This window comes from Lycorma delicatula, chromosome 3, assembly GCF_047948215.1.
Source record: "Lycorma delicatula isolate Av1 chromosome 3, ASM4794821v1, whole genome shotgun sequence".
In the NCBI taxonomy this organism is placed as follows: Eukaryota; Metazoa; Arthropoda; class Insecta; order Hemiptera; family Fulgoridae; genus Lycorma; species Lycorma delicatula.
Window position 1 is genome coordinate 98,300,176 of NC_134457.1, and position 72,089 is coordinate 98,372,264.

The window sequence follows — 72,089 nt, forward strand, 5'->3', positions numbered from 1 at the left end:
TAGAGTTCAAGTAAACAAACTTTGCATGCGAGTGTTCAGGCAGCCAATTCACAAGCATGTCCTGTAAATCCTGATGCATTTAGAGAAAATATGCGATATTAATATCCACTAACCATGCAGTAATGTATTTTAAATTATTACATATGTTTTAAATTTAAATAAATTGAGACATTTTATTTGAGTTTTATAAGAGTTATGAAATTGTCAATTGTCCACTCTTCAGTATTAGATATGATGTCATAATATGTAACTATGATATGATTTAATTCTTTGTCTGGTATTGTTTATATTTATTGTCTAGTACTGTTAAGCTTACAAATTATGTCAGCAAAGTTATACAATAAAAAATTAGCTAACAAATTACAATACAGGAGCTTAAAATGCTAAGTGTACGTTGAAAATGAAAAGATATCTTTTAATTCAAATTTAAAACTTTTTCAAAAATGGTGGTTATAGAAAGATTCCGAGTTCATATTCGTTTTCAGCATCAAAAAACAAATTAAGATCAGTATTGCATGTAAGGAAACAGAAATTATGTTTAATTGTGAAGTTTCTATTTTATAAAAATAGCAAATGAGACCAAAACCTTACACACGGAATAAAGTAATTCCATTGGGAAATAAAATCAAACTTAAGGTAATTTTAATTAATGAAAATGAAAATATGCTGCATAGTATTTTTTAATTCATTAACATTAGTTGCAGAGTTAAGACAGTTAAGGAAGAGGTAGTATAATGCTATGACGGATTGAGGCTTTTGAGATGTGGATATGGGGAAGGATGGAGAAAATAAGATGGACAGATAAAGTGATGAATGAACAGGATTAAAGAAGAAAGAGCATTTATTTGGGAAGAAGAGAATTTATACAGAAAAGGAAAGTGGTTAAGACATGTGGTTAGATGAAGTGGAATCTTGACAATTGCATTGGAAGCATCACAAGGAGAAAAAGTAAGCAAGGAAGAAGGACGAAGTTAATAGATTAGATGAAGATTGGAAATTACAAGCAAATTAAGGAGAAGTCTTGGGGCTGAAATGAATGAAGAAGAGGGGGAATACTTGCTGCCAGGCAGAATACTAGATGATGATGAGTTGCCAATAAACCTAATTGATATTTATCCATAACACAGTGCAACTGGGCATTTGACATTCAGTAACATTGGTCCTCCAAAATATGCTTTATAAAATTAATCTTTTTTATGTTTTACTTTCTAAATTCAGAACTTTCCCACTGCAGTTTTTAGGGTTAAAAATAAAACCAACTTGTAAAAAACTGCTCTAAAAAATAAAAATATAATACACTTCAATTTTTCTTAAATATTGATTTCTTGATGTCAGCACTAAATCAATAAAACTACCTAACAAATTAAATTGCTAACCCTGTTATTGGCATCAACATCAAAAAATCAAAATTTAAAGAATTGAAAAGTATCATATTTTTTGGATTTTATAATAATTTCATTGGAGTTAGTTTAAAAGAAACCAACTTTTAAACTTTATTTTTATTTATATTTATAAAAAAGGATGCTGTTGTTAATATGAAGATAGTTTGTAAGAAACATTATTTTGAAGTGTTACTTGAAAATAAGAAAAGTATGCAGAGAAGCAGTGTAACAAAAATCTCTAATTTTTATTGTAATTTTCATAGAAAACACACAAATTATTAAATATTAAACTATTTTCTTTCAAAATACTGAACATTTTTCTACCAAAGGATCTTTCTTATCAAATTAGCAGCATTTTCTTCAATGGTTCCCTAATGCTTTGTCATTATGTTTAGCAAATAACACAAAGAGATATATTTATAGTTTGTTTTACCTATTTATAGTTTACTATAATATTTATACTATACAACAAACTGCACTGATTAATTAATAATTTTTTTTTGTCTACAGCCAATTTTTCTTTTTTATAAAATTTTCTTCTAATGCTTCTTTTTAAGATATTATTTATTCTTCTTTATACCTTCTCATTGTAGAAGTCTGTGATTATCTTTAAGAACATTTCATATTTCAACTGGTATTTGGCAAACAATTCTTTTTCTTAAAACCTTTTTTAGATATTTGTAATTTCTATTGTCTTCATATTCTTTCTGTTTATATTTTATTGTCTTCAGAATGAGCAAGTTTGTTAACAGTTAAGTATAGTAATTATTTGAAAAGTGTAACCTGATAACACTGGATTTTCAACTATAATTTTTGTTACTTTATATTGGTATTGAGTTGACTTGGAATAATTCTTGACTCGATTAGTTTAAGATTTTTGTCATATCTTCAAAATATAATTAGTTTTGGATTCATATTAATAATATCAATGATAAATATATATATTTTTATTTATTCATAATGTAAATTTGAATCTTTTGTTTGGGAATATGGAATGGAAATTTTGTAGCATATAAAAAATGCTGTAACTGACTGGGATTTGATCATAGGAATTTAAAAATGGAAAAAAGATACTACTCTGCCATGGAGCCAGCAGAGTAGTAATATATGAATCATTTTCCCAAGATTCATCGATAAAATCAACAACTGACCAACAATGTAATTAATTGGTAACCTCAGTAGGTCCAAATAAAAAATTACCAACTACATCTTTTTCATTTTGAGTTATTTATTTATGTTTATAGTATTTTGTATTATAATATTTCCTACTTCATGCCTTCATGTTTTATGATATAAAACATATAATTTTAATTTATCAAATTGCAAACTTAATTATTTATACCATATTTTTCTTCAAAAAAGTAAATATGTTGGTTAAATTAAAACATTTGTCTGAAATTTTAGATAAACCAAAAAAACCTTTGCCAACCCAGAGCAAATCATTAAACAGGATATCAGTGTTTGAATATTTTATCATTTTAAGAAATAAAATAAAACTGTAATTCAAAAGAAAAATTCAGCTATAGTTCAAAAGAAAATTTTGAACTAAGCAAGAATTATTGAAGCATAATAAAACTCCGGACGCTTTGTGGAGCAGAAATAATGTAATATTTTGTAGTATTATAAAGGATAAAAAGGAGAATGCTGATGTTTAAAAACAAAATCTTAGATTTATGCAGTAGGGCCTTATCAATGATTAAAAGAAGTGATATTAATTGTAGCCTTCAAGTAGGTGTTGTGTCTAATAGAAGGTGACAGACAGGGTTTTAGGATTTTGTTCTCAAAATTAAAAAAAATAACAATGATTATGCACAATTGTGCTAAACTGAAGAGTTCTTAAGTATTTATGGCACCTAACTTTCAAATGTTTATGGCTGAATAATCAGATATTTGTTCTGATATCAAATATTGCTGATTTCTTCATGCTCGGAATGATTCAGTAACTGAAAAATTACCCAGTTACTCCAGTAACTGAAAAATTACCATATAGAATATATTAAATTTTCTTTGACAATATCTAACTAAACTGAATGTAAAACAATGGAAATATTATCAATATTGAAATTTAGGCTATAATTGTGTGAGCATTCTTTTGCAGTACTTCTGTGAGAAACAAACATTAAGTTTTCTTCCCATACTTAATTTCCATGCAAGATTATCAATCTGAGCAAACAAATTATTTTTCTTGACTACCGATGAAGAATTATTTGTTTGAAAGTTTGTGTATGTATACATACATATGTATTACTAATACATATGTATTACTGAATTTCTCTAATTCCAAAATGGCTACACTGGTATTCATGGATAAACTATTAAAACCTCCTTTCCCTATAGAAAACTAGATTTGCAGTTTGAAAAAATATATATATTTGCATAATGGATGCCAATTATTTCAGATCAAAAATAAAAATTGTTTAAAAAATTCCTCCATTAGAAATATATGATTTCCTTTTTCTTGTTCCATAAGTATTTTCTTCATGTATGTATGATGAAAGTATTTGACAGTGTTATTTTGTTTGTTGGATTTTCTAAATTAATTTTAACAAACTATTTTCTAATTTGTATCCTTCAGTATAATTAAGTTCATAAATTTTATTTCAGGCTCCAGTTCCTGTAAAACCATGGCAAGGCGTAAGAAATGCTACAGAAGATCCAAAAGTTTGCCCTCAGATTTACAAAGTATATGGCCCTCAAGATGAAGATTGTCTGTACTTGAACGTCTACACAAAGAATGTAATGAAGTATTCTCCTTTTTATTAATTAGAAAAGTATTTTTTAATCTTTTTTATTGGAATAGTTACTTTCATTGATTTGAATTATTTTGTGCAGACAATTTTTTTCATAGTTAAATTCAGATTAAAATTACAGTTATATTTTTTGATGTTTTCACTTAAGTTTTTTAAAATTAATACTTGAAATTAACTAGATGATAAGAAGTGTGTAATCTGCATGTTTGCTACATACTGACCTATAGATAAATAAAGATTTTGGCAGTGTAATTAAGAGCTGAGTTTCACATATTGCAAATTTTGATCATGTTCAGCACCTTCATCAATAAGTCATTGCAATTCTAAAACTTTAATGTTAATTTTCAGCAAGGATTTGAATTTTTAAAAGTGGTTTTTAACCAGATTTTTGAGACTTCATCCAAAAATTTTGATATTAATTATTTCAAAGACGTATCAATTATTTATTAATCAATAATTTAAGAGTAACAGTTAATTTAATTGTAACAGTCTTCATATAATTTTCCTCATATTCTATAAAATTTTCTATGTAATTTCTATAAACTTATTCTTTCAATAAAAAAAATTTATGGTAATCATAGTTGGGTATCAGCCTGTAATTGCAAGCATAAGTAAATATTTTTCATTTTGAAGTGAATTTTTTATACCTTAAGAGTAACATGAAATGATGAATTTACTGTTGCTGTATGAAATAGTTTTGTTTGGTATAAATTTAAGTGTAACAAACTTTTCTAGTGTTCATTGTTTATTGAAGGTTCTTCTTTATTCAAGATTTATTTGATTTTTTCTATATAATTCAGGTTTATTTTGTAATATTTTAACACAGTTTTTATTTTTTATTTTTAAAAAAATAAGTGACAGTGTTTTATTACATTATGTATAAAATATTTTACATATATTTTTTATTCTCCCTTTGTGTTAATATATAATGATCAACATTTTGATAATGATAACATTTTATAATCACATTTTGCTTATTGAGATTGTAATTTCTTGTTACTGGTATATTAAACATTTAACTAGACATATTATGCCAATCGAAATATTATATTTTTCTTATATGCAGTTATTACAGTCTTTCACTATTTCCTGCATTTTACACTCCATAACCCACAATTGCTCTATTTTGTCTCATCAATCCCTCTTCTCCTTATGACCTCATTTATTTTTTCTTTTATTGTATCTTGGTCTTCCATATTTTCTGCTTTCCTAGGGAATCCATTCATATGTTATTTTTGGAAGCCTCACAGAATCTATTCTTTTTAGGTGACCATATCACTGCAATTTTTTCCATTCCATGGCATCTATAATCTCTGAGCTGAGTTTCATTTCTTTTCTTATAACCACATTTCTTACTTTATCTTTATGAATCAGTTTGCAGCGTCTCCAATACTTGAAGAATTTGTTCCATCCTTTGATTTGTCACCGATACTTCAGCTCCATATGTGACACAACTCTCTATCATACTTCTAAAAAGCTGTTTCTTTGTTCTCTTTGAGATGTCTGAATTCCATAAAAAAGAGTGCAGCATTCTTGTCATAACTTTCCCCCTATTTACTCTGCTCCTGATATCTTTTTCATCTCTACCATCATTTACAAAAAGTACTCCAAAATAGTGGCATTGTTTAATTCTTATTTAGTTTTCAACCATCCAAATACAAATTGTCTCCATTAGCTCCAGCAATGAAGTACTATGATTTTTGGTTACTAACCTCTAAACCCCACTTCTTGTATTCTTCAAGTAACTTCCTGGTGATGTATGTCATGTCTTGAAGAAGACATGACATGACTTCTGCTAGAAGTACCTGATCATCGGCAAAGAGTAGGATATAAAAATTTTCAACCTGACTTTTACATTTTACTTTCAAAACCATATTTTTTTCAACTGCTGTATTAAAATTTTCAATGTAACACAGATTTCAGTAATCAGAGAGGGTCATAATTTAAAATGTAAGCAAAAATTTTAACCATATGTGAAATGTTAACTACAGAACTGAAGTATATGATTGTAGTTGATTAATGTTTATGAATATCAGTGTTTCTGATGTGTCATCATTTTAGAATCAAGTATATTTTTAAGTGGTAACTTCTGTAAATTATCCTAAAACTAGGCCCAAATACAAAAATATTAACCGTAATTTCAATTCACCATAACACATGAGTCATGGTGAATTGTAATTATATACTACTCATTTTTATGTAATGAAACAGAAATCACTGTGAAAGTGCTTACAGAAGAGGATAATAAAAAGTAGTTAAAAATGTAAAATATTTATTTAAAAGCATAAATTATTATACCAGATATTTACATGATAAAAAATATGAAATATTTCTCATGCGAAGAGCTGTAGCCAAAAATATTTCAATTCTTGTGTTGTGAGTATTTTTTTTTTTTTAGCTAACACTAATCTTGTTAAGTTTTTTTTTTTAATAGTTTTTATTATTGTGCTATTAGGCTCTAATAAACAGTAACAGCATGTTGGCATTATGCATTATATGCTACTATAAATTTACTAATTTGTACTCATTTATTTAACTTTAGTAATGTTCGAAGCCAGTGGTTTTTGCTGTTCGAATTTTATCGATGTTGCCCTGAGTTGTGTTACAAATGTTGTGAATTTATCAGGTTGTGAGAATTGCAGTTTCCCATCTTATCCAAAACATGCTTCTTGCTGCTCCATTGCAAATAAATGTCAATAAGTTTAACCTCATTACACGTTTCAGAATCTTTTTCGTTCCATTCCACTTTTTTTAATGCTTGGACACTATTTTCTATCCTTTTTGTAATGATTTTCAAGTAATAAATTGGTAATTCTAATCTATTGAATATCTTTGTATTGAATGGTTATGTGTTATTAATATTTGTAACTGTGCTGTTTGAAATTTTTAATGGTGATGAAGCTTTCATTACATCAAATTTGAATGAAAGTGATGAAAAATTGCATGTATTAAGTAATTTTACATCTGATTTAGAAAGTTTGAGTGAAAGTGAAAGCAATAAAGATAAGACATTCTTCAGAATTAAATATACATAGTGTGTTTTTATGTGATAATTTTTTTTTAACCAGTTTCAAATGTGTGTTTCGTGCATGAACTAGAAAATACTGCTTCCCAGGAGAATTGAATTTGTTAATGATGTGTTATCATTACATTTTGTTTAATTATTAAGTTAATAATACTAATTATTAAGTTAATTGCTGAATTACTTCACTCAGTTGGATCCCAAGAATTAATTACTTATTTTATGTTATTTTACCACCACATGATCTGTTATTCTGAAATATAATAATATTGAATGCACTGTGTATTGAATGATTTTGTTGTAACAATAATTAAAATTTTTAATTTTGTTTCAGTTACATAGTAAACGACCTGTAATAGTTTTTTTTCATCCTGGAGCATTTTATAGTATGACAGCTGTTAGTAGCATGTTTGGACCTGATTATTTGCTTGAGCATGATATTGTTCTGGTGACTGTTAATTATCGATTAGATGCTCTTGGTTAGCTTTTTTTTTATTATTTATCTTGGTATAATGGAATTAAATCTGAAAAAAATATTTTAATAAGTTTTTTTAGAGTTACTGTAATGCAGCAAGTTGTTTACCCATCAGTTAAACCTTTTGATGATATTTCTACATTTTTGCAAGGCTACTGTTTTTTATTCTATTTGTTAGAAAATAGTAGTCATATATTTGTTGCTATTGTACTGATAGACAAATAAGTTTACTTAACGTAGACTAAAAAATAAGAAAAAAAGTAATATTTTATTTTTTACTTGCTTAAAATGCTTCAATCATTCTATTCATTTGTTATTGTATTTCTAAGTTTCCTTTATTAGTTAAAATTTAAGCAGACCTGTTGGAAGTGGCTGCTATCACAATTAAATGTTAATTTATGAAATTTTATCAGAAATACATTCTACACTTTATGTAGTTTTTTAATTATCAGTATTACATGTAGTCTTCAATGCATATGTCTGATAAAAAGACATTTATTTTTATTTCTGAAATACTAGTCTTCTTATAGCCATAAAATAATTAGTTTATAATTATAAGTTTATTTTGTTGATATGGAATAAGATTTTTACAGAAAAAATAAACTGTTTTTGCTGGTTGGTTTTTGTGGCGATGAAATCACATAAATTCTTTTACATATACAAATATAAAAAAGTACACTACAAATTAAACTCTATAACAGAATATAGATACAATAAATGCGAATATTTTCTTGAACTCACTTCTTCAAAAAGCAGCCAGCAGAGTACAATTTTAAAATGTATAGAATAGTAATGATTAAAGAATTTATTTACAATACTTAAAATTTTATTGAAGTTTGTTTAATAAAGTTACAAGACATGACCAACCAAACTTATAAAGAAGTGCTAAATTTCCAAGAAAATACAACCTTGTTTTCACTCTTTATCAGTTTATGTTTTTTCTTACAAAGAAGAATAAGAAGCATATCTTTCTCTTATGTTTTTTTATTATTTCAGGTATTTGAAATTAAATAATACCCATAAAAATAAAAAAGTAAATGTTTAAAATGTAAACACATAATATAAACACATAATAATAAATTTCAGTTTGTATTATTTATTTTTTCTACTCTTAAACAATTGTTACTGGAAATAACAATCTAATACCCATTATCTGATTATAATGAATGACCAGTGTTCATTGATCGTGTTACAGCAGTTAAGATTTTATTCTTGTAATTCTGGTTGTTTATTTTAATTTTAATTTAATTATTGTACGTTCTTTTTTATATTTTAGGTTTCCTAAGCACTGGTGATAAATTAGCTGTTGGTAATTATGGTTTAAAAGATCAAGTATTGGCATTAAGATGGGTTCAAAAAAATATAAAACATTTTGGTGGGGATCCAAACCAGGTTACAATAACTGGTTATAGTGCTGGTTCGACTAGTGTTTATCTTCATATGGTGTCACCGATGTCAAGAGGTAAAATTATCTGTTGTAAATAAAGACATAGTTATGTAATAAGTAACATGTAATAATTAACAAGTAATTATGTAATAAGTAATTAATTAAGTCAAATATAAAAGAATTATGTTATATTCTTGAGGGACTTGGAGAAGAGTACATGTTGTGCAGAGGCTTCAATATAATCCAAGATTGAAAGGAGAGGAAATTTGAAATTTTTCAATCATCTATATCAATCATCTTACATCTCTAACTTTTTGTTGTTCTAATTTTATCCTCTGATCTTCATGTAGAAAATGCCCTTCAAAGTGCACATTTTTATTTTTCATAAAAATGATCAATCTTGATGACACATTCCAGGTCTGTTGAAAAAATATCCGACCTTATATTTTTTCTAGGTAAACATCTAGAAATAACTTGCCAGTTTTTTGTAGTTAATGCAATGCAAGAATAATTTTTTTTAGCTTTGTTTTATTAATTTAGTCATTGCCTTGCTGTCTGTGTATAAAAATGATTCTGTGCTCTATGATTCTAACACATTTAACAACACTTTTTTATCAAGTTTTACAAACGTTTATAAATATCCTTATTAAAACAATATACATATTCAGCAAATATTCATTAAATGTGATAATGCCGCTTACACAAATAAAATTGATTACATAAATAAAAGTGTTACAACCATTTGTTTGAATTTCAACAGAAAGTGTCAGTGTTCTGGTAGACTTAACAAGTTGAAATATTCTTATTATATAAGTAGAACACTTTGGAATTCAGTAAAATGATTATTTACTAATCATCTAAAAAATTGGTGAGCTGTTTATATTGTAAAGATTCAACATGTGAAATATTAGCAGATAAATTAGGATGTGCAGAGTGGCTTTAAAATTTATATTCGAATTGGTCTCAACAAGAAAAAAGAGCATTTTATTGATATGCAGAATGTGTTTGAATGTGTCAGCATTGATTCTGATTATTTTTTTTATTATAATTGGGATTGAAAGATTGGTGTTTCTTTCAGTTTTTGTCAGTCTTTGTGCATATGCCCTGTTTAGCAAGATAATCTGCAAAGATTGTTTATATTGTTCTGAAATAGTGTAAGCATGTCATGGCTGCCCAGTGAATTTTTTGTGCAGTTTAATTTGTTTATTCCTGGTTGATTTGTTTTCAGTTTATGCATTCTATTTTAATAGTTCTCTTAAAATCTTGTGTACATCAGCATGCAAATTAATCCAAAGCCAGATGTTATTTAATAAAATGTAATTTTATTTAGAAAAAATCATACCATAACAATTTGTGAATATCCAGTAATTATTATGTTCTCCTTTATTCTTAATCTCTTCAAGTACATGATTGGCATCGATTCAGCAAGTGTAGTACACATTTTTTTAAATTTCTTCATCATGAAACCATACTGATATTATTACTTTGAGATCAATTTTTGTGGTATAATTCATTTTGACTATTGCTCAAAGATTTTCAGTTGGGTTTAAGTTTCAGTTGGCTGGGAAATTGCCTGGCCCCAGAAGCACTTTGTTTCATCTTTTGAAAACTTTTTCTGCTTTTTTGGCAGTATGGCATGCCACAAAAGTTTGTTGGAACAATTTGCTGCCTTGTGGGAATTTCTTTTGAAGTTGTATCGCAACCCTTTCTTTCAGAACCTTGATATATCCATTACTTTTTAAGATACCATCTACTGGAAGTAATGAATAAGGGTCTTCAAATGTAAAACCCAAAATATTTTTTCTGGGAATGTTTAACTGATTGCTTAAATGAGCTGGTGAGTCTTTTCATCTGATGATTATATAATATACAAAACCTTTTGCTTCTGAACATAAAAATGTGACTTGTTAGAAAACATAACATTTTTCCAATCTTCTTTGGTCCAGTTAGCACGTGCTTTGGCCACCGAGAACATTTTTTTTTGCACATTGATGGTGTTAAAGCTGTTTTTTGGCTGGACAATGAACTTTCCATCCAGTTGCAAGAACTTGGCAACTTATCACCTTTAAAACTGTTCTGCTGGCTGGTAATTTTCATAATTTTAGCAGATAATTTTTGATCAAGTTTACTTTTTCTCAGTAATAGCAGATCCTTTGTTGGAGTAATTTTTTTGCCTTTCCATTGAGATGAAAAGGTACCAGTTTTTTTAAATTGTTTTAAAATAGATAAATTTAGCACATCACTACACTCAGAAGCTATTTGTCATTCTGTCATACTGGTATGCTCAGAAAGAGAAATAATTTTTGAATGCTTTCTTGGAATTATGCACATTATTATATATTCAAGAAACACAGAACAAAAAATATAAAAATATGATTTTGTAATAAAAAGTGGAATAAACTTTCACGAAACACTATTTATAAAACATGAAAATTTCTAAATAACCAAAGAACAAATAACCTCACATTACACAGAAAACTTAAAGATGAGTGTATTCAAGCAGTGTAGCTACAACATAGAAATAAACAAAAAATTTTGTAGGATTGGATTAATTTGCATGCTGTTGTAGTTTTATATGTTTTTAGAAGAAACGTTATTAATCTTCTTAACTGAAAATGTTGACTATTTTGTATGACTGTTGTTGAAATTATATTGTGTGTCATTTTTGTCACTTGGTCTTTATTTTATTTTTTGTTGTTATTGTTTTATGTAAAATGTTATTAATAAGTATGGTTTTTAGCTATTAATGTATGATAAAGGTTTAAATCACTCATAAAAAAAATCTGAAAATTACCTTGTAAAAATATGGACAGCATTGATAGTTAAACAATTTTGAAGTGGACTAAGTACATTAAACAAAGCAAAATTCATTATGTCTTTATCATCTGCTGAAATGTTTCTGAGATTTTCTGTGACAGATTGGACTGTAGGTAGTGGCTGCATAATAAGCATCATTAATAGTTTTTGATATCAACTATAACTGATATTTCATATGCCGCAGACTCTTTATATTCATCATATCCATAAGAAATTATTTATTATATAGGAAAAGTGTAACATGAGTTAAGAAAAGGTTAGCAGAATGTTATGTAAGGAGTGTCTTGTATGAAAGTGAGGGGATGAAAAAGAGGGAGAATTGCTAATTGAGGATTTTTAGATGTGGATATGGAGAAGGATTGAGAAAGTAAGATGGACGAATAAAGTGAGGATTGAGGAAGTAATGAACAGAATTAAAGAAAAAAGAGCACTTTGGTGGTAAGTATGCAAAAGAAAAGGTGGTTAGAATCTGGTTAGATGAATTGGAATCTTGACTACTGTATTGGAAGGAGAAAGGATGCGAGGAAGAAGGATGAAGTTAATTGATGAAGTAAAAACTGGAAACTAAAGGGGGAAGGAGAAGGCTTGGCACAAAACGGATGGAGACAGTGGTGACCTGCTGCCAGGCAGAACACCAGTTGATGATGAGTTGTAAGAAAAAAGGACTAATAGTAAATATCAGTAAATTAATATACCCCTTTTTGTGAGAAAAAATTTGTATAATTTTATGTTTACATATCTACTGAGAGGAATCTTTAAATCTGATGAGTTAATAAAATAACTGATTGTTATATCATACTTTTTAATGAGTACTATATAGATTTTTTACTTATTATGTAATTCAAATCTAAATCTGTTGAAGTAATTAAATTTAGACCACTATTTTAAATTAGGGTTTTCAATTCTAAAAGAATGTATTCTTTCAGGCATACTGCCTCTACTCAGCAGGAGGAAGTGATTTAGTACCTAAAAAGATGCTTTGGCATAATTTTTATTCACAGTTTAAGGTGAATGATTTTTCTGTATGATGTCTTATCGAGACACAAGTGTAAAACTAATTTTATCAAAAATGGATAATTACTTGTTAGCAATTTTTATTTAATAATCGATGAGCAAACACTCCTTCATTCTATATTGTAATGTGAAGATGTAAAAGACATAAAATGAGAAAAATCTTTACTGACAAAATGAGTAATTTCAACTAGAAAATTGATATGTGATAATTAATTAATAATAAATTAACATATTGTAATAAGAAATACGGAACTAGTTTGAAATGTAGCACTATTTGAAAATTAGGTAAATTATATTTTGAATTAAAGCGATATATTTTTATGAGATCATTGCCCTCAGCTCAAGGTAACTCTGCTTTTCTTTAGTTTGATGGTTAATCTATCACCCAGTTAAAAAAAATATTAATGACTAAAGATGAACATTATAAGAAAAATAAGGATCATTTATCATTACAGATTGTCTGATAGGTGTGCATGTTTAATTTTAGTGTTTGTTAGTCTTGTTTGACCCTTCTTCCCTTTGATTAAAAAAAATGTTCTGTTCTTTCTTGACCAGAACATGACATTATAACTACATAACAAGTTATAATTTTGACATAATTTCTTGTGTAAGGTTTTCAATGCAATAAAATTAATTTTTTATTTTTATAGGATTATTTCATAGAGCGATTGCCATGAGCGCTGGTGTAATTGCTCCATGGGTTGTTATAAATAATCCGTTGGAAAGAGCTAGTCAGTTAGCCAGACTGTTTAATTGTCCTTCTGGAAACACAAAAAATATGATTGATTGTCTTAGGAAAATCTCAGCAGAAGATATTACAAGTAAATTCAATGAAATGCAGGTGATATGATTATAGTAGCTATTTTATTATTGTTTAGATTTAATTTACTAAGCATTTTGTACAAATTAAAGGTCCACTTACCAAAAATTTGTAAAATGTATATCTGAATACTTTTGGAACTGTTACTCCATCATCAGGGATTTCCCATAAGATTTACATTTCCCATATGATTATACATTTGAATTCAAATTCAAATGTATAATCATATTTAAATTAAGAATTGTTACATTCATAATAGTTGGTCATAAGAAATAAAATTAATTTTTACATCAATAAGACTGTAACGTCATGTCCTCCCTAAGATGTTTACGACTATTATCTATATATATTTCCTAGATATATTTTAAAATTGTTGCTAAATGGAACTTTAATTTAAACAATTATTTTAATTATACTGAAAAATTTCTGTCTTTATTCTAATGTATTTATTAATAATTAACATGTTGAATGTTTCCCTTTATAACTACAATATTATTGATGCATTAAGATATCTCACCTATTCAGCATCTGAATAAAAAACAGAAGATTTTTCAAATTTTCTAATTCAAAAGTATTTTAACATTATTATATGGATTTGAGAGATAATGTAATGAAATAGTGCGTAAGCAATAGTTTGTGTTAATGTTTAAGCACTTATAGATTTCATGTTCTCTCTAATGCAATACTTTTTTATTATACTGTTTTAACGTGTTAATTATTTATTATAAGTTAGTATTTTTATTTATTTATACCATTTTATATTTTTAGGAATTTCCTATATTTTCAAGTATTGTATTTAGTCCAGTGATTGAACCTGATTTAGGAAATGGTGAAGAAAGGTTTCTCACTGATTATCCTGTTGCATTAATAAAAAGGAAGGAATTTTATCAAGTACCTGTTGTTGCTGGAGTAAATGAACTGGAATTTATTGATTGGGGAATATGTATGTAGTTTTTTAATTATTTATTTCACTATAATTTTGTTTTTGTTTTAGAATTTACAGAAGTTTAGTTATAATAAGTAATATAATAGTATTAGTCACATGGAATGACCAGCTTCATATTTTATCTCTTCATACTGTGTTTAAGCCATTTTAATTATATATTAACTATATTGGCTAATTAATCAATTTTTTTTATGAAAATGCAGCTTTTACACAGTATGTAATGTACTTTTAAATTTACTAGTTCTCTTTAAAAAGTATTTGACCATTTTTTTTTCAAAAAGTATTTAAAAGCATATAGTAAAAACTTGGTAAAGCCTTCCTTTGGTACCTAGTACATAAGAGTGTGTTTTTGTAACTTAATAGAGCATTCTGAGATAGGTGTTGCATTTTAATTTTGTGAGAAATACCAAAATACATTGAAAATTGTTATATCAAATGTCGTCAAAAGCAAAATTATGATAACCAAAGTAAAACAATTTATAAAATTAAGCAGGCTTTTGGGAAATAAATGTATGGCCATTATACAAATTAGAGAAAGTTACAATTTTTTTTCAAAATGGCTGAACATTAGTTGAGAGTGACGGTGTATGGTAACAAGCTGAAATCAAAATTATTTCATTAACAACATGCACTGTTTGATAATTGAAAATCATCAACTAACTGTCCAAAAACTACCAACGACATTGACATTATTAACGATTTGATATAAAAAATTTTAAATGCCAATTTGGGCATGTATAGAATGGCTATGAAATTTACACCAAATCTACTTTCACTTAAAGAAAGATTCACATTTTGACGTTGCACAGGATATGCTGGAGTATGGTAATGATGATCCTATCTTCCTTAAGATGTTTAAGAAGGGTATCTTGAATTGTATCTTGAATACACAGGTATGTCTCTGAAACCAAAGTTCAGTTGTCACAGTAAAAATTACCATCATTTCTAAGATTGAAGAAATTACGGAATAAGGAACAGAGTTAAATTATTACTGGTAGTATTTGTTTTTTTATTTTTATTTATTTATTTTTTTCATTATTATGAAGTTGGCCATCATTAACATGCAACAGAAAGCCACTAGGTAAGACACTTTTATTCACAGCCTATGGTAGGATACTTTTTGAACAGAACTTGTAGGTTAGCATTAGTTCTGTGATACAGTGAATTAACTGAATTTTAGCCTGACTATTGATTGCTTTACTCTAAGTCTTTATGTCAATTTAAAAGGAAATTCTGTGCTGAAAGAAGTAATTTCTGCATATGAAGTAGTAATAAGTATAGGAGCATAAAGAAGCCAAAAGATGGGTACTTATGTAAAAATGGTTGCTCCCCTGAAGTGTGTTCTATTAATTTTTATGTTTTATTTCATTATTGTATTATTTTCAGATTAAGTTGAAGACCAGCTTTGCAGCTAAAGCTTACAAATTCAATTTTTCTCTATTTCTAGTTTTCTGAATATTAGGTATCTTTAACCACAATGCAATTAGTAAAATTGTTATTAGTAAAATTGTAAAATTGATGACTACTGATTAAAAAAAATTAATCTTCTTGCATGCATATCACAAGAATATATGAACATTTCAGTAGGATTAAACATCAGTTAAAAATTATATAACTTTAAATTGATACTTTAAATTAAGTTTGTGACTTAAATTAGTTTTAATTTTACAATATAGGCAGTAGTGATAAAAAAATACAATAAACATTATTAACATTTGCAGAAAATACCATATTAATATTATAGTAAAAAATTATTAGTGAGATTTAGGTTGTGATTTTTATAGGTACCTAATCTTTCTTATAACAACTGAAAATAATTTCACTTAAAATGGATTACAATTGATAGTGCTTGAAAAACTTATTATGACAAAAAAATTTGGTATTATTAGTCAGTCAGATTGATTTTATTTCTTAATTGGGATGTACTTTTTCTTCAATCTTTATTGAAAGAAAACAGTGTGAACTATTATACCAGGATAAAATATTATATCATTATTACACATTTATTGAATAAATCTCGTCTTTATTGTAATGTAATTTACATTTTTCATTTGAAATGCTTTTAAAAATGTTATTTATATTTTTAATCTGGATAATTTCAAATTTTGGCGTAAGGTAACTATAGGTAACAGAGTATTTGTTGAATAACAGTATAGAGATAAAGTTAAGGTGATTTAAACATGCGTTGTGGATTTACGGTGAAAAGGTCAAGAAATGGACCTTTAAAATGGTGATTTTATTAAATCAAAGTAGATATCAGAAGGGATCTAGAAGCAAAAAAAAAAGTAGTAAGAATGTGGTGGAATAATGTGCAGCCTTTCACCTGACCCTGAAATATAATATATTAATGTGAGAGTTTGTGGGGCAGTTCTGTTCCTCTTCCCAAGATACACGGTTCCCATTGACCCTTTTCCAAGATACAAGGTATTCTAGGGTAATGGAAAGAGAAACCAAAAGGGACATGTTTGTCTAAAACAGGAGCGTATCAAAGATTCTATGTTTAGAAAGAGGAAAACGTTGGAGGAAAGAGAGGTTTTCAGGTTTTAATTGTTATTGATTACTATTTTTCTCATAACTGTAAGGATAATGAACACAGCGGGGGAGCCAGGAGGTGGAGCCCCTGGTTAGATTGAAAGGGCTTGCTTTGCTTGCCGTGACTGGCTAGTTCTGTATAAGATGAAGATGTAAAGTTTATTTTATTTGATTTTTCAGTATATACATTTAAAAGACTACTAATATAATTTATTTGTCATGTTATTAATCTGCCATTAACTAGTAATATATCTTAATATTCAGGGAAACTTGTTTGAACATGCCAGTATCAGAACTATTTTTTATTGATTCCTTCTGTCATGAAACAATCTGTAATATAAGGTGGGTGTTTAAAGTAAGGTCCATTTTGAAATAAAAACTAAACTTAAAACTATGAACAATCTTAATTATTTACGAATAACAACTACATTTATTTACTACATTTTTACATACCTGCCTTCAATATCCAACACATTTTTCATACCATTTCATAGCTTCTTCATTCTCCATTCCCTCAACAAGAAATTCCACTGTCAGTGACTAAAACCACACAGTAAGGCAATTTTTCACTTTGTTGTCATTGTCAAACCCTTTGAGATGTAAGTGACTGTTTTTAGGAAAAGAAAGAAGTCAGTCGCTGGGCTGTAGGATGGGTAGTTGAAGATTTTCCAAAAAAATCTTTCCAATATTTTCATTATCTGATTTACCATTTGTAGTCAAGCATTGCCATGAAAAAACAAAATCCCACGGGATAGGATCCCACATTGTTTGTTTATTACAGTTCTAAGATTTTTAACATTTCATAATAGGTATTGGCATGTACTGTAGTTCTGCAATCACTAAATTTAAAAGCAAGGCACCTTTTTTCCCCTAAAACGGTAACTACAAGATTCTTTTCTGAATACTTTTGTTGAACTTCTTCAATTTAACAGATGATGAATGCTGCTATCGTATTGACTGCTGCCTTGTCTCTGGATGTTTCAATAAGAAGTCCAGGTTTCATTTCCAGCAACGATGTGATCAGACAACATTTCATCACCATCATTATTATAATGCTGCAAAAATTCATGTTCTGTAGCAAGTCTTTTTCCTTGTGTGTGTTTGTATGTGTTCTACCCCAAAATGTTGTAAATGTTTTGGTGAATTTCAGCCGCAGAATTGTTTTTTCCATCCAAAATCAAATTACTCCTCATAGTTCACACTTGACAGAATCACGAATCGTAGCACTCTTTACAAATGGATGAATGTAAACAACAAAATGATTAATCTATTGTTGTTAATAGCTGACTATTGATTGAAATATGGCAAGTGCCTTATTTTTATATGGCTAATATAGGTGGCAAATTCGAAATCATACATGTTTTCAAAGTATGTATAAATGAAGTATAAATGTTACATTACATGTGTAAATGTTATGCATGCTTTTTTTAATATTCAATACTGTTCAAAGTCTTAAATAATATTAAATTAAAAAATGAAACTGTAATTTTTTTTAAATGTATGAATTTATTTCAGATATTGCAAATAATGAAACACTTTCAAAACAACTTGATGATAATTTTGAAGCTCTTGCTCCATCTTTTTTTGGCTATAAAGATAAGAGTGTAGATGAAGCAAAGAGAATATCTAATGCTTTAAGGAAATTTTATTTTGGGAATAGACCGATTGATAAAAATTCTAGACAGGCACTTGGTAATGTAAGTACCTAATCTACATCATTATGTAACTATTTTATGTACTCAAGTAAATAAATAAACAAATATGAATCACAAAGGTTAATCTCAATTTAGGAACATTGTAAATAAAATTAACAAAACTCATTATTATTAGTTTTTGCTTTAGTTTATCATTTAAGTAAAATATACTTCAAATTGAATTTTTCTTATTTGTTATAATTGCTATCATTTTGATTTTTTATTATTATGAGTTTTCTTTATGTAATTAAGTGTACTATTCTGGATCTAAATTTATTGAAATTGTTTTTTTCTTTCAGCTGTGTTCAGATTTCCATGTAGTGTACAATGAACATGGAAGTGCAAGATTATTAGTCAAGTACAGTGACAGTCCTGTTTACTATTACAAATTAAGTTATAAAGGACGATATGGATTTACAAAAGACCCAGTCACAAATGTAACAATAGGTATGGTTACATGTATTTTATTAAAAATAGTTTTTTGTTTATTGTCTTATTTTTTGTTACTTTAAAAATGCAATAAATTTTGTTAATGTACCAAATGTAAGTACACTAGTACATATCAAGTGTAGTTTTGAATAATCTTCTAAAGATATTCTATAATCACTTAAGTTTTCAGAAAGTGATAATTTGACAATTTTAGTAGTCAGGGTAGAAGAAGGTGAGTTATTTCAACTGTGATATATGAGAGGAGACATTAGGCATAACAGGAGCGATCAATTGTTGGATATGGTGGAACAATGTGGATTTAAAATAACAATAACTTTTTTTGCCCTCAGTTGTTTGCATAAATACATAAAAATAGAAGGGGACAGCAATTATTTCAAAACAGGCTAAAAGAAAAGTTTCTGATCACAAAAAGGACAGCTGAGAAGGAATACAACTAAGAGAATATGATATTGGGTACAAAGTTTTAGAAGCTTGTGGATGAAATGAAAGAAGTGAACAATTTTATGATAGGATATTGATATTGCTACAAATGGTAGACAAGAAAAAAGTGTACAAAAAGTTCTTGAATGTTAAGAATTAATGCAAGTTAGGAGAACTACAAAGAGTTGAATTAGAAAATCAAAAGAGAGGTGGGTAGACGTAGAATGGTGACTGGGAGAGAAGGTGTAACTGTATTGAAGAAATAAAAGAAAGATCTTTGAATGAAGAAACTTGAGTAATTTATTAGAGAATGGGGATAGTGGATCGTGTTTCAATTTACATAAGAAATTAGGAAGACAAAAGTAGGATGGAGGCTGGGACACAGATCAATGTGTGAAAAAATTATAAAGAAAAGCCTGATAAATTATTTGATATGTTAAGTTTTTTTAACTATATAAGGTGGGCAGTTTTCTTCTCTTTTATTAGAATAAGTTGCTCTCTACAATTAATTATGAATAAATGATTCAAAATTAAGAGTCCAGAGGCGATTCTAAAAAGTTTGCATGTGAGCAGTTTTTCTTTTATTGTGAATTTATGTTCAAATATTACAGTCTTATTTAATGGAATACTATATGCAGGAAAGCTGGATTTAGGATGATCTTCACTGATAAAAAACCAGACATGCATAAATTGAAATTAACTACATCATACAATTTTACTTAAACAATTTGCAACATTCAGTTTCTTGTTTTTGAGTATTACCTTATAAAGATACGATGTTCATTGAAAAACATTAACGAGCAAACTTTACAATGCACATGCAATTCTAGATTTCGGCTGACTTGAAAAATATGAATTTTTCAAACACAAAATTTAACAAAAACAACATCAAGTATTCAGTTACATACTTAAGGATTTCCTATTCTTTATAAGATGAAGTTGTTAGCTCTAGTACTGTTAGTAATTTCCATCGAAGATGATACCAGTAATTAGTTACAAAAGATCCTTTGAAAGCAAAGCAACATTATTAAGTAAATTGTTCAATATTTAATAAATTTGATTTTTTTAAATTATTAAAAAATATAATAAATATAGTTCATTTAGTTGCTGATGTATTTTTTAATTTTGTATTTTATTTTTAAACTATGTTTTTAGGACCAGCTCATCATGATGATCTTATGTACTTGTTTTATATATCAAGGTTGTTTCCTAGATTCAATAAAAATGATCCAGAAGCTTTCATGGTTAATATTGAAACATCATTTTGGAGTAATTTTGCTACCAAAGGGTAAGTTTAGTAATTTATGATTTTTAAATGCATTTTTTATTTTAATATGTAATAATTTTTTATGATTTTTATTTCTGATACTTTTCAAATTTAATATATTTGTATTATGGTATCTTTAGGACGTGGATGCTTATTCAAAATGTCATTTAAAGAAAAAGTTGTTTTTTTTGTTACTGATTGAGACAGATTTCAATCCAGTACAGTTCTTTCTTTAAATAGAAGATATAAAAGAGGTTTTTAAATGTCAACTAAACATTAAATTTCATTTGTTTTGTTATTGAAGATAAAATTTTAATGTCTTCATGGGTATTATAATTATAAATTATTAGTAATTTTCACACATAATTACCACCTCCTTTCTTATATATTTATTTTTTTATTTTAACTTACCTCAACATTATGAGGAAGACTGTATACAATTGTATGACTAGAATTGGTGCAAGACAATTGTATCATGTTGTTACTTATTTTGTGTTATTTATAGCTATCATTTGACTTTTATCTACTTTTCTTCATGATTGAATGAATACTTTATACTGTAAAGTAGAGATCATTGAAATATAGTAAGAGTATGAAGCAGAACTCAGTATTATTTACAGTTTTTTTTTTTTAATATTTGGAAATAATTACTAAATGTCCTTCTAACACAGTTTTTATTTAAGATGTGATTTAGCTGTTAATGTTATTTCCCATTGTGAAGATGTAAAAAAAAAAATTAATAAAAACAAAGATTTAAAGTCTGATAAATTCAAACATAAAAACAGAACACTTCACAGTTAATTGGTGTATTTATTATTTCATTTGTTTTGATTGCTGTTATTTCTTTTTGACTAAATTTATTAAAGTATTATTAATAAAAAAAAATTGTGTTTATTGTCTATTTATTGTGTCTAGTATGTTCTTGAATTTAGTTATTAGCATTATGACACTAGATACCAGAAAATGATATTATTATTCATTGTACTGACATTATCTTGCTGTTAAAATCTTGTTTATGTGTGTGTGTGTGCACGTGCGTGGCGTGTGTGTACATATTGCTACAACTCTTTTTTTTTAATTATTGGTATTTTAAGTTAATTTTTTATTATTTATTTATATATTTTTTGTTTTATTTTGTTATTTTTTATATTTATTATTTCTGTTTAAATATATTTTTAGGGATCCAACACCTAATGATCTTTCATTTAAATGGTCTCCAACTACAGATTATAAGCCAAAATATTTAGAAATCAATAGTGCACTTAGAATGACAGATGGATATCCTTTCCCTGACAGAATGCGCTTATGGGAATCACTTTTTCCCGTTGTCTAAATCTAAATTTCTTCATTCAGTATGATACAGTATTTTATGTATTTTGCAATCTTATTTTTAATTTTTCAGCTTATACTAAATTTTATTATGGAATTAGAAAATAGGTAGTTGATTTTTTTCATGTGATGTATAACATGAATTGTTTTTACTTTTGTTATTTTTTTATGAATGAAATGTTTGCAATAAAATATTAAATAAATGTTACAATTTTTTTCACTATCCACCCTTTTTTTTCACACCCATCCTTTTTACATATAGGCCTAAAACTCCTTATAACCTTCTACTGTAATATGAGCAGAATTGTAATATTAATGGAATTAATCTTTAAATAAATGTATAATTTTTATTTATAGTGAGGATCTCAAATTTTATTTCATATCATTTTATTTATCTTCATTCTTAAAATGGCATGAATAAATTTTTCCTTATTTAATACAAAATTATATTTGTTAAACCCAGGAATATTTAACAATAACTGCGTTATTAATTTACATAGAAATGAGATAAATTTAAATTTACTTTATTACTTTGTGTATTTTCAGAAAACTCAAGGGCCATAAATATTCAACAAGAAGATACTTTATACTTTTTTCATAATTATTTTGATTATTTAACTCTTTTGCTGCAGAGCATGGATTGTTATGTATAGATTAAGTGGTTTATCCATATGACTACTATTTTATTGTTTATTCTATTAATAACAGTACATCTTTAAAAATATAATTTTACTGTATCCAAAACAGTCGGAAAATTTTACCATTAATGAATAATTTAACAGAAGAGATTTAATTTGAAATGATAACTAATTGATTATAAGTGATCCCTCCTCTCATGTCTGAGAGCTGGTGACCTGATTTATATCCCGTTTCCAATTTCCTGTTACAGGTCACCATCCTCTGCCATTCAAATCAATATGCCTAATGCTTCTCCAGTCACCTTTTCAATTTGGTCCAGCCATCTTTTTGATGATCTGTGGGACCTGCTGACCTCGATTTTTCCCTATATGACTTGCTTTTCAAGATTTTTGTCATACTTACAGATTATATGGCCGAAAAATTGAAGGATGCACTGGAAGCATATTGTGGACAACTTTCTCTGTATACCCAGCTCGTTTATAATAGAGATGTTCATCCTTTTTTCTGTCCATGCGATACGAAGAATTCTTCTGTAGGCCTACATTTTGAATATGTCAACTCTCTTCCAGTCTTCCACCAAATACACCTCAATGCCACACATGACTGCTGGGAAGACTAGAAGAATATTCTCAATATTCTTTTAAGAATATAAAGTCTCAGTTTTATATTCTTTGTGTTTGCCCTACCCTTCCAAACAGCAGTTAACTTTATAAGTGTCTCCTTCACCAAGATAATTCGTATTTCATTCGACGAGCCCCCATCTTTATCTGTTGTAGATCTTAAATATATGAAATGGTCCACATTTCAAAATCACACATTGTTTTTCTGATGTTTAATTTCAGCCCTTGTGCCTCACATGGTCAAGGATCTCCTTCCATTTCAATTTCAGAGTCTGCGAACAGGGTTGTATAATCAGCAAACCTTTATACACCGGCCTCTTATCTGTATACCACCATGCCAGTTTTTCAGGCTCTTCCATGTGATATATTCACCATAAATTGTGAATAAGATTGGAGAAAGAATATGTACTCAACAGGTAAAAGGGCTCAATTGTGTCATTTTGCAGTCCAACTACTGTGCTGTTCTTTACATCTAGGTTCTGAATGGGTCTGAATGGTAGTGTCTCGGTCTTTTATCCAGAGGTCCTGGGTTTGAATCCAGGCATGGCATTTTCACACACACTACAAATCATTCATCTCATCCTCTGAAGCAATACCTAACGGTGGACCCAGAGGTTAAACAAAAAAAAAAAAGAGAAAAAAAATTCTGAATGAGGGTAACAAGATGATCAGGTACAACCTCCTTCAATACTCGGCACAGATCTTTCCATCTGATGCTCAAAAACCTTGGCGTATTACAAGAGAAGTGTTGAACTCTGTGGCTTTCTCTGATATTTTTTTGTTAAATACTTTGACACCTTTTGAAGCCGTGTTTTTTGACAAAAATGCAGAACTAAAATAATTAAAAAACAGATTTTTTTATTTTACAGTGCTGAAAAATGTGAATGTAAGGCAGTATGACTTTTATTTGACCATATATATATATATATATATATGTATATTGTTGGAAAATTTCTCTATTTAATATTAGCTTTCCAAAGATTGTGTAACAATGAATTATAAAAAAAGAAAAAAAATGTGAAAATCTTTTGAGTTCATATGTGTTGAAAAGGTGATGGGGAAAAAAAATATTTTAACTGTATATTTATTTGTTTAGGAAAATCCTTTTAAACATTTTAAAAGACATAAAAAATGTTATACTATATATAACATTGACAGAGAAAAAACTTGCTTACATAAAATATATTATAAAATTTAAAAATTATAGTTTATATAGTATCAATCAAGGATTCACTTATATTTTTATTCTTTAATTATCCAAAGCTTAGATAATATATATGTAAATTATATTTGTAGACATGGTCTATCAGTTAATTATTCTTAGCCTAGCTTTTTGAATAAAACTGGCTTTTATACCTTACAGAGGTAACCCAGAGAATTCAAACCACTATTCTCAAAATTTTAACCAATCTATTAGGTCAAATGATTTTTAGATAGCAGATAATGCCATTACATCAGTATATAGTAAGATAAATTCTATGTTCAAATGCATGTGTTTTCACAAACTATATTGTTTTACTTTCTTGTATGAAGTAAAGAAAGTATTTTGATCGTGAAAAATTTTGATTTTCAGATTTCAATGAAAATATTCATTTTGACCATCCCTGAATCCATTTTGACTAGTTTCAACCTGATGTCTGCATATATGTACATATGTATATATCTCGCATAACTTGAAAATGATTATCCCTAGGATGTTGAAATTTTTGATTTAGGACCGTTGTAACCTCTAGTTGTGCTCCTCCCCTTTTGATTGCAATTGACTGGACCAAAATGGATTGGATTGGATTTTGGACTTTTTCTTAACTGCTGTAATGTCTTCATTGAGAGCTTTTCAACAAAATACCATAAGTGATACTTATTTTCATTGGTTCCAGAGTTATAGCCAAACAAAATTTTAATTAATGAAATATTTGGATCTTGCAAGGGAAGGCACATTGGTTCAATTCAGACTTCATCTCCTTTTTTTTTTAATTTTTTTTTCAATTTAAATTTATTGATTTATTAATAATTATTAACTCGCGATTGTAAACAAATTTTGACAATAAATAATAATTCAATAATAAAAAAAAAATATGAAAGAAATTAGAAGTTATTAGTAAAATAAAATTTTATGTACTTTTAAAAATGTGTGTATGTAATTTAATAGGCATTATTACATATGGTTATATGTAATAAATTTGATGAAACATCTGATTATTTAATGTTAATTGAAAATTATAATTTATAATTGTATTATTTTTGGATTTTCTAGTTTAATTTCTGTTTAATTTTATTTAATTATTCTGGAATTTCTGTTAATTTTATCTACATTAAAGTTAACCACAGAGTGACTGAAAAATATACCTTCACAAGAACAACATATGCACTAAGGTATACATGCCTGATCTTTAATAAATTGCAAAAATTTCTTATCTTTTAGTTCCTCTGATATTGTCAGAAAATATTCCTAAGTTGAATTTTATAATTTTGTTTATTTGTTTTTTGTTGCATTATCATTTAGTTTGCTATTTAGTTTGATATAATTCTTCTCATCCTAATTTGTGTAGACGTTCTCTAGTTTTCAAATTTTCTCTCTCTTTATACTCACTAACCTCTATTAATTTTTTTTATTCTTTCCTTTGTCTTAACATTTTCTTCCTCTTTATATTTATCATCTTCTCTTAATGTTTTTATTCTTTCTTTGGTTTTAACATTTTCTTCCTATTTATATTTATCATCTACTCTTAATTATTTTATTCTTCCCTTGTTCTTAACATTTTCTTCCTCTTTATCTTCTTATTGATTTTTCAGATATATTTCTTCATGTTATCTTTCTTTTTCCTGCATGATTGCTTCTTTTTCAGTTTTGATTATTCACCAAATAATCCAATAATAAAAACTGAATATTTTACACCGTAAGGTCGAAATTAACATTTGTAACCAGTATACAGGAGTTTACTAAATGGAATAGTTTAATTATTACCAACTTTTACTTGTACGGCACATCAGAAATCTGAAACTTTTGTTAATCAGCAATGAAGATACGAATAATATTGATCTTGTAATAAGAGTAATAAAGGGACTTTTAGTCTACCGTAATATTTCATGTAAGATTGTTGAATTAATAATTGCATAATTATTAGATGTTAATAAAAACTATGTTTCAGCAATTTTGCAACTGTCTACTTTACAAAAAAATTAGAGGATCATACCTCACTTTCAAATGAAATAAGTTTAAATGAAGTTCAGCAAAAAATGTGTTTATGTAATTTAGTAGGCGTACAAGAAGGTCATTTGGTGTCCACATCAGATTTTTTTATTAGGTAAAAAATCTTATTCTCTGTATATATATATATATATATATTTATTTATTTTAAATCAATTCTTTTAAGAATCATATTCCTCTGTACTATTAGATCAACCAACATACAAAATAAATAAAGTAGGATGACTTAACTTATTCCATTATATATGCAAGAGCGCTTTCAGGATTTACTCGCATCATCAGCTGCATTACATATTCATCTCAAATTACATCATAAACTTCATAAAATATAACTTAATATGGATTTATTCATTTTATTTAAAATTTAAAACTTCAATTTTTTACTTTAAGAATTTAAACTTTTATTGTTAAATTAAAAATTTAAACAAAATTTAAAATATGAAAAATTAATTAACATTAAAAATCAAATTAAAATTTAGTTGTAAACATTTTTACATATGTAAAGATATGATATCAAGACATAAAATCAAATTAAAATCAAAAATCAAAATTAAAAATTTAAATTAAAACAAATAAAAATAATTTTAAGTAAAGCAATTATGCATGTTGTTCATTTCACTGAACTTACTTTACTATACTGATTGAAATGTATTACATTATACATCACTATCAAAATAGATGGTGGTGCCATCTGTTGCAGCTTTCAAAATACTGTCGTCCTCATATTCTGTCTGAAGGTTGATCATATTAAATTTATTTTTATGTTTGTATATATAGTATCTTTCTAAAATGTTTAATCCCTTACTATTTATATTCATATTATAGTTTTTAATTTCCAGTCCTCTTAAATTTGTCTAATATTAGATACTGTATGTTTATTCTTAATCGGATGCTTAGATACATTAGAGAAACCCACTTTTTATTTTTTATAACTTCTAAAATGTTTCAAGAATTTAGCCTTAAAGGATCTAGTGGTTTTTCCTATATAAATATGGTCACAATCATTATATTCAATTTTATAAATAAAACTCAAATTATATAAATCAGATGAATCATTATGTTTATTACTTATTAGGTTAATTGGTCTGGTTTAATTTATTTTTATTTTCATTATACTTTGTATAATTAACTGCTGAATTTACCATGTTTGTGTAAGTACTAATTTTTTGTGACCACGGGTGATTTGAAGATCTATATATATATATATATATATATATATATATATAGTGGTTTTATTTGATGTGGGTTTCCTATATACTGAAGTTATACATTGATTAATTTTATTATTAATTTCAATATTAACATCTAAATAATTTTTTTATTATTATCAATTTCAAAGGTAAATTTCAATCCAGTATACAAATTTAATTTTATAGAATTTAATTTGTTCAAAATGATTAAATACTCATTACATATAACTGGATTATAGACTACAAAAATATCGTCAACATATCTAGTACATAATAAAATATCATGGGTATGAGTTATCCTGTAAACAGTTTTACTTTCAAACTCTTGTAAATAAACCTCAGATAAAATGGATGACATGGAAAACTCATCAGTAAAGTGTTTTCCTGGGTGTATTATTTGTCTTCAAATTTAAAATAATTCTGTTTACAAATATTTCTTATAATAACAATAATATTTTCATAAATAAGGAATCTTCCTGATTTTGTATTAATTTATTTTTTATTATATTAATAGATTTTTCTATGGGTATACTAGGATACATATTACAAATATCATAGCTAACCATCCAATTTTATCACTAATTTTTAAGTCTTTTAATTTATTTACTAATTCACATCCATTTTTATATTACATTTGTAACCTAAATTTATTTTGTTTCTAAGTTCTTTAACAATTATTTTAGAGACGATGTAAGAAGGAGTGGTTTTAAAGTTAATTAAAGGTCGCATAGATATACCCACTCGGTTTGTGTATTTTTGGTAGTACAATTAATATAGGCGCACTTGGTTCATAAGTAACCTAATGTGATATGTTAAATTATTTCTATAATTGAAAATGTTGTGGTATTTTATTATTAAACTTTTAGTAATTCTTAGAAATTTTTTAGTAGTCCTTTATTCCCTTGAAATCATTATCCATTGTATATTGTTTCATTAAATTTTTATATTTATAAGAATACATGATGACCGCCGTATTAGTTTTTTCTGATTTCAAAATGATACAATTATTATTATTATTTAGTTTATATTTCAGGTTGTAAATTATTTTTTTATTATAATTAATAAAAGGTTTGTAATTTATATTTCCTCTTTATATCATAGATTTTATTACTAATGCTATTATGTACAATTTCTTTATCATTAGGATTTGCTTTATTTGTATTTATTTTGAAATCTACTTAATATTCTTAACAATATAATTCTTATCATCCTTTGTCAGATTAAACTTATACGCATTTGCTACAATAAACTGTTCATCATTATCAAGGACCATATTTGTTAAATTTATCAAAAAAATTTTATTATGAAGTCTGTTCTATTATGAAGAAAAGATACCATTAGTCACAATAATTATTTAGATGTTTGGTTTTGTCCTTTCTCAAGATTTATTGCAATTTTTCCCAATCTAAAATGTTTTATTAGGAATCACAATAAAAAAGTGTAAAAGATTTTTAACTTCTGGGATGTACTGAACAACTTTGATCAATTATTAAAAAACAATTTTTTAAGTAGTGATCTTTTTAATTTTAATGCAAAAACCGTATTAAACTAAATTTCTACATTTATTTAATAATTTTTTAACTTAGTATTACATTTTTATATATTATATATTTATTTTTTTATATGCCAATGGGGAGTCTTATTTTTTAAGACTCTGGGGGTTGATGTACCCAGTAAATAACCTCTCTTTTAAATAAAAGTGTTAAGAATATTTTAATATAGAATTTAATTCTCATAGTATAATTTATGGGATTTAATTTTGTGTTGATCAATTTTACCATTTTTTTTATCAATTTGTGTAAGTGATTGAGTTAAATTCAATGTTTTAATAAAAGTTATTTATTAATCTGTAGGGGAATTTATCTGTAAGGGAATTTACAGCATAAATTACCTAGAACAATTTTATTCATGAACTGTCTTAATTGTTGGCTTGTATGTGTGTGTGGAATAAGGGACTTTACAAAATAGCAACTTAAATCTTACATAAAATTTAAACTGTGTCATAGCCTGATTTTGAATACTTCTGAGAAATTTTTTAAAAGTAATTTTATTGCACTTTTCACTTATCTAATTTCTTTATAAAAATTAATCATTTTTTAAATTATTTTTCCTTGGTTTAAATTATCTACGTCATTACAAGGAAAGTAAAGCACGTATATAAGTGGTGACTCTACTCAGAACTGTGTTGTTGCGATGGAGATAATGAGGTGTTATTTTGTACTGGTGTTAGTTTTAGTACTGGTTATAATAACCAGTTGTCAACATTCCTCTGTAGATGTGTTAGTGGACACACCAACTGGAGTTATCAGAGGTCATGTTCTTGAAACTTGGACTAAAAATAAATATTATGCATTTAAAGGCATTCCATATGCAGAACCACCTATTGGAAAACTACGTTTTAAGGTATATATAAATAATATTAAATTTAATTATTTATTCATTGCAATGAAAAATTATTTAATTTTTTTTTTTGTATTTCGTTGTAAATAGTTTTCTTATTGTTTATGTTTCTATGATATTTATGTAAACATTATCTATATGAGGAATATTGTGATTCTGTATGACAGATTTCATAAATCAATTTCTTGGCACTTATCCAGAATTAATATGCAAAACATGTTTTATGTCCTGTCATTATTTTAAATAATAAAGTATTTTTATATGACAGTGGTACATAAAATAATAATTATTATTATTAAACTACAACTTTTTTGTTTTATTTAATTCTAAAATAGCATCAGTTAGGACAATTTATATTTTTTCAAAAACAGGATTATGCCTTTTTTTATATTAATGTATAATTTATTTTTGCATTTGTCAGTTTGATGTATATTATTCTCAGCTTAACTTTTCAATTAACATAAATTTTCTGATCATCTTTGAAAACAAAATGTACTGCACTGATTATTAGAGCATATGTTTCCACTAATTATACTGTCTGTAAATTAGAAAATTGATCAGGCTTGATTAATTACATTCCTATTAGCATTCCATTCCAATGGGTGATAAAACATTGTTTGTAAATTAAACATGGAAATTAATTTTATAAAAAAATCTTGCAAACCAAAAGGGTGAGGTGTGATCAACAAGTATCCAATCTTTCTCATAAAAACAAAAAGTTACTATTTTCTTGAAGCTGTGGTCTCATGCATCAAACATCACTTAGCCAATGAAGAACAGTTGTGTAATACACTTTATTGATTAACTTGAGGAGCAAACACTTTTTAGAACATGATGATCTAAAAGAAGAGCTAATCAAAATGAAAACTTGCTAATCAAAAAAGACTGTTAGCATGGCCTTCATGTTGTGAAAATTCCTCACAATGCTCCAGCCCATACATCACAACTTATCCAGAGATTCCTATCAAAACATAGGATCAAACAACTTCAGCAGGCTTCTTAATCACCAGACATGGCTCCCTGCAATTTTTGCTCTTTTCTAAGCTTAAAATTCTGCATAAAGGAAAGAGATTTGAAAACAGAGAAAAGATAAAAAGAAATGCCACAAGAGGACTTAGTGCTTGCTAAAAAATTACTTTGAAGAATGCTTGCAATAATGAAAACATGACTAGGATAAGTGTGTTAAATCAGAAGGGGCCTACTTTGAAGGGGACAAGTCATAGAACAAGAAAGGTTAAGTATATTTTTTTTATGAGCCAAGGTCACAATACTGTTTTGATCACATCTTGTATAATAAAAATGTTGATAAACTTATGTTAATATAATTCTATTAATAAGAAATATTTCTGAGAAACAAACCTAATAATAAATGATAGAAGTAGAAATATTTGTGATAAAATTACTTATATATATATATAAATAATATAAGAAAATAATTTTTATTTTTTTTTTTTAGTTATCAAACATTTGAATGGTAATTTTATGCTATTCTACATTCCTTTTAGTTCTTTATTAATCTGTATAATATGAAATATATACCTCAACATAAATCATTCATTAGTTACAATAAATTTCACCTTTGTAAGATTGAAAAAAAAAATTTAATGTATAATTCATATTGAAAAACTACCAATATCATTCATTTCAAAAAGTGTACTCTTATTAAAAAGAAAATAAACATTTATCTTGCATAACTAAGCAGATAGCAAAGAATAATTGTAATTTAATTATTAAAATGCAAAAATATTGGAATTTAATAACAATGAAAAAGAAAAGGTACTAGAAAAATGTTGTAAATATAAAAATATGTGTTTACGCCATTGCGTAAAGTAGTTTTTAATCCAATAAATTCAAGGTTATGGTTGAGTCTTGTAGTTATTACAGGCTTGGTAAATTTATTTTGGATTTTTGTTTGGCTTATCTTATGTGTACTTTTAAAATAGGATTTTTTTTGTTTGTTGTTTACGTTATCAATTTCTCTCGGCTCCAGTTTGACTTACTGTTGCATCATCATATTGGTGTCAGCTTATTTCTATCACGCATTATTTAGTTGCTGTTTATATATATATATATATTAATCATAAGTGTTTTTGTTCTCACCAATTTTAATGTTGTTGTCAAAGTTCCTAGAAGTCTAATTTTCTTTGTCTGCGACACGTCATTTCTTCAACTTGTGCGAATTCAGAAATTATTTTATCAGTCTTACGTAATTCTTTAGTGGTCTGCTTGCTTGTAAATTATTTTTGTTTTGTCTTCGTTCCCGAATTCCACACGTTTTCTCTAATCGTTCTCATACTAACACTTAGACAATACTCTTGTTGTCAACACACACACACACACACACACACACACATTCTTCTGCCCACTGCCTTGTTCGCTTCTTCTACTTCTCACCACGCCAGCTTTGTTCATTCTTTCTTTTTCCTGTTTAGCCTCCGGTAACTACCGTTTAGATAATACTTCAGAGAATGAATTAGGATGATATGTATGAGTGTAAATGAAGTGTAGTCTTGTACATTCTCAGTTCGACCAATCCTGAGATGTGTGGTTAATTGAAACCCAACCACCAAAGAACACCGGTATCCACGATCTAGCATTCAAATCCAAGTAAAAATAACTGGCTTTACTAGGACTTGAACGCTGGAAGTCTCGGCTTCCAAATCAGCTGATTTGGGAAGACGCGTTCACCACTAGACTAACCCGGTGGGTCAGAGCTTTGTTCATTCTGGTTCAGATTTTCTCGATGTGCGGAGCACAAGCTGGCCCTCCTGCTCGGAGGACCAACTTGCAATTCTCTCTTTCTCTCGCTTTGTGTGTTAATTCTCGGTCGCTGTATCATCTAGTTGTATTGTCAGTGTTTTGTAAATTTATAAATTTCCATGTTCGTTTTGCCCATTTCTTTGTGAAGTTAATTTTCAAATTCAGTAGATATCGTCTAGTATTGAAATTGGTTAATTTACTACAAACCAGCCAATTTTATCGATGCAGAATCTCTCCAAACTCCTTACTACAAAAATGAGACGCTCCTTATTACTCAATTTCTAAACAAAGTTTTACCTCTGTATTTTCTGATACGCCATTGTAGACTACGCCAAGGATAAACTGTATGTATTCATATGTACTTTCATTCACGAGTCATCTTTTACAAATTTATGTGTGATTAAGGCAATTTAATATTATTCATCATTTATTATGTTAAACAGTCATGTTGTTATTAGTAAAATTAGTGAAATACACAACTAATTGTACTTTATGTATTTGAAATTCAAGATTGGTTTAAAATCCATTTTTTCACTCAACTATAGTCATGCAAGTTGGCTTAGATAAAAGTAATGTTATTATTTCTCATGTGTAACATATTTTATGTGCTATTAATGCCAACTATTGTTATTTTCAAATCAACCTGTAGTTGAACAGTACCTCAGAATTATAAAAGATTATGTATGACACAAACATTAATGAACATGAATGTGTTGGTTAATAACATTCTATATACATTTTAGCAACTTTCAAGAATGTTTTTTATTGTACTTCATTGACTCTTGTAACTACACAACCTTTTGATTTCATTTGGAAAATAACATTTTAATGAGACAGTTATAGTCATTTGACAGTAATTATTTATAATTTTGTTTCTTTGTTTATTTTAAGTACTAAAATTTGTTATTCAAACTTCTTATATTTCACATAACTTCTGTGTTTTAGATTCTTGCTGTTGTTAATAATTTTAATCAATGTTAAATATTGTTTTGCTCAATCAAGTATTATATTATTTTTACAAATTAGAAAAAAGAAGTCATTAACTTGAGAATGACTAAGAAACTTAAATATTTTCAAGAAGGTGTGCTTACTAAATGAACTCTATTTATGTTTACTTATTACAATTTGATTATATCGTAATTGACTTTCTTTTTTACACTGGAATATTATGGTGGCCTTCTTTCTATTACAAATTAGAAATGCAAGTTTTAATTATTTAATGATAAGTTTGATGTTGTTCATAAATCAGACAAGGCTAGTGCCATTGATAAGAATTATTGTAATTTATTTTTCTAAGTTAATGACAATTGTTCATTGCTAATTTTCATTATTACGGAATATGTCAGTAATGCAACAGTTTTCCAGTTACACTATGTTTATTGATGTTATGTTTATAAGTATACGAGGTGCAACAATAAAGTAATGAGACTGATTTTTCTTTGCAAGATGTGGCAACCCTGCAGCTTGCGTAGGCACACCATCTTTGACCTTGGTCTATAAGCTACTTCTAGTCCAAGCGGCACATTGATGCAACTGCTCAGTCGTGAGTTGTGCTGTAATAAGTGAACACTGCTTGTGTCTCTCGTCACAGAAATGAAACCGCAAAATATTGCGCAACGGTATGCCATTTCTTTTTGCGTTAAATAGGGTGAAAACGCGACGACAACTTACGGTAAGCTTCAGAAGGCTTTCGGAGAGGAGGTTATGTCAAGAGCTCAAGTTTTTCGGTGGCATAAAATTTTTAGTGAAGACAGAACGAATGTTGAAGATGAAGACCGCAGTGGACGACCATCAACTCACGGACAGATGTCAACTTGACCAGGGTGCGTGAAATCGTACGATCCGATCGAAGATTATCCGTGAAAATGATTGCAGAAGAACTCAACATCAATCGAGAAACGGTTCGTCTAATATTAACTGAAGATCTTGGTACGACAAAGATTTGTGCAAAAATGATCCACAAAAATCTCACACAACAGCGAGAAACACGTAAAAATGTGGCAGCCGATCTGTTAGAGCAAACGGAAATCAATCCAGATTTGTTGAGCCGTGTTATCACTGGTGATGAAGGTTGGTTTTTTCAATACGATCCTGAGACAAAACGCCAAAGTTCGCAGTGGTGCTCAAAGGGATCACCCAGACCAAAAAAGCTCGCATTTCAAAGTCAAAAGTGAAATGCGTGCTTGTGTGCTTCTTCGATTCCAAGGGAATTGTTCATAAAGAGTGGGTGCCTCCTGGACAAACATTCAACCAATATTTCTACAAAGAAATGTTAGAAAGACTTCGTAAACGAGTTCTTCGTGTCCGTGCCAACATTACTGATAATTGGATTCTGCATCACGATAATGCGCCATCCCATACTGCTCTGTCAGTACAGCAATTTTTAACCTCAAAACAAATTTCAGTACTACCACAGCCACCTTATTCACCAGATATCGCTCTGTGCGACTTTTTTCTATTTCAAAGAGTCAAAATTGCGGTCAAGGGACACCATTTTGAAACAACACAAGATGTCCAAAAAGCTGTGACGAGGGTCTTGGAGGATATTACAGAAGATGAGTTCCATAAATGTTACCATCAATGGCAAAAGCGCTGGTATAAGTGTGTGCAATCAGAGGGGAACTACTTTGAAGGAGACAACACTAAACATGACTAAAACGGTAAGCAACATTTTTTTTCACATCAGTCTCATTACTTTATTGTCGCACCTCGTATAATTGTAAAAAAAGGTGTTTTATGTTCTTTTGTTTTCAGGCTTTGTTAAATTATAGATTTTCAAAACAATTATTTGAAAAATGTATATTTATGTATTTGTCATGTAATATTATAACTGATATGTTGATTCAGCTGATATTCCTTGTATAAATTCTGTATAGAATTAAGTTTATTTTGTAATTTCATTTAATTTTTTAAGGTTATGATTTAAGAAAAAGTTTAGTTGTTTTCTTTCTAATTAAAATCCAATTTCTTTTGGCAAATACGGGCTGTGTGTCATTTTATTTTTTTAATTTTACCCAACAATATGAATAAATTAATGAAGAAAAAACATACTTTTAATTCTTGTTGGAAAAGATTGTTCATTTAGATACAGAAGTAGACATTAATTCCCACTTATTATCTGTCATAACTGTAGAAAGTTTTTTTCAAGTTTTCACTTGAAAAAAGAAGAAGTTACTATTATTTTAGGTGTAATTGATATAATGCAAAAATTGTTAATAAATAATAAAAAGGTGATGATGTAATAATCCTCAATAAAGTGCTACTAAGACTAAATGATTTTACAATAAATGTGCCTTGATTGTTGTTTTATTTATATATTAAATGTATATCAATAAAAATATATAAGAATAATATTTCCTTGTCAAATCTTTACCAAATTTTTATTTAAAATTATTTTTTATCAGTTTCTAAGTTTATACATTGTGACTATTGTCTTAAGACTAATATGGAGTATTTCATACTACAGAGTGTCCCATATAAAACGCAACCCATCAATCACTCATCCATGAAATTTCAAAAGTCAAGCTTACTCCCTTACTCGTTACTGAAATGGACTCGTCCAACATCTGAACATCGCGGCGACGCAGTAGAGATTGCATTGTTCTACAACAATGCAATCATAACGTTCAGTGTATTGCTAGAGACAAGATGGTGTCTTCGCTAGATGAACGTGTTTTCATTGTCGAGTCGTACTTAAGTACGAAATCAGTGGTTGCAGTGCAAGATTTGTTTCGCCATAAGTACCCAGATAAACCAGCTCCTAACAAAACATCAGTATTAAGTTTAGTTGCAAATTTTAGAGAGACTGGTTCTGTTAATAACAAGGAACACAAAAGATCTGCGTCAGTGTTGAATACAGATACAGTCACTGAAATCAAAGACCGATTACTCGCCTCGCCAAATAAATCGATCAGATGTTTGTCTGCTGAAATTAATTTGTCTAAATCAACTGTTCATAGGGCGACCAAACAATTACAATTACGACCTTATCGCATTCAAACGGTTCATCGAATTATTGAGCCCGACAAAGAAAAACGGCTACAATATTGTCAATGGTTCCGTCGATTTCTGCGTGAGGGAATTAATGTTATGGATTCGTTATTTTTCACAAATGAAGCACGTTTTCATTTGGATGGCTACGTAAACAGCCAAAACAGTAGAATTTGGAGTGCTGAAAGTCCCCACGTTTATCATTAAAAATAATTACACCCGCAGAAGTTGGGCGTGTGGTGCGCGATATCGGGGAAGAAAATAATCGGTCCTATTTTTTTCGAGTACACCATTAATGCAGAACGATATCAGGATATTTTATTTCAGTTCATTGCACTCTTGGAAGAGGAAGACAGACACTGCTGGCTACAACATGACGGTGCGACATCGCACTACGCAGGTTCAGCTTCTGATTTCGTTGAAGAATTCTTTGGTAATCGTGTTATCGGTTGAGGCTTGTGGCCACCAAGATCTCCAGATTTGACTGCGGCGGATTTTTTTCTATGGGGTTACCTCAAAGAAAAAGCCTACAGCAACAAACTACGAACACTTGAACAATTGAAGGTCAATATTGAACAAGCTGTATTAAATATCCAGCTATAAACTTGGAAAAAAGTTGCAAGAAACGCTGTAAAAAGAATTGAAGCTTGTATTCAAGAAGATGGCAGCCACTTCCAACATTTACTCTAAATGTAAGGTAACGGATGGTAATAATAAAAATTACATTTACATTTACACATGCCTTTTTATTATTTCAATACCTACCAATATAAGGTTGGGTTGCGATTTATATGGGACATTCTGTATATAATATATAACTTAAATTTCAAACTGGACAGTAGAAGAAAACTTACAGATTGAGCAATTAATGCTATTTGATTTTTAGAAAAATGAAATTTTAAATATGCATTAAAAATTGAAATTCTTGATTTTTAATTATAATTTACATAATAGTAATAATATTCTTTTATTTTAAATAAAATATTATTAAAAACATAATTCGTTTTCAAAATACATTAAAATTGTGCTTATAGAAAATCTTTTCAAGCAAAATATGTGGCGTCTTCATCAGTTAAGTTAATAATAGCACTGTTGTTAATAGATCCTTTCTTGAACGGGTCCAGAAGACATTTGATCTGTTTTGAGTTTGTTTAATTGATATGCTGATTCTTTTTTCAAATTTAATTTGCCGTAAGTTTCTTGCTCTTCAAACATATTACTATTGCGGATTTTATATACTAAGTGTTTATATTATGTTGCGATTAATATCTTGTTTATATGTGTCCTGTTTTTATGATTTCAATTTTATTCTGTTGTGTGTAGAGCTTATTTCTTCTTTATAGGTAGTCTTTATGGGTGCAGTCTGTCCAATATAATATAGTCACTGGTCTGAAATTTATGTACTTTTGGGTTTTGTTATCAATGTGTATTTTCCTGATTTATTTTGCAAATTTTTATATTTGGTTTGTGGTTTTAAAGACATATTTTTACTAAAATATTGGCAATTATGTATAAATTAAATAAAAAATTACACTTTTGTCTGTAATCATTGAATAAAAATGATTTTTTAAGTTGGTAAAACAATTTATAACAAAAATTTAATATATCAATTCATGAAATGAATAGGCTGTTAAAAAGTAAATGTAAAGTGTATGAAAAACTATTAAAAATTTATTTCAAAACCTTCAAGTCGAATGCTTGCTTCGTTCTATTAGCGCAGCCTTTTATTTGCAGATTGTACATTCATTGTACAGTGATGAAAATAAGAGGAAAACTGTACCGGAGACCGGTAGCCATGCCTCCGTCAAAATCGACGTCAACGCTTGCTCCAAGATCGGCTGAGAGATGCACGGCCGTAAGAGAATGTTTAAAAACGCGATGTCGAACATACAGGTCTAAAATTAAAAAAAAACCCGCTAGTCATAAAATTCTCAAGCCCCCCGGGCATTACCTCGAACAGCATTAATAAACCAGGACTGTCCGGACTAATCCCGGACATATGGTAAGCCTACTTAACGCCTTCTTTCATATGAAAATGGTATAAAAATGACTAAGAAACTTTATAATTTTGTTAATAAACATAACCTAATTTTATAAATCTCAGAGTTTTTAAATTGTGTTAAATATTTTTTTTCTGTTGTTAAAAAAAATCATTTCAACAATAACTGGAAATATAGGTTTTTTTAAAAAAAAAAGTTCCTCTTGCCAAAATTTAAAAGAAAACCGAATTTGATGACTCTAAAAGTAAAATGACTACATTTACCACTTTAATGTTCTAGTAATTTGTTAATAATACACATTTTAAGACTTGCCTAATATTACCTGCACATGCAGGTTGACTTGCCTATATATTTTACAGGTATATTATAAGTTATTGAAATCAGAAATCACTTATACCAAAAAAGGCATCAAAAACACATTTTCTTTAAATGCAAATGATACTTTTTTGCTGTTTAAATAGATTTTCTTCATTATACAAACTGCAGGTGTATTTGGTAACCACATGATTGTGGATTGATAAACCATTAACTTATACTTGATACTTTACTATATTAATTTCTTTAGCTGACAAGGGTGTGGATTTTAATTAGAGAATTTTCAGTATAATTTTTAAAATTTATTTATTAAGTAGTTTGGTTATGAATAGAAATTATTTATTGTATTTGTATTCTGTTGTGAAGTGTAACTTGGGATAAGTTTAAATATATTAAAAATCTTATCATTTACTATCATGTATATATCTAATGTAAGTTATAAATTAAAATAAAGACTGAAAATTATGAACAGATCAAAAAATGTTTCTCAATTTGTAACATCTCTATTGATTCATATTACACTACACATCTATGTTATTTTATATCTTTTCATTACTGTACATTTCCTATTTCTGAAAACTAATTTTGGTAGATATAATTACACTTTTTTGTGTTTCTTCATGATTTTTGTATTCCTTTTATTATTGCTGTTGTTTTTTAAAAACAATATATAGAAAATAATTTTATATGTAAATCTATGTTTAGGCACCTGTTCGGGTAAAATCGTGGGAAGGTATAAAGGATGCTACTAAAGATGGTAAAATATGTCCTCAGGCTGATCCAAAATTTGTTGGTGGAACAGTTAATGAAGATTGTTTATATTTAAATGTTTATTCAAAAAATGTGAGTTGATCATTTAATATACTTTTTGTTAATTTTAATGTTGATAAGTAATTGGTCAGGCATGGCATTTTCACATGTTACTTGTCATTCATCTCATCCTCTGAAGCAATACTGAATGGTGGTCCCGAAGGTTAAAAAAAAAATTAATATGATTAGATACAATCATACATAGTGCCTTTAATCTTGAATTTTACAGAACTTTGTTCTTAATGATGGTATCTCTCTCAGATTTCCTAAATATTGTGTATGGGAGAGTATATAAAAGATTCATGAAGTAATTCTTCTTGACTGATTTTGATAGTACTTATGTATTAATGTAAGATTTTAATTGGTAAAAGGAATTTCATGTAGTATCAATCTGAATTTTTAATGGCCAATACTTATTTAAGAAAAAGATGATTTTTTTTTTACAGTAGTAGTGAAAAATTATGAGAGATCAAAAAGTAAGTTACACCCTTGCCATGTTCTTGAACTAAAAGGGATATATTAATGTCTTGTGAGGGCAGAACTGGTTGTGTTGATGCCTTCATGCATCCCCAGCAGCACTTCTGTACGATATTCAGTATGTGTGTAGTATCGTTGTCAATATGGCATGTCCTCTAGAGGTTTTGTCCAGCATAGAAGTGCGTTCAGTAGTCCAATTTTTGTGGGCAAAAAATTACAATTGTTATGAAATTCATCGCCAAATTGTTGATATTTATGGTGAGGATGCAGTGTCATGTCTGATGATCACAAAATGGTGCAAAACATTCAGAGATGGAAGAACAAATGTGAGTGATGAACTGCATGTTGGGCGACCTTCAACTGCAGACATGTTGGGTAATTCAGAACACATGAATGAAAAGATGTTGAGTAACCGACGCATTAAAATTAGAGAGACTGCAAGCGAACATAACATCAGTTATGGTAGTATGTTTTTGATTATTTACGATCAGCTTGATTACCGTAAGATGTGTGGATGATGGGTGCCATATCTGTTGATTGAGAATCACAAACATCAATGTTTTGCATCATTAAACGAGCATCACATGGATGGAGACAAAAATTCACTGCAGCAAAATAAGTGAAAACATCCCCACATGTTCAAAAGGTTATGCTGACAGTCTTTTTCGAATCTGAGGTTGTTTTTTACCTGAATTTATGCCCCAAGGAGCAACAATCAATGCCAAATCTTACTGTGAGACTTTAACAAAATTGTGTAAAGCCATTAAAGATCAAAGACCCGGAAGATTGAGCGATGGGATCTTTTTTTTCTTCATGACAATGCTACTCTTCATTCAGCCTAATGTGACTGCAAAAATTCAAGTGGTAAGTGTGGTCTCATCCACCTTACAGCCCTGACCTAGCACCCTGTGACTACCATCTGTTTGGTCCTCTCAAGCAAGACCTGGGAGGGGGGACTGTTTCTCTAATGATGATGAACATAAGGAAGCAGTCCTTAAATGGTTGAAGAAAATTGGACAAAATTTTTATAACAGTTGAATTGAAAAACTTGTCACAATGTATGAAAAGTGTTTAGAAAAACTTCGTGATTATGACGAATCATAGATAAAAATATGTAGTTTTGTTCAATAAAAAAAAATTGTCTTATAAATATGTGTTTGTTTCATAGAGGGGGTGTAACTTACTTTCTGATCGTCCCTTGTACCTGCAGGTTATGTATAAAAACATATGAAAAAGTTAAATTCATCACATAACTGTAAAGTATCAAAATCATACAAATTGTTATGTAGTTGAATTTTTTATAACCATTGCTCTTTCTGCGCAAGTAATAATAGACTGCCTTTCAGCACAGAAAATGATTGAATAAAAAGGATTTGATGATTTTTTTTTCTAATTTTATGTGCCATAATTTTTGTTCTATGACATTTGCAACAGAATGTGCCTTATTTAAGAAATATCTATCATGATACCAGCATGACAAAAGAGATTCAGGATAACCACAAACACAATTCTTGTTGTAAGGTTAGAAAGGAGTGATTGACATACATAAGGAACCTCTAGTTGGGAGTAGATTGATGGTGTAGTTTATCAATTTTCCTAGTCCAAGACCAAAACATAAGCAGCAAAAATAGTAAAAATGCTTAAAATCACATCTAAATGGCATGCAACATAGTAACACAAAATCAATAGAAAATTTTCAAATTTTTATCTTAAAATATTATTTTACAGGCTCACTTGCACAGAATTATCAGTTAAAATTTAATTAATAAAGTATTAATCATGTTTATGCGCAAAATTAGCATAACACACCACACACACACACACACACACACACACACATCTATATATATATATACACAAAATAGTTGTTTTGTCATAAACATATGATAAAAACAAGTAATTATATGGAGTAATAAATTTAATTTTATCAGGAAAAATAAATAAATAAAAGGTTATAACATTTTGCTATCAATAGTGTGTACAGTATTTTATTATACTATTGTTATTTTCCTCTAAAATATTATAAAACATTTTAAATATAATTTTGTGGTTTTATTTGTATATTTATGAGTAACTTGTGGTTTTATTTATTTTAAGACTAAATAAAAACAGGATTCTTAAATAAAGGATAGTAGTTTATAAGATTAAATATGAGATACAATAAAATATACAAACAGCGTTAACACTGCAATTATCTTATTTATCTTCTTGTTAATAATAATGGACAGAGGTCCATTATGATGGATTGGGGCATGTAGAGACATACCCCAATCCACCAGAAGGGTAGCTGAAACCTACATTGTTTAACTTTGTGTAATTTTAACCTATGTGTAACTGTCTACCACAGTTATTACAAGTGGAAGTTTTTGAGTTGGTAACTTGGGAATTTACATGATATTCCAGTATTCTCCATTTACTTCATTCAACATAGGGTTCATTGTAGCTCAATTTATGTAGTATATTTACCTGTAGTTTGTTACAATCCTAAATTTCCTGGCCAAAATATACTTTAATTAAGAGTTGGCAAAAGATTGGTGGTTGAGATTGGTGATTGGGGTGGCTGGTATTGAAAATTGTTAGCAATAAAATCTAATTGATTTATTTTGCCTGAAACTGTTTATCTTTTGCATAGGAAGACCAGACCATTCACATCACTCTGGTACACAGTGCAACTGAATGTCATCATAGCTCAGTCTGTTCTGACTTTCATAGTTTTTTCCCTAATGGCCTAAAAGTTACGTTTTTGATAAACTGCTCTTTGCAGTAAATAATATCTTTTTGAATCACATTATTATTTTCTAGCTTGTAAATAAGTATTTATAATGGTAAAAATATTTTATTGTTTGTGTTTTTTTTTATTTCAACTGTTAAGGATTAATTAATTTTTAATCCTACTGAAAAGAAATAAAATAATTAAAAGGTAAAAACAATTTTGTTCTACTATTAGAATTAAATTTAATTAATTTTTTTTTTCAGTTACTTGGCTCTTTGCCAGTAATAGTATTTATACACCCTGGTGGATTTCGTTTCATGACTGGTGCTAGTACTTGGTATGGACCAGACTATTTGCTTGATCATGATATTGTTTTTGTCACTTTTAACTATAGATTGGATGCACTAGGTAAGTAAATAATACTAAAGTCACTTTTAGTAACCTCTGTTTCATTTCACAATTCTGAAATTGGTTATCGATTATTTCAGTGATAATTGAATCTTTGATAAGAAAAGTGAATATTTGAATCTACTTTTATTGAATTCTATAAGGATGAAACAAATTATTAATACTTTATATTCCTTCAGCCCAAAGTGACAGGAAAGGTATTCGTTTTAAATTGCATTGCATGTATTAGCTCAATGACCTTTTTATGCAACCTTGTATCCGGAACTTTAATATATCAACATTGTAACTGAAACTCTGGGGACTAGTCATTTATAAACAAATTATTAATACTTTATATTCCTTCAGCCCAAGGTGACAGGAAAGGTATTCGTTTTAAATTGCATTGCATGTATTAGCTCAATGACCTTTTTATGCAACCTTGTATCCGGAACTTTAATATATCAACATTGTAACTGAAACTCTGGGGACTAGTCATTTATAAAATATTGTGAATCAAGTATCATGCTGTTTAATAATTCTTTCCTAGCTATTTAGATTTGAGGCAGTGAGTTAGTGCTGCAATATTTTTCATGAGAAATTATATTTTTTAGATTTGTCCAAATTTTTTTTTCAAAAATAATTACCCAAAATTAATAAAAATATAAGCAGGAGCAGAAAATTGTTAGAAGCTAGTGATAAATTGCGCATAAGCTTGTTTTATGGATAAAACTTAGAGTACTAAAATCTTTTACTGTTAACAATATTTCATTTCATACATAATTATTTAAAATATAATTCTACATTAATATGTATTTTTGATTATATATAAGTATATATATATATATATATATATATATATTGTCATGTGGTTTGCGGCTCGATCTGGATATTGAGAGGTTGACAATTTAGAATGATTATATGATTACAGTTTATTGTTTTAAAATGTTCATAATTACAACCAGACAAATTAAAAATAATAATAACAATGCTGATGAGTACAATAATGTTATAACAATAACAAGTGACAATAATAAAACAATTAATGAACACAAATATTAATATAGTAATTACAACCACAATAATAATCAGAATAATAGTAGTAAATGATAATAATATTACACGTCAATAACAACAAATCAAACAATTAATACCTAACAAAGTACATAACATAATACATAATCAAAACAGTAAGTATGACATAAAAAGAGAGCATAATCAACAGTGAATAACAATCAAAATATTACACATCAAATAGTCATAAATAGTAAATAATCAATACAGATTACACACAAGACAGAGTTCAAAATAAATAATCATTTGGAATTTATTACAGGTAGGTAAATAGAAAACTAAACCCATTAACAAAAGAAACCGCTAGTCCTAACCCTTTTTAACCATTAGTCTTGTTTTAACAAACAATCGTATAGTGGTCACTTGCAAATGCCTTTGCTATCTACTCTAACAATTTATGAATGAAGTTTATTGCATTATTTCTTTCACTTATATACTTATAGTTTTATTGTAACTTACCCATAGTATTTTTTGGTTGCTGGAATTACTCGTGGCGTCATCTTACTCATATCGAACTGGATTCAAGACTCTCCTTGCTAGACTAACATCTTGCAGACTCACACCCGTGACTCTCCTCATTGGACCGACGTAGTTACGTCTCGCTGGACTGGTTTGCAGAACTCCGCCGAACCCACGCGACTCCACACAAGTCATAGCCTCTCCTAGTTGAACTCCTCGCAGAACTGCCCTTGTGGGACTGATGTCGAAATGCCTCGCAGACTGGTTCTAATAGAACTCTTTTTATAGCTGGTCTTACTAGGCTATTTATACTGATAGCCTCTTTACCAGCCAGACCGGACCCAAGTCAAAGGGTGAGAACAATCGACCAAGGCTTTTGTTTCATGAATTCCAAACCTGGTCTCTTCTCACCATACAGCAGGTGTTCATTGTGTGTTAGCAGGCAGTATAAGAAAAGACGATTGCAAAACAAACCTATTCTTTACAAAAAGGCTTCTCCTTTTTGTTCCTTTCTGGATACTTGAATTATTACATTTTCTATTACCTTCCTAATAATTGGTAGGAATCTGTTACTCAGGCCCACTATACTGGACTTGTTATAATACACGAGTATATATACAGTATGTTCCATGAAGAGGTATGCACTTTTGATTTAGTATTACTCCCCATTCCTACACTGATTCTATTTCAACTTTACAGATCTTTTAAAGAAGGTGCTAAAAATGTTCTGTGAAAATTTCAATCTTCTGGGATTTATAGAAACAAAATGGTGTCTTTCAAATAAAAAAAAACATCAATTTCAGATAAACCAAATTTTTTATCATTACAAAATATCTGGTAAAAATGATTAAAAACAGATGATGTATTTTTAAATAGCTGTTCAAATTGATTAAAACAAGTTAATAATTAGTCATAACCATGGCTAATTATCTAACTGTTTTTAATTATTCTACTTCTAATTATCATTTGTTTATAAACATTTTTACCAGCTATTCAGAAGCGTATATCTCTTCTTGGGACACTCTATTTATTTATATATATATATATATATATATATATATATATATATATATATATACAAATGTGTGTGAGTAATTTCTGTAAACTTAAATTACGGATATCACTGCTTTTTATTGAATCCATCTAACCTCTAATATTCATTGATGAAAATTAAACAATGAATGAAGGATGAATTTTTTTTTTACTTGTTAGCTTGAGCTCATTGATTGGAATTATATTATGAAATAAAAAAAAGCAGTGGTACTCATAATAAAATCACATAAGATGACAACCAGATTAAATTTTGTTTATATTTTATAAATTAAATGTTAAACTTAAAATACCAAATACAGAACATAATATGAAAAATGGTTAACAGCTTTTAAAAAAATTTCTTCGGGGTGGATAACTATACTCTGTTGGATTATGTGTAGGTTAATATTAAACAAACAAAAGACCAAGATGTATTATAGTTTATAAATGCTAGTCCTTATTAAAACTATGATAACTTTCATAGTTATCATAGCTTTGATTGTATTTGTATAATGTTAAATGTTATTTTTCAGGTTTCTTAAGTACTGGAGATAAATTAGCTACTGGCAATTTTGGTATGAAAGATCAAGTAGAAGTATTGAAGTGGGTACAGAAAAATATAATACATTTTGGAGGAAATCCTCACCAGGTAACTATTACTGGAGACAGTTCTGGTGCAGCCAGTGTATTTCTTCACATGCTGTCTCCTATGTCACGAGGTCATTATACATTTTTACTATACCTTTATTAATAATTTAATCACAACTAACTAAATTTTATAGTTTTATTCAATATTACCCAAAAAATGCATTTTTTCACAAACAAGTTCATTGTTCAGCAAGAAATAGTACATTTTTATAAGGAGTTTCCTTTTTTTTAAACAAATTGATGTTTACTTATTTAAAATTAAATTATTTTAAATGATTAATTTTTTTAAATAAAATAATTTTTTTTTACCAATAACTACATCAAGTTTCAGCTATCTAGTTAAGGGTTTAAGATTATTAGGTATGACTGAGTCAATAAGGAGGGCTTTCCCATTGATATAATAAATAAATTAATAGTTAAGTAATATGATGCTACTGAGTTAAATGTTTCCAGTAGTTTTGGAACATAAACTGAAAATATGAAGCCCTTTTATTGAATTTCACCCTCTTATGAATGACTAAAAGAAAAATCCTAAAATAAATCTTCATAGGTAGCATCTGTGTCAAAGTTTCTGTCTTAAGTGTTAGATCCATCGGAACCAGGAAATCCTGTTCCATCATTTTAGGGGTGATAAAAGAAAACTACTCTAAAAATGAATTTTTTTTTTAGATGTATTCTAGGGAAAATAAGTAAAGATAGAATCAGAAATTAAAATGAAAGTGAGTAGGTATACATAGAATACTTAATAGAGTTGAAAAAGAGCAACTGAAATTGTTTTGATATTTGAAGAGATACCGAGTAGGCAGCTACCAGTTGTAATTCTTAATATTGTTGAAATAGATATTCCCAGCGGATTTTATTATTTGTTATTTACTTATTTTAAACTGTAAATTAATAAGGAGAAGATAAAGATTATGATTTTAGGAAAAAAAAAGGAAGGTACAAGGGTTGATATTAAATTAGATGTTACTGTTTTAGAAAAGGTTGACAGTTTTTGTTATTTGGGAAGCACTGTCACTAGCAATAATAAATGTGCCACAGAAGTAAAAAGAAGAATTGTACTGGCAAAATGAGCTTTCCAGGATAAAAAAAATATACTGACTGATAATCATATGTGTATGCAAATAAGGAAACAGTGTGCTAAAACTTATATCTGGAGTGTTCTAACTTATGGGTGTGAATCATGGACGCTTGGGAAAGCAGAAAGAAGAAGACTGGAAGCAATGAAGATATGGATTTGGAGGAGAATAACAAGAACAAGCTGGGTGGATAGGAAAAGAAACAATCAAGCATTAGCAGAAGATCCTTGCTAAATGTAATGCGAAGAAGAAGAGCGAAATCGATAGGACATCTAATACAATATAACCAGTTCTTGATGAATATATTTGAGGGCAAGGTTTTGGGTAAAAAATCTAGAGGTAGACCGAGAGCAACCGTCATCAATAATGTTAAAGAAAAGACGAACCTTGGTTCATGTAATAACTTAAAGAGAGAAGCGGCGATGATGGTGATGTGACTAAATCGACAAAGCGTAGCCTTTAGTGAATGATGATGATGATTTACTTATTCAACAACAAAAGGCTCTTGATAAATGATAATGTAACATCCAGTAACAGCTACTAATGCATGATAATGATCTTTTAATGTGTGAAAATATCATGACTGAGTAGGAGTCAAACAGAATCTCCAGGCATCTCTAAATACTGGGTATGGCATCTAAACTGGAACAATTGGCTTATTTTGAAATATCAGTTTGCACCTTTTTCCAACTTCCTTAGGAGTGAATGAAAACAAAATACTATAACTATTTTACCTTACTGTCTAAGAGAAACATATCTGCCAGTTTCAAGTTTTCAACTCTTTTTGTTTTGCCACCTCTTTTTAACCTCCAATTTAAATTCTGGGGTTATTAATTAAAATCTGTTTTGCTGAAGACCTGTTTTTCAAAGACTCCTTGGTAGGAAATATAAGAAATTTCAGCTTTCTAGAGTCTGGATGGTGGGTGAAGGGAAACATAGATATGAGCTTGTCAGTTTTAAAAATATATTACAGTTTCTAGAAATGTTGCATTCATTCTGAGTGTTTTATATTGTTTCATTTTATTCCAATGTTTATCAAATTTATTTACTAATTTATCATTGTTTTTTGTATTGCTTAGTAGGACTTATCAACTATAATTTATTAATTATGTATAATTTTTATGTGTAGTTTATAATTTTTATGTATAGTTTTTATGTGTTATAATTTATAGTTCCATGATGCTTTGATTTTTTACCCAGAGTAAATATAGTTGTTCTAAATAAACTAGCCTTTGTTTTTATATATATGTTTTGATTTTTGTAACAGAATATTTTTATTCCTAATATTAAATATTATTAATTTATTAAAGAATGAGAATATGATTTGTTTCTCATTCAAAGATATCTTTTCTTTACTGATGAATTAATTCATCACAAGCTTACAAAGAAGCTTGTACTATGTGGGAATATGAAAATAGAAATTTGCAGTGTGTGAAAAATGCCATGCCTGACTGGAATTCAAATCTGTGACTTCCAAATGAAAGGACAAGATCCTAGAAGGAAATCTGCAAATTTAATATATCATATTTATCCGAATTAAATTTATTTAATTAATCAGGTTATTTTTTATTATAGGACAACAATATCAACTAAATTTTTCACATGAGGAAAGTAATGAGGAAGGTGAGATGAATTAAGTGATAGGTAAAAGATGAAATATCCTTGACATCGGGAAATTTTGAAGGAAACTTGATGATCAATTTTTATGTTTATTAATATGTTAATTGATGATGCTGTCTATCATTATTATCACAAAAATATTTTCTGCATTATACTTCTGACCATCTCAGGATATTGTTTTTCTATGTTTATTCCCTTTATATGTGATTGTAATTAATAAATTTATTACACAAGCTCTAATCAGTTTTTATTTTGACTGGATTATTAAAATAAATTCTAAATTCTATTAGTGTAGAAAATTGATTAAGTATCTCAAAATTCCCCCCCCTCCCAAAAAAAAAATAGTAAATGTTTGGTTTTAATTTTTTTATTCATTAAATTATTTATAAAAGAAGATTTCATTCTTTTTGAAGATTGTATTAATAATTTTACTATTGGGTAATTTATCCAGCCGGCTAAATAATTTTATTTACAGAACATGAGTTTTAGATTATTTTGTGTATTGTGAGTTATTTCATTTTTAAATCATTACTTTTACTCTTCTTTTGTAAATGTTTTTTCTTTAAGTTAAATTGATGTAATATTTTATAATTTTGTAACAGGCCTTTTCCATAAAGCAGTTGCAATGAGTGGAGGTATTGTTGGAACTATTAAATGGTTAACTTCTAAACAACAGATAGTTATTACAGAAAAACTGGCTAAAGATTTTAATTGCCCGATTAAGCCTGCTAATGATATGGTTGAATGTCTCCGAAATATTCCTGCTGATGAAATAAATAGCAAATTTAGAGAAACTGAGGTAATAAAAGTAATAGTATAATCAACTGACTATTTAAAAACTTATTTTTCAGGATGTCCAGTTATTGTGTTGACTAGTATTGAAAATATTTTGCATCTTTAAATCAAAACTGAATTTTATAATACTTTTATAAGCTTTATGTGTTTTCCTTGTTCTTAAAATTTTACTGAGGTCAGTTAATAATTTAACTGTAATGTAGTTTAGGGAGTAAACAAAGTAGTTTGGAAACAGTCCTAATTTCTGGAAACATCTCCTGCACTCTAAATACTTTTATCCCCCTTACTCATCTAAATCCATACGCTTTATCTCTAAACATTTACTTCAATGTGTGCAGTTAGATAAGTGAAAATATTATAATTATTGTTCTATGTTCACTGTACTTTGAAAAGTAAATTTTGAAATGGGTTCAGCAAAAATGAATTAATTTTTATGGTTAAACTTATTAAAGCCAAATTAAGTTTTGTATATTAATAAGATTACCATATTAGTATTTTATTTTATAATTTATTTATAAATTAAAGAAGTTGGACATGATTGTATAAATCTCTCTCTCTCTTTTCTTCTTGTTTGTGAAACAAGAAAATATTCAGATAATTTAAATAAAACACAATAAATGAAAAATTAATTTATTTTTACAGGAATTAGGTCCTAGAGTGGCATTAAATTTTGGTCCTGTTATTGAATCTGAAGGTGTGGATGGTGAAGAAAGATTTCTCCTAGATCATCCGAGTACATTGTTTAAGAATAAGTTATTTAACCATGTTCCTGTTGTTACAGGGATAACTGAGTATGAGCTTGTTAGGAAGGCTGTTGGTAAGTTTTTCATTCATATTTATGTTTAATTAAACAAAAACTTTTAATTTAAATAATTAAAACGTGTTATTTTTTCAAAGGATGAATCATGGCTTTATGTTGTGGACATAAATTCCTCCTGCTGATATGGTTTACTCTGTTTTGTTTTTTAATGTTCAATTTCATTGCTGTGGATAAAGCTTACTGTATATATTGAGTAACATTATGTCCCTGAACACTCTCCTTACCAAGTAAATATACAAGACTATTGTATTTTTAGACTGTAGTGTAAATGTAACTACACACCCTTGCATGCATTTTAGATTAGCTTTTAATTTTAGTACCCATATAATTATAGTTTGCTCCAATTATCATATTACATTTTACTAAATATACAAGCTTTGGGAACAGCTGTGAGGAGATTGATATGTGTTATAAGCGGTGATACATCTGATCATTCCAGACAGTGTCTATCAATAGAGATAAATTACAGGATTTTGAAAAAAAAATTCAACAAGATTTTTAAAAGTTTTTGTATTTATTTATCAAACCTAATGAAAAATACTTTTGGACTGTGTTAGTAAAATAGCCCAAATATTTTTGGCAGTGGCAGGGTTATTTGTTCTAATTTTAAATTCACATCTTGATCTGGCATTTCTTCTGATATCATGGTTTCTTGGAATAAGCTACCTTATTGAAGTTAGGAAGCTATTTTGTTCAGTCAGAGACTTCTATTCTTTTGTTATTTATCATATATATATATTATAATATAATATTATATATATATATATATATATATATATATATTATTACTATATGCACCAACTGTTACCTTCCCTGGACAAATCCGTATTGATCCGATGAAAGGTCAACTGAGACATCCAACTCAGATGTTATCCTTTCCATCAATTCCCCGACCGACGTAGGTCTGCACACCCGGGGTATTCAGCACCGACATTTCCAGAGTGCCCAACATTGCTGCTAGGGCATTTTTTTTGGTTTTTCTGGCATTTCTCCCCCCCCCCCCCACAATTCTGTTGCTCTAAAGCATAACACCGAATGTCCAAACCACAAACGGCTTTTGTTTCTCAAAACGGTTTAGCGACCAATATCCTAATAAGCTTTCGACTAGACCTCCCCGCAAATGCACAGCTCATCAGCTGCCAGGTGGAATGGAAACAAATACTAGTTCAAATTCGCGTGGTTGGAGAGCACTTGGGTTCCGTTGCCCTTAAAAATGAACTAGAGGCGTAACGTCCCCCCAAGTCCTGTATAAATCTATAGAAGGACCTACCCTTAGTCGTGATATGCAATTCTTGCTGCCATGCTTCCATTGCGATGCTGTAAATCCTCCTCCGCAGTTGGGAGGTGGGCAATTGTTCGAAATTTAGAACTGATACATTGCGATCACCGTTCCGCTAGAGGCCCGGCTTGAAACGGCAACCCAAATACCTCGGCCTCCCTATCTCCACAATTTCCACATAGCTGCCCAAACCTTCACCACTAAATCGATTGGGAGAGCCTTTCCCAATATGGTGGTAGCCTCATAGCTCGTGGTGTCGTTTTAAACACAACAGTGCATACGATTAAGGCTCTGCGCTGGGAACTCCTTAAATTTTGAATAAGTGCTCGATTTCTTTCCAACCTATGCGCCCAAATGAACGCAGCATAAGAGGTCATACTTTCGAAGACACCTCGGTACATCATGTAAAAATGACGGCCCGATAGTCTGTAATCCTTCCAAGCAGTCCTCCTAAGCTTGGGCATCACAGAGAGGGCGTCCGCTGCTACTTTCCTAATGTGGATGCTAAACAGCAACTTCTCATCAAACAAAACACCTAGGTACTTATGAACTCTAACTCAGCTGATTACACAGCCTTTATACTTAATATGGAGGTAACGACTGTACGATAATTTGTCTAGACCCTTGAGAAGCATACACTTTGTCTTGGGCACAGAAATCTTTCAATTTTGCATGACCATCCAGCCCTCTGTGGTTGACAAAGCCACCTGCACCTGGTCTTCTAGCTGTGGTCGTGAACGACCACGAACTAACAGGGGACAGTCATCGGTGAAAGCATGGGCCGTGACCCCTTTTGGAAATGCTAATCCCAGAAATCTGTTGAATACCAGGTTCCATATCAAGGGACCGAAAACGGAACCCTGTGAGCTTCCCCTGGTGACTGATTTTTCCACAACTAGGTGCGCATCCTTAAACAGAGCCGTACGGTTAGATAAATAGTCTCGTAAAGTGGCCGGTAGGGCTCCGAGAACATTGCGGCATTCCAACTCATAGAGAACAGAAAATACAATAAATAGAGAACAGAGTTCCTAGATGCGGTTGCTATGTTAAATCTCCATCCGTAGTTTGCTTAAGAAAAACTCTTACCTCATTGCCGTGGAAAGCTAACCCTGAGTATGGCTGAGCACCAACCAATTATTGTGAATCAAGTGCTATAAAATGGTGGACAGGTACTTGCTGGCATATATCGACCTAGGCATGGCAGCAAATTGCTGCCTAGACGAAATAAATTTTTTTATGGATGTCATATATATTTTTTAGTTGATGGGGTGTGCCTAACCATTTTAGTAAATATATGACAAGTGAGCGGTTGGGACACGTAAGCCAATGGTGTATAGCACCACGCTTAGTCCGCTCATGCTATTAGGTAAGCTCTAGGAGCTATTAGGATACTGGTCGCTAAACTGTTTGAGGCTCAGTTGCCGTTTGTGGCACAGACATTCGGTCTTACTTATCGCGACCAAATGGGGTGGTGGCGGGAGAAATGTCAAGCATACCATACAGAACAGAACTCCAATACAAGGAAGGAAATGCTCCCTCTATGTCAATAAAAATTGCCAAATCATATTTACAGTCAGCGCTTTCCATCTGTTCTAGGGCATACCCTCTTCCCGTTGACTTCTTCCAGCCAGCTCCATGCACTCGGTGTTGAGGTTCTCAATAATCATCCCAACTCCGTAGGAGAAAGACACCCACCTTGTGAAGTTTACCGGTCGCCACACCATCCTCTCCGAGCCCTGAGAGGCTTTACCGAAGGTTGTCTTCAGACCCTTTAACTGATTACATCTTAGAGTCATCAGCCAGGACTCGGTCGGGATACCACCGATGTAAATGCCTAGGCAGACATTTGTATCAGTAAAATACATATCAAATTTCACGTAGGTCTCAAATGGACATCTTCACATCTAGTGATGATCACTGGCCGACCTGTTCGCCTCACCAAGTTCTCTAGTCTGGCTAACACGTTCTCAAAATATTTTATTCCTCTATTGGGGAAGACATAGCAGCTGACCAGGAGGTGTGATGTCACCCAATGCTACAAAACCAATTCCTTTGACCACATCCAGTATAGCGTATCGGTTGGAGACCGCCGCTACTGTCGCATCTCCGTCCTTGTCCATCATCCAGCCTCCTGAATCGACTAATCTATTGTTGGGCTCGGTTAGAAGAATTAAGTCCACCCCTCCATCCACTGCAGCGGCCCATAGCAGGTCATGGGCTGCCACAGAACGGTTGACATTCATTTGGATGCACTTCATGAAGGGAGGTGAGTGCAAGTCCAGCCTCCAGTCCGGTGTCCTCCCTGCCCACAATCAAGGCATTTTATAAGTTTTGCACAAAATCTGCCGCTTTGTGGCATTGCCCCCTGCAATTGTAGCACAGGGTCGATCTGTCGGGTTTTTTGCAGGCTGCCGCTGTGCTTACAGTTGCACTGTGGTTTTCTTGGTGTACCCGTAGGCCAGCCAGAGGGACGAGTACCTTGAGCACTACCTCTCTTCTTATTGCTGCAGCGACATTTACCAAGGTGGCATCCAGATTCAATTCTTTAACGTGGTATGCCACCATGCGAAAGTCCCTTCCTTTCTCAGTGACCACTGCATTGTCAACATTAGTACTGACCCGTCGCGCCATATCCTCTTTCTTCTTTGAGGACTAATCTCCTTCTCTTTCTTGGATCCTAATCTCCATGGTGTCGGCTCTACCCTTCCGAACTGACACAGTGTCCTCAGTCAGGTCCTCATCACCTAGCTCGCTTTTTACTTTCTTGAGTTGCTCAGCATAGCTGAGCTCCTCCTTACGTATTAGCACCGTCTTGGAGGCCGGCCACCGTGGTCTCTCCATCTTGCCTTTTTGAACTCCTACTAGGTGCAAAAGCCATCGCTCCTCTGATTTCTGTCTCCTGGCCCAGTACTTCAAAATTTTACTGACCTTGCTTCCTAGTTCATTGTTGGGGGCTGTCGGTAGAAGCTTGTTTCTCCCTGTCCTTGTGACTTTGGCGAGGGCCTGTACCAGATGCCTCACCCTCTCCAGATCTTCCTCCTCTACCACAACGGCGAACACTGCTAATTGGTCTATGTCCTCATCTTCCAGTATATATTATATCTCAATGTTTCTGGTGTCCTTAAGTATCGTGCCATTTGGAACGCGGCCACCTGTTGCCAATCTTCCCCCGATGCCTGGGACCAGCCTACGGGTTACTTCCGCAATGGGTCCTTTCTTCCAATTCTTTCTAGATCCGATGAGGACCATGCAGCCAATCTCACCAGGGTTCGGGAAACCTTCCCTGAGTTTTTTGGAAATTGTCTCTTTTCCATTTCATGTTGATGACTCCCCGTAGGTCATCCAGGTTACCTGACATCAGTATTTTTTCCACCATGTCATGACTTGCATTTGTGCTCTGTGTTTCTTCGTCTACTGCAAAGGTCATCAACCTTTGCAGTATTCCCCTGGGCGGCTGCGACCAATTCTCTTGTTCTTTCTTTGAGTACACCTACCAGCCCACGGACTATGTTGGCTATTAACATATCTTTATCGCACAGAGATAAAAGGTCATCCACCACCTCCAACAGCCTGTCGCTACCTCCGTTCACCGTCATCTGGTCTGTCTCACCAGAGCTACCGGATCCCTTATGCTTCTTTGTACGTGTTTGTGGTGGCGAACTTCTCTCCGCTGCAGATACCTCCCGTTCACACAAGAACTCCGATTCCGGCTGTGGGAAGGGCGGGGTGGTTCTCTTATTGGAGGGTTCTTTGAACTCCATCGCCACTGTTCCCATTGTCTGGAAGAGCGCGCGTGACTCCGGTTCCATGGGTGTAGGTTGGCTAAGTCAATCTGCTCATAGGCCTCCTCCCATGTCTCATCTTGTGCATCACGCACCGTCCTGAGGTTTGAGCCTTTGGCCTCCCGCTCCAGAGACTTCCTCATTCTAGTGCCCCTGGAGGAGCCATCAGACTTTTTGATCTCCTGGTACGAAATAGATTGTGACATTAAAAACAAGCCACTTGAAGAAAAGTGCAAAGATGAAAAACCTTCTTAATACAAAATGTAAAATAACGAAGCGCAAAAATCGAAATTTAACCTCAACAAAAATTTCTTAATCCTAAATGTAAACTCACGAAACTTTCTACGTCCAAACGTAGAAATGTCGGCCACCGGCGACATAGCGTTTCGGTGCTTATCATGGTAAGTACCAGTGAAAAATAAATATTCCTGGCAGAATTAACATGATGGTCAGTAAAATAATGAAAAACTAACCGTTGCTATGACCAACAGACCCTAGCAACAGCGAATCAGGAAATAAAATTAATTTAAATTTATAACCATAAAATAACAGAACAAAAAAAGACGAAATACAATAAAATTAACAAAAACAACACTAATGAACAAACAGGAACAGTAATAAAAGCGAGAATATGTAAAAACGAGACACTGGAAGCGTGTTGGCGAAAACGCGACCGACCGTCAAAAGACCAAAACAACTCACACATGCATGTTTATTCATAGTTATATTTTGTAAGGTATATGCTTGAATGTTTATCTATTACTAATTTATTGCAGTATCTGTAATTTCATTAATTATTTTATTTTGGTTTAATTTTTTAAGGTATTGCCAAAAATAAAACTTGTAGAAAAATTAAATAATGAGTTTGATACAATTGCACCCATTTTATTTGAATATGATGATAAAACTTTGGAAGAAAAGAAAAAACTAAACAATGCTTTAAGGAAATTTTATTTTGGGAATCACACAATAAATAATGCTTCATCTGAAGTACTTGGACAAGTAAGACATTTTATGTGTATAACCCCAATCATATATTTAATTGTGTTGTTTTAGATTTTATATTATATTAATAAATTCTTTAGCTAAATAAATATATAAATTAATATCTATCTGGTGATATATATATATATATATATATATATATATATATATATATATATATATATATATATATATATATATATATATATATATATATATGTGTGTGTGTGTGTGTGTGTGTGATAAATAAAGTTTTTAATTGTGATTTTTTTTTAAATTTGTAGATTTTAGTTATTAATTTTAAATTTTAATTTAATTTGATAAAAAAAGAAATTTCATATATTATTGAAAAATTTTTGTATATATTTTAAATGTCTTGAGCTTAATATGTAGTTTGATATAAAAATAAAAAACAAAAATTACAACTGAAGATGTGGGTTGCCATGAAAGCACTATTGTAAAGGTTATGAAAAACTAAGATAAGTATCATTTTATTTGGGCTGACCAAGGCAATGTCTTCTAGGCAATTACCAGTTGGTACTAAGTGGTTAAAAGTGGTACATAAAAAAAAGTATCATTTTATTTACGTTTTAATTTCTGTACTAAGTGGATCAAGTTGGATTATGTATACAGTATATTAATACAGAGAGATATAGGTCTTGAAAAGATTGACTTTAAATAAATGAATAAATAAATAAATAAATAAATAAATAATATATATATATATATATATATATATATATATATATATATATATATATATATATATATATAAATAAATAAATGGGATCAATAGGTGAAAAGAATTTTAGCTGTTATGGTTGATAGAACAGTATTTTGGTATTTAGGGTTTGATGGGTTTTGTATATGTATGATATGTATAAGATTACATCTTGCATAGATTAAAGGATTCATTATAATTTCAGTTATGAAATTTACTATGGTCAAAAACATATACTTTAGGGATTTCTAGTAGGTTGGCAAAAGAAAGAAAATGTGGTTCTAAAAATCCTATGAAGTCCTTCCTGTTTAAATCCTGAAAAATTAGGATAAAAGACAATCTAAACTATAAAAAAATGTATTAAAAGTATATAAGAGATTTAAAAAACATATTTTTGAGTAAAAAAGGTGCATTCTTTCAGTAAAAAAAAGAAGAAAAAACTAGAAAAATAGCAGAAATCAATATACCAGCATCATGACTTTTCAAAATTGTTTAAAAACAGGTTAAATTGAAAAGTTTTATTTTTATTTTTTTGTAATGTTTAAATTAATTTTATAATGCAGTCTTTTCTTAATCTTACTGAACAAATGGTGGATGTTCAGAGGCTATTTAGCAAATGATATCATGTATTATGATCATTATCAGAGGTATATTTAACTTATGATATATTTTTAAATTCATACTTTTGTAGAACTGAATCAGGTAGTTATAGAGTACTGCTTATTTAATATAATGGTTGAATTTTTTTTGTTAACAGGCTGCATTTCTAAAACTAGAGAGAAAATATTAACTAAATGCTTCCTTGATGAAAAAACTTTCTGCACAAGCTACCTCCCACATCTGTTCAAATTTAAATAAGTTTTAATAAAAAGTAACAGAACTCTTGTACTGTAAATTAATTTGTTTCTACCACTTTCTAGTAACAATTCTTTAAAATAAATGGGCATTAGATAAATAATTGATAATTACCTAAGTGAATTTATGTAGCTGCAATAAATATAACAAACTGATATTTTTGATAAATAGTCATGAAATGGCTTCTCAGTGAACCTAATCATATTAGAAGGTATAGTTGGTTATATAGTATTATAATTGTAACACCTTTGCCAAAACAAATAAATAGTACAGTAAAACAACTAAAACTTTAAAAGAAAAAAAATGTACCTTCATTAGAATAAATCTAAAACGTTAATATTTGTAAAAAATAAATTACTGAGATTAAAGCAAAATAAATGTCAGTAAAATAAAAAGGAAGTAAATAAAATTAACAACAAAATATTACATGAAAATAATAAATAGTAACTTGAGATGGTAATTGAACTATTTACTTATGCAGATTGAAAGATGACATGTATAAAGAATTTATTTATAAAAAAAAATTCCAATTATTCATAAGAACTGCAATTAAAAAGTGTCCTTATGCTTTCATGTGCTTGTGTTAGAATATGTAACGTATTTATGAAAAATAAACAGGAGTTGCAAATACAATCTTGCTCAAACTTATGATTAATGTGCTGTTACAGGATTTCTATTAGCAATAGTTATTGATTAGTTAATTATAAAGAATTGTTATAGATTTATGAATGATGCATTTGTTGTATGTCATAATCTCTACTTATCAAAATAAAATTCTGGTTTTGAAGGATGGAGAAGTGTACAATGAATGTGTGGTGGAAATTATTTTGAAAAATTATTAAAAAAAAAGTTATATTACAATCTTTCCTAGTGCTCATTGTGCATATGTATAATTAATTATATATTGTTTTGTACAAATTTAAATTGTAATATGTAATTAACAGTTTGTTATTAATATTCTAATTTACTATTTGCAAACAACTTGACTTCAGTATGTCTATAAACAGAATAAAAACTAATAATTAACAGTTGCCCAGGATAAATAGCTAACTTAAGACTCTCCTTTGGACCTACTTCCTCCTGAATATTGAAGAGAAAGAGACAAAGTAAATAAATCTTAAAGAGTCAAGTATCTTAATTTGTATAAGAAGCCTAGAATAGTAAATGTTTATTTTTAAGGAGAATTTTATTGTTTATGAAATGATGATTCCAACATCTTTTTTGAGTAATTTTCTTTTCTTAAAAAAAAATAAATCTTTTTTTTTGTTACAGATGTTTTCAGATTACATGATAAATTATGGAGAATATGCTACTGTAAATTTACTTTCAAAATATAGTGATGAGTCTGTATATTTTTATAAATTTAGTTATCAAGGCCGGTATGGACATGAGTATGATCCAGTTACAAATAAAACATTAGGTATGTTTTTTACTATAACTCATGATTAAGTTAACTTCATTTAAAAAAATTTAAATTCAAATTTTTTTAATGATGATAATAGTGATACTGGTATGTATGTTTTTAAATATATTATATTTATTGTATTCACTGCTCGATCTGGATATTGAGAGATGAACAATTTAAAATGTTTATATAATTACAATTTATTAGTTTACAGACATAACTAATATAGGACAAATCAATAACAATGACAATAAGAATAATAAGTGACAACAATAAACAACTCACAATAGTAATCAGAACAATAACAGTAATGACATGAGTAATAATAATAATAAATGACAATAACAAGCAAATATTAATAATAGTAATCACAACCACAACAACAAATAATAATAAACAGTGATTACATACATAACAGAATTTAAATCAATCATCAAGATGATTTATTTACAGGTAGTTAAATATTGAAAACCAGACTTCAGTCTCATTCACAAAAGACATTAGCATGACTGCCAATCTTAACACTTTTAACAACTAGTTTTGTATTAACAACAATAGTACAATAAAAAGACAAGTTCTTTCACCGCAAATACCTTTGCTGTTCAGAAATAAAACTACCATAACAATTTATGAATGAAGTTTAGTACATTATCTTTTTCACTTATAGTCCAACAGTAACTCACAGAACTACTTGTTTTCATGTACTGGAATTACTTGTGAGTCACCTTAATTGTATCAACTTGTATACACTAGAAATTCACACCTTCTCTGACCTCCTTGCATAATAACTCCTCACTTAGAACTCTCTTGCAGAACTCTGTTGTAATATTCTCTCGCAGACTGATCATCAGCTGGTCTTCCCTGTAGTATTTATACTCCTATCCTCTTTACCTGCAGGTCCGGACCCAACTCAAAGCATGATAATGATTGTCCATGCTAACATTTTCCCATGAGATTCCTACCCCGGTTTGGTAACTCCTTTTCATTGAAAAAACATCTGTATTACAAAGAACGATTGTTAAATGGACCTGTTAGCTTTACTAAAAAAGTTATTTTTAGCCCCTTCTGGAATCCTCTTATTATTATATTTTCTACTACTTTCTTTTTAATTGGCTACTTTCTTTTTAATCTGTTACTCAGGTCTGGTATACCGATCTTGCTACAACATTAATTTATTACATTTTATAAACCAAAAAGGTGGAAGAAAAATGATTTCAATTACTTACCATATTAAAATGTCAAAATAAATTAATGTCGCAATATCATTATAAAAAGAGGATTTAAATAGACTCTTGCTCAGTACATATTTGTTACTCATATGAACTGAATCATCATCAGAATATAAGCAACTCCCTATTTTACCACAGCGTGTCTCAAATGCAAATGAAAAAAATTTCTTCCAGACGGCAGTTTTGTATTGTTATGTTCAAGAGTTATATACAGTTTGTTTATATGATTCAACTTGTTTATATTGAACTTGACTGAACACTAATATTATAGTATGAGTAAATCATTGACCTGTCATTTACTGTTACTATTTAATACTACAAAACTTATTGCACAATGATAAAAGGAAAATTAATACATAAAAAATGAAAAGTAAAAGTTGATCCAGGTAATATTATGCAGACTGTGAAAGGAAGATTTTATTAGTAATGTTATATTTTATTGAAGATTACTTATTAAATGACCAAAGAAACAATAAAAAGAGTAATGAAGATAACAGTACAGAATTTAAAAAAAATACTAAATTAACAGCCAATTGCAGTTACAAATTTACTGCATTTATTTACAGTATTTTTTAAGTGGAAACAGCATATTTCCATTAAACAAGTAATAAAAATTGAATATAATAGAAGTAGAAGAAGGAGAAATATTGTAATATTACAGGATTTAAAAAAAGTCAAATAAGCATACACTCATTTAAAGCATAATACAAAAGTACACAAAATATTCAGTTTTTGAGTTAAGTTTCTTTATTTTATGACAATTACAAGCCATAAAATTATAATTTCAGTTTGCCAAAATATGTTACAAGTAAATGGATAGTGTTTTTTCTAATAATGATGGATTTATTTTTCCATAAATGTTCCATTGTTGTTTATCAGGTTAATCAAGAATAGACTTAAAAATTTATACAAATGCTAGGTCTTCAAAGAAGGAAATTTGTGTAAACCTCAAATTAACATACGAAAACGGTATAATATAATGATTACTATAACCATCAAATAGTATAGTGGATTAATAATAAAATATATAGATAACCCAGTTTTATGAAAGAAGAAATTCAATTAAAGACAATATGTTTATCAGTTAAAAATATCAAATTTTCATGTTTTATTTTTTAATGGGGTTGTTTTATTTTTTTCATTTTACAAATACCATAAAAAATGGATATGAATTAATTGAGAAATTAATTTATTAAATTAATTATAAATGAAACATTTATGTTTGTGTACCAATATTCCTCCAAATTTTCAAAAAACTTATCCATTATACAAAAAACTTATGACACTGTCACACCATAATGAAGGTTATTCTTTACTTTACTTCTATTTTTCTTTTTCTTTACTTTCATTAAACCTCTTTACTTTATTTTTTCATGTAAACCTTGAAAATACATAATAGTATTCAGAATTGTTCACATAAAATGATATTTCATCATGGACAATAAGTAGGAAACATCTTAGTCTCATGTTACAGCTTATATGTCTAATTTATTTATTTATTTAAATACTAGCTGGTCAGGGCTCACTTTGCTTGCCAGACTCTCTAGATAGGGGGCTTTGCCCCCTGGACCCCGACACATTTGTTATTCTCATGGTTGTAAGAATATTAAATATTTTACAGATATTCATTAAAGAAAAAAAAATTAATCATTTTACTTCATTATATTTCTGTTGCCATGGTGACAGGAATATAATAATGAAGCAAAAGGATACTTTTTTCTTTAATTCATAAATTCTCTTCCAAGGGGGTTAGAGCCTCGATCTGTGGATTAAAACCTTTCCTGGGATAACACAAATGTATTCTGAAAATTTGAAAGTAATCAGTTGGCATGGTTCTCACGTGATACTGTTGCAAACAGACAAACTTTCACATTTATATATATGATTTGTAATTTGTAATTTTTTAACACTGCTCTAACCCCAATGTTTTCCTTTTTTATCCCCAAAACACGAATGTAATTTTAGATAAATCATTCGATCGAGAAGTTTAAATTGAACGAATGAATTGTGTGCTTTATTCAAAATAAAAATGTGAGCACATATTTACAGTAAACAAACAAGCTGATTGACCATCTTTTTATTGGAGAGAAAACACTGATGGAGGGTGAATCTTCAAAAATATTTTTTTTTACCAACAGTCTTTACTTTCATGTAGATGTTTTTCTGGGAATCACTCTTCTTTGATCATAGAATCATATATAATATTTTTATTATTTGCGTTTTATGTTTGTTGTTGTGTAATGTGCAAAATTATATTCAAATTAATTATTACATAAATCATGAAATTTTTTATTGTGTAGGTCCAGGTCATATTAACGATCTTATGTATTTATTTTATGCATCAAAATTATTTCCAAAATTTAAAGAAAGTGATAAAGAAGCATTTATGGTCAAAATGCAAACATCAATATGGTATAACTTTGCTTCTAATGGGTAAGAAGAAAATGTTCATCTATTAATTAATATCATATATTTAACCTAATAAATTAATCATCATCAGTAAAATAAATATTATATTTATTTATACTAATATTTATAATACAGTAGATACTGTTACTTTGTAATGTTTTTATTATAAAAATTTATTTTTAAGCTTCAGTTCTTTAATGAATTGGTTTTATGTGGTTACGCGCTAACTGATATGTGGCTGTGTATTTATAGTATTGTCATATTAAAATGTGTGATTAACTATTAACTGTTCTCTTAAGTAACATTAAATTATTAGCAGTGTTGTAACAAGTTCCTCTAATAAAATATTGTTAAAATCTGTTAATCTTGACTTAAACAGTTTAATTCTGTTGATTTCAACTGATTATATGAAATTTCTAACATCAGTTTTGAGGAAAGAATAAAAACTGGAAATAAAAGAAATTCCTTTGAGTGCTGTACACCCAATTTAAAGTCAGAAATGTACCATGAAATTATTACTTTAATGTGATACAACATGTGTCAGAGAGTGGATTATATATTTCCTTATTATGATTGATTTATGTTTTTATAAATTGTTGTAAGTTTTAAATTAAAAAGATTTTAATTTAAAAAAATATATATATATGTATACAAACCGCAACAAAGAAACTAAAATGTTACTTAAATGTAAATGTAAAACTTAAATGTAACTTCTCATTAATCGAAATTATTGCTGATATGGACACTATTATAGTCGACTGGGTTTTATTTATATTATTGTTTGCTGTATATTTGCTTGTAAAAATATTTTTGGTTTTGCAATATGTGTAATTTTTTTATTATTAGAAAGTTATAAATGTAATTAGAAAAAAAATATGTATACCGATAAATAATAAGTATTCAAATCAATGTTTCCAATAAAAAAGTAATAACAATAAAATAACACAGAATTTGAAAAATTAGTCTTCAAGGGGTTGATAAATTATTGCTTAAGCTTGTGTAATATGAAAATCATTAGATCCTTTGTGTATATATATATATATATTCTTTGCTTTCTTTTCATAATTAGCAATCCAACGCCAAGTGGTTCTCCGATTGAGTGGACACCAGTGACAGAAAAAACAAAGAAATATATAAATATTGATTCATTACTTACCATGGAAGATGGTCTACCCTTTCCAGAGAGAATGAAACTGTGGGAATCATTATATCCTGTTTAATTTTTTACATTTAATTTTTTTTTAATGATTATTTTACTAAATTATTTTTTTAAATAAATACATAATTGTTATTGATATGTTTTATGACGTAATAAATCATACAGTGCTGAGAAAGACTTCTGTTAATCAGAGACTTTGTGAAAAGATTATTACCCTTTCCACTACCTTCCACTACCCTTTACTTATCCTTCTTTTTTCTTCTTGAGTAGATGCTATGAAAATTATGTTAGCTGTCATTCTGTCTGTGTGTGGAATTTTGGCAGTTGGCATTATCTAGTAGCAGTTGTCATAGTTATCCCTTTTCTCTGAGTTAGCTACGATTCCTGTACTGCCTAGGGATTCTTATTTCCTTTTTGAGAATCGTTAAGAAAGTCAAATTACCAGCTGAGTCTCAATCAAGTAAAATCAACTCGTCTGTTATTCCTAATATAAAAATATGCTGCTAAATTATCTACTTCATAGTTCAGTGGTGTGTGTTAGTCTACTAGAGTTAAATATTTTTGTATTTTTAATCAATTGAAAAATTTAATAAATAAAGGATATATGATACTATTCATCTTTAATTACACATAATCAATCATTTTTTCTTTTAATTAATTTAATTGGATATTCATTTTAATAATAATAATTTACATATCTTTGAAAACTGATTTTTAACTCCTCTTTTAAACCAGCTTCAAGATTTTCCTTTTCTATATTATATATAACATACAAAATAGTAATTTAAACAAAACGGCAACATTGATTTCAACTACTGTCCAAAATAGAATTTGCGTGATGCACTCTTCAGTTGTTATCAAAACACTTACTGTTATTGCTTTTATCACATGTTGCACCGAACTCAAACTTGCAAAACTATTGGCACATTCTCTGGTCCCTGGCAGTATTTATACCTCTTGCCCTGCAGAACCAGTTCCCAACTAACCTTTTGATTGTTTAATCTTAGTAATTTTCATTGCCTTTACATTTATTTATAAGTTCTTTTTCCAGTTCGGTAATCCTTCTGGACAAACAAGAACTTTTGGAGGTGCCATTGTCTGTATTAAAAAGAACAAATTGTTAAATGGACCAGCTATTCTAAATAAAGAATCTGTTTTGGTTTCTTCTAGATTCTTATTTTTTCTTTTTTTTTCTTCTTTCTGGAAGAAACCCATTACACTGGCCTTCTTACATATTATAATAGGTAATGAAAGTACACAGACAAAATGTTATGCAGTTGTTGTTATGTCAGTGATGTCCAAACTGTATCTTGACTTAAACTTTATTGGACAGAATGAAAAAATTAGAACATTTAACTTTCTATATTTCCTAGTATAAATATGAAATATTGTGAAAATGTAAAAAAATGTGATTAACAACATAAATTTATTTAATAAAATATTTATAGAGGTTGTTGAGTCTGATTTACATACACTAGTATCAACTTTTATATATCACCTAATAAAAAATGAACTCAACAATTTAAAAAAAATATGAAATTAAAAACATTAAATTAGACAAAAATAGTGTACTAAATATATACAAATTATAGATTTAATATTCTTTTTCAACAATACTAATATGTTTTCTACACTTAAAGAAGATGAATGCAACCAAAATCACTGCTGAGAAAGGAACTGGATTATTCTGAAAATATTATTTGGGAGCTCATTTCCAGGCATTTATAAAGTGAATCATAAATAACTTATTTTATAAAAATTAGATATTTTTTCAGTTTTCATCCTTAGAAAAAGAGATTTATTAAATGAGTATGATAATAATGCCAGTGTGATTGATTTGACTAAATTACGTGTAAAAAAAACTGATGAATATTTTTTTCATCAATAGTTGTTGATATTTGAAACCTAGAAAATTATTCATTAGTTAGGTAGAATTATAAAAATAAAATTTTCTGTATAAAGTAATTTTACCGTCTTCATATAAAGGAGGTATAAATTTGACCTTATGTTTATGTTTATATTCTAGCCTTGCTAATAATTTCAGTGACCCTTTTTTTGAAGAGGATGTTTCTTTTGTTATTGTATTTTAAGTTTTCCTCAAATTTTGGGTGAAAATTTTTTTTATAAAAAAAATTATATTGTCTACAAAAAGAGTTTCAAGACATTTTTAACATATTTTTTATTGTTGTCTATATTGCTTTATGTTGAACTGTTTTATTTTAATGATGTACTTGATGTCATTCTTGTATTAAAAGTATTTTCGCATGAAAATGAAAGAAAACAAGATTGGAAAATGTATTGCATGTTGATGGTGGTCTAATTACATTATCTTCCTGCAATTAATTTTTTTCTTATCAAGAACTTAGTTTTTCTATTTGCAGCTTCTAAAACAATTCTGTTTTCATACAGGTAGCAGTTACTGTAGGTATTTTTACAATTTAAATAATATTAAAATTAAAAAAAATTATATAGGATATTAAGGATTAACTTCTAAAAACCACATGAAGACAGTTAAAAAACAATTCTTTTTCAATTGTTCTTTAAATTTTATTTTTCGATGTAGTTCATGGTTAAGGGTTAGTAAGTTGTTGGCAGCTATATCAGACTATTGATTTTTGTAGCAGAATCAAATTTGAATCTTAATCTTTCATTTTAAACTTAAGCTGTCATGAAAGTATTGGCAAAGAAAGTATGAGGTTAGGAAACAACAAATGTTATCATGTAAGTGTGTCATTAAATACAAAATAATTATGCTATATTTTTATCATTTGATGAAAACATATATTAATAATGGTTTCTGATAAAACAAATTAGAACACTGCGTACTCAATTACAGGTGCTTCAAAAAATGTTTCTAGTGATATGTGTATGAATGCAATTTCTGCTGTATTTATTGTTGACTTCTGTCATGTTTGAAAATATATTTTTATGTTTATTATATCAATAAAATATACATTAAATTTGATACGTCACTAAAGAAAATGCTCATCTGAATAATTAATTTTATGATCCACTGCCCTATTGTTGTAAGTTGTAATTTACTGTGTAGTTCACTCTAAATGATAATTAATTTTAACAAAACAATTATATTCTATTGCTAAGACGCAATTTTTAATGCAAATTGCTCATTAATTATGCACATTATTTATTATTTACATTAATTATGTGTGCATTATGCAATACATGCACTGCATCCAGTATTATTGCATGTCCATCCTCTTTCTAACTGGATACACGTTCGAGTAGACCTAAGATTGATTTTCGTGTTGTGTAAAAATTATAATAAATTTTCATCTCATTGTTTTTTTCTTAAAAAGAAGTAGTTATGCTGAAAAGTTTTGAAAAAAATTAGAAAACAGAAAAGCACAAATGTCATTTATAAAAAAAAAATGTTCTGAAAGCTAAAATTATGACCATTTCAGTTAAACAATTATCAGTAGACACTGAAAAAAAAAATAAATAAAAATTAATAATAAATAAGGTAAAAAATGACAGTAATAATTAATAAGTAAACAATACTTACAAAATACTTCAAAATTAATATTTCTAACCAGCCATAAAAGTAAAAAGTACTGTTTTAGGTAAAATTAATTGAAAGTATGCTTAAAAAGTCTAAACCAGTGATTCTCAACCTTTTTAGCTCCACGACCGCCAAAAAGTAGAAAAAATATATAATGAATATTATTTAACATCCCAACTCCAACCTAATGAAACCCAATTAAAACTATTTTGCTGTGTTCATAGAGACAAGTATGAGCATGCATGTATGAAACCCAATTAAAACTATTTTGCTGTGTTCGTAGAGACAAGTATGAGCATGCATGTATGAAATGTACAAACATGATAAGTTTACAAGTTCCAACTTGATGTATATGTGCTCCTTGTAATTTAGTCTGTATGCATAATATTCGCTGTGAGAGCATCATGTTCGAATATGCATACGATATATTTGAACATGTTATGCTCTCACTAGTATAAAAAAAGTGTAAGGGATTGTAGAACATCAGTTTAGTTTTGAATGTGAAGCATGCATATGGTGCCTTTAAAGTTTTTAAATGCGTACTTTCATTGAAAATAATATTAATTGAGGTTTTGGTTTTTTTAGTGTATGGTATAATGGTCTAACTGTGTCTTTTTATCCAATCTAATTCTTATGCAAAATGGATAAATTTGTGAAAAAACAAAGTGAGCCATGTACGTACAGTGAACTGATCGGTAAAAAGACAAGATTGTACATTGACAGTTATTTAAATTATTGTTTTACCTCATTGGATGGAAAGCCAGAGTGATTGTTTGGTTTCAATTCCTTTCCAATGAAAGCATAAAGCCATCAAAATTAATTCAACACTTAGAAACTAAAAAACCGGATCACAGAAGCAAACCCTTGGGATTATTCAAAAGAAAATTAGTTACTTTAAGAAACCAATAAGCTTCTATATGTAAATCAAGCCATACTGACAAAAGTAGATTTAAACCATCTTATCTCGGAGCATTAAAAGTAACTAAGATGTCCAAACCCGTACAACCACAGAAAACCTCATAATGCAGCAGGCACTATGAGGCTTTTTCTATTAAAATCTTTATGAGCCTAACCTATTAAAACACCATGGAAAGTGTTTTAATAGGCTTGAAAGAAACAAAAAAAAATTTTTTTTAATTCTGCTTGCTGACACTGTGTCAAGGAGAATTGTTGACATAGCTACTGATGTTTCCTAACAGATAATTCAGCAAGTGAGTTCAAGTGAATTTTTTAATATTCAATTTGATTGATCAACAGATGTGGCAAACATTTCTCAGTTCTTATGTTTTGTGAGATATGAATGGCAAGTGGTCAATCAAAGAAAATATGTTGTTTTGCAAATCAGTACCTGGTCATGCAACAGGACAATATCTTTTTGATGTTTTTTTTGAAGCTGCTAAAAACTATAACACAGATTGGACAAAATGTATTGCAGTATGTAGTGATGGTGCAAAGGTAATATTAGGAAAGAATAGTGGATTTCTGAAAAAATTAAAAGCTTGTTTTATACCAAGGGTGGAATAGACGCACTGCTTCCATTCAGATACATGCAGACATGCAGACAATACATTCAGACATGTCTTGCCACAAAAAATATGCCAGAAAATCTCAAATAAAAAAAAAAATTTTTTTTTTGATAAATCTCAAATAAATTCTTTGTAAAGCTTTAAAAATGGTTAATTTTATTAAAAGTTGACCATTACAGAATAGGCTGTTTGCTAAACAATGCGATGAAATGGGCAAAATGAAAACTTTTTTCTTTCCCATACGGAAGTAGTTATTGCAGGGGAAAGTGTTAACCCGGTTATTGGAATTGTGAGATGAATTAATAATAATTTTCCAGGATAAACAAATACCAGTCTCAATGTTTTCACAGAATAATGAGTATATGCTGTTGGATTACTTAGCTGATGTATTTTTGCCTTTAAACGACTTAAATGTGAATTTAGAAGGATGTGATAAAAACATTTTATTAATGACAGACAAAGTTCATGCATTAAGTAGCTTGATTTCTGGATTATTTGCCTTCAAAGAAAAAACTTTGATGTGTTTCCACCCACTTATGATTACATTAAGAAAAATTTGGATGAAGAAGACGCTATTATTCACCATTGTTTGGATGGCATGAGGACGCATTTGCAAAGATAAAAATGATTTCTTGAAGAGATGGGTACTAGATATATTTAATGAAAAATTTCTTGCAGCTGCTAAGTTACCAGTTGAGATTCACAACAAGCTATCGGTTGCTGATCAAACGTAACAACTACAATTCACATCTGAAGATTTAGATATGTTTTGGGTTGCTTGTCTCTAAGTGAGTATAAAAATTTAATCACAGAATCATTGAAAATAATAATTCCTTCCTTACTTGTGTGAAAAGGGTTTTTCATCTCTGGTTGTGCTAAAAAATAAGTAAGGTTGCGTTAAAAAATCATCTTTTATCACTTGAAAACAATTTGCTTTTATGTGTTTCTAACATAGCTCTACATAAGGAGATTAAATGAAAAACAAACACAACCATCTCATTAATTTATTTTCTTTACATGTGTGTTACAAACATAAGTAAAATGTTTATAATAAATGATTTTTTCTCATAAAATTATTTCATTATTGTTTACTGTAAAGTTGTAGGCTGACTTTGCGACCCCCTCTTTCATATCAGCATATCAGCATGGTTTAGAAGCACGGGACTGATTGAAACCGTCATTCAGTTTGTTCTCTGAGACTTAATGTAGGTCCTTTTATAGGACTAGATGAAATAAAATTTGTTTTAAGAAAAGTAGAGATAGCATGAATCATAAAAAGATTGGAATCACATCCTCTGTCGTAAATTTTGTTACTTGTATGACTGAATATCACTTGCAATCCAATGGGCTTAACATGCTGATATTCAACAATATATTCAACTTATTGAAGATTGCAACAAAAATCAATTTCATCCCTCATTTTTACTAGTAAGACTAACACACATTAGCAAATTTGACACTTGAAAATGGTTGTGTCATTTTCAGAAGTTATTATTGTGTCCATGTGTGTGTGTGTCTGTGCATGTGTCCATGTGTGTATATGCTGTTTTTAGATCTGGTTGCACGCAGATATTTTTCTAAAGTCAATATTTATAAGACCCATATTCCTCTGTACCAATATTTTGTATTTTTACAATCAGAAACCAACTTGAACAACCCAACTACAGAATTACAAAGTAAATGAAATGACACTTACCTTATTTTTTTTTTTTTTAATTTCAAAAGCACCTTCACAAGATCCTGCATCATCAGTTGTATATAAGATATATTTACATAAAATTATATCAAATATAATTTTTTTTAGTAAGTGTCATTACAAAAATGAAATTTTTGTAATTAATCTTAAGATAATGAACCAGTCTGTTTGGTAATGATTGTACAG

At 29.1% G+C, this 72,089-nt stretch overlaps 2 protein-coding genes across 2 annotated transcripts in view; both read left to right on the top strand.

The window, feature by feature from the left end:
- The window catches only part of LOC142321812 (esterase E4-like), a 24,617-nt gene extending 2,101 nt beyond the window's left edge, over window positions 1-22,516 (top strand). The window contains exons 2-10 of the mRNA XM_075360220.1: window positions 3,987-4,118; window positions 7,489-7,633; window positions 8,906-9,091; window positions 13,498-13,688; window positions 14,436-14,610; window positions 18,661-18,842; window positions 19,139-19,286; window positions 20,865-20,997; window positions 22,156-22,516. Of these exons, the coding sequence (XP_075216335.1) occupies window positions 3,987-4,118; window positions 7,489-7,633; window positions 8,906-9,091; window positions 13,498-13,688; window positions 14,436-14,610; window positions 18,661-18,842; window positions 19,139-19,286; window positions 20,865-20,997; window positions 22,156-22,309 (1,446 nt within the window). The 3' untranslated portion in view covers window positions 22,310-22,516. The remainder of the gene's footprint in view (window positions 1-3,986; window positions 4,119-7,488; window positions 7,634-8,905; window positions 9,092-13,497; window positions 13,689-14,435; window positions 14,611-18,660; window positions 18,843-19,138; window positions 19,287-20,864; window positions 20,998-22,155) is intronic.
- A 7,613-nt stretch (window positions 22,517-30,129) lies between these two features.
- Window positions 30,130-57,393, top strand: LOC142321813 (esterase E4-like). Its single transcript, XM_075360221.1, has 7 exons — window positions 30,130-30,365; window positions 40,133-40,270; window positions 43,691-43,835; window positions 46,910-47,095; window positions 50,326-50,522; window positions 51,161-51,335; window positions 57,222-57,393. The coding sequence occupies exons 1-7, from the start codon at window positions 30,156-30,158 to the stop codon at window positions 57,257-57,259; spliced, it is 1,089 nt and encodes a 362-aa protein (XP_075216336.1). The 5' UTR covers window positions 30,130-30,155; the 3' UTR covers window positions 57,260-57,393.
- The last annotated feature ends 14,696 nt before the right edge of the window (window positions 57,394-72,089 follow it).

Excerpts from the sequence above, each read along its gene's own strand:
- LOC142321813 (XM_075360221.1), top strand. The coding sequence starts at position 30,156 with ATGGAGATAATGAGGTGTTATTTTGTACTGGTGTTAGTTTTAGTACTG. Across the intron at positions 47,096-50,325 it reads GCTGTCTCCTATGTCACGAG|GCCTTTTCCATAAAGCAGTT; the intron begins GTCATTATACAT and ends ATTTTGTAACAG. Across the intron at positions 51,336-57,221 it reads GCTTGTTAGGAAGGCTGTTG|GTATTGCCAAAAATAAAACT; the intron begins GTAAGTTTTTCA and ends TAATTTTTTAAG.